General features: G+C 43.5%; 2 protein-coding genes across 2 annotated transcripts; one reads left to right on the top strand and one right to left on the bottom strand.

Annotated features, from left to right (window-relative positions):
* Positions 1-827: 827 nt before the first annotated feature.
* On the bottom strand, positions 828-11,621 carry si:ch1073-184j22.1 (erythroferrone). Its single transcript, XM_059343785.1, has 8 exons — positions 11,018-11,621; positions 9,035-9,151; positions 8,749-8,857; positions 3,736-3,860; positions 3,534-3,645; positions 2,904-2,985; positions 2,600-2,678; positions 828-1,774 (listed from the first exon to the last, which is right to left on the bottom strand). Exons 1-8 carry the CDS (start codon positions 11,198-11,200, stop codon positions 1,676-1,678), a joined length of 906 nt encoding a protein of 301 aa, XP_059199768.1. The 5' UTR covers positions 11,201-11,621; the 3' UTR covers positions 828-1,675.
* Positions 11,622-13,301: 1,680 nt separating this feature from the next.
* On the top strand, positions 13,302-36,105 carry LOC131980280 (mitofusin-1-like). Its single transcript, XM_059344497.1, has 17 exons — positions 13,302-13,410; positions 14,324-14,459; positions 14,681-14,843; positions 14,938-15,062; positions 20,475-20,583; positions 29,412-29,519; positions 29,699-29,852; positions 32,386-32,453; positions 32,539-32,660; positions 32,745-32,871; positions 33,297-33,401; positions 33,536-33,638; positions 33,716-33,933; positions 34,865-34,966; positions 35,195-35,391; positions 35,470-35,604; positions 35,850-36,105. Exons 1-17 carry the CDS (start codon positions 13,302-13,304, stop codon positions 35,914-35,916), a joined length of 2,148 nt encoding a protein of 715 aa, XP_059200480.1. The 3' UTR covers positions 35,917-36,105.
* Positions 36,106-61,363: the final 25,258 nt, after the last annotated feature.

Raw genomic sequence — 61,363 nt, 5'->3', positions numbered from 1 at the left:
ACCATGTCCTGTGGTCTGATGAAACCAAGATAAACATATTTGGTTCAGATGGTGTCCAGCGTGTGTGGCGGCAACCAGGTGAAGAGTACAAAGACAAGTGTGTCTTGCCTACAGTCAAGCATGGTGGTGGTAGCGTCATGGTCTGGGGCTGTATGAGTGCTGCTGGCACTGGGGAGCTACAGTTCACTGAGGGAACAATGAATGCCAACATGTACTGTGGAATACTGAAGCAGAGCATGATCCCCTCCCTCCGTAAACTGGGCCGCGGAGCAGTATTCCAACACGATAACGACCCCAAACACACCTCCAAGACGACCACTGCCTTCCTAAAGAAGCTGAGGGTGAAGGTGATGGACTGGCCAAGCATGTCCCCAGACCTAAACCCTATTGAACATCTGTGGGGCATCCTCAAACGGCAGGTGGAGGAGCGCAAGGTCTCCAACATCCACCAGCTCCGTGATGTCATCATGGAAGAGTGGAAGAGGATTCCAGCGGCGACCTGTGAAGCTCTGGTGAACTCCATGCCTAAAAGGGTTACGGCGGTGCTGGAAAATAATGGTGGCCACACAAAATATTGACATTTGGGTCCAATTTTGACATTTACAGTGGGGGTGTACTCACTTTTGTTGCCAGCATTTTACACATTCATTGTTGTATTTTGAGTTACTTTGAAGTAACAATAAATTTACTTTGCTATCCAAGCTCTACAGTGACTACTTAACATTGTATCAAAGTGTCATTTCTTCAGTGTTGTCCCATGACAAGATATAATTAAAACATTGCAGAAATGACAGGGGTGTACTCACTTTTGTGAGATACTGTACATGTATACCGAATTTCCCTCCGTGGACCAATAAAGTATTTCTGATTCTGATTATGGAGCACATACATTTTTCATAGATAACCTGCTTTAATCACTGTGTCAAAGTCCCGATCACCGATTGCTTCTCTTTGGTTTAACATGTTAACGTTGCAGGTGCACAGCGACCCATGACGCACAAATCCCTCTCCTCAGAGAAAAATGTGTGTTGGAAATCCTTTCAGAATAAGTCAGGAGTAGTGCATATTTGATCCTGTATGTGATGTATAATTGGGACAACAAGTTAAGTGTGGCTTATAAACTGATGCGTAAAAATTATTTTAGCAGACATTATGCACTGGCTGCTCTAACAGCTCTTGAAATATGAATAACAGTGGAGTTTTGAAGGAGCGTGTGTTGAGGGACACTTCTGCCATGGTGCAGGTCTCTGATCCGGCTGCGTTAACAGCTACAGTGACATCTTGTTGCTCATCCCAGACCTGAGGCAACAAAAAGATAATTTTTCCTTCCTCCACCTCCGAGATCACCACGTCCACCACGCACGCAGTGGCAGTAAGTTGATTTGCCATTGTTTTGTCGATAATCAGCGGGCATGCAGGCTATTTAAAGTCATTTGCTTGTCATCTGCGTATTCATTTTCAGGAGGAGCCAGGGCGTGGCTGGTGGCTCGTGCATATACGCTCAGTTGATTGGGATGTATCAAGGAAAGTTGCCCAGAACCTGGTGTAGGAACAGTTTGATACATGTGGAGGTGAGATGGGTACGATGAGTACGCCTTCTTTCAGTATGTAAGCTTTGCACTCTTTCAGACATGAGGCCCCTGGTGAAGATGTCACTCCTCCGCTGGCGAGATCTTCAGACTCCCAGCAGGATCCCAGAGAACAGAGAGTCCTGCAGGACGCTGAGGGCCGAGCCGCTGGCGTTGTCCACAAACACCGACACATACTCTCCAGCCTGCACACACACAACAACAACAACACATAAACAACAACAACAGCACCTCAACGTCAGCCGCTAGTGATGTCCACTAAAATCTTAATATTACAAATGAAGCAAAAACAAGTTATAATTTTTTCTGTTTATATCCATCTGTTTTCAACATATTGACCCAAACGTTCCCCCAGAGCCCCTAAACACACCGGGCTCTTTGTCAGCCTCCGAACCCCAAAGTATCTTTTCTTTTTTTTTTTTAAATGCATAAAATCCAGGATTTATCGTAGAAAAATACTGAAACTTTCCGACCATCCTTGAACGGATCATCAGTTACAATAATCTCCATTATAAAAAGTAACCAAAATTTGTGGAAATGTTGATATTTTTGTCAGAATCTCTTTATTCTACATGTGTCAGGAGAGGCCGTTTACACAGGGCAGAGAGGAGAGGACAGGAGAGGCTGTTTACACAGAGCAGAGATGAGAGGACAGGAGAGGCTGGAAACATGATAATACTTTAATATGTGGAGTTGAATAACATTCAGGATACTTAAGATATGAATAACATTTTATCACATTTTTTAAAAAATTAAAAGAGAAATTCAACTTTTTTTCTGGTTTCTGTCATTCTAACTGTGTTATTGAGTTATGATTTAGCTGCAGGACTTATCGATGATATAGATTTATATGTTGCAGTGAAACATGAGGACACAGAGAGGAGGATGTAGGAGGATGTAAAAAATGCTCTGAAACAGCTCATTGGGTTCAGAGGGTTAATGATGATGTGATGTGTGTGTGTGTGTGTGTGTGTGTGTGTGTGTGTGTGTGTGTGTGTGTGTGTGTATACCTGTAGATAGAGTGTTCCTGTCAGTAACATGCTGAAAGTTCCTCCAGCAGCTGCCACACCCATCACAGACTCAACAGAGCTAACACACACACAAAGACAGAAAACACTGCATTAATACACACAAACACACATCTGACAGATTAATGGGACTCTAAAGAAGATGACTAAAGAACACTAAAGTCTCCAGAAGGGAAATTTCTGAGATTGTTTCTCTGGAATCGTTTTAATTTCTTAATAATAATAATAGAATCATTTTAATTTTAGAGCCTGAATCAGCTTCAGCTGAGAGTCATCAGTTACTCACAGATTGCTCTGGCAGAGAGACTCGATGCAGATCGCTGCTCGCACGCTGTCTCTGAGTCTCACCTGGACCCTGTCACCTGACTCTGACACACACACACACACACACACACACACACACACAGGATCTGATCAGTATGACAGTTCAGGTTTTAGAGTTTTTGATTTACATCCTCTCTGAAAAGTATGTTTGCTTTAAAAAAATTACTAAAAAGCCACGTTTATTGTTGAAACAAAACTATGAATACAGACGTATTTGCTTTCCTCTCCTGTCCTCTCCTCTCTGCTCTATGTAAACAGCCTCTCCTGTCCTCTCCCCTCTGCTCTGTGTAAACAGCCTCTCCTGTCCTCTCCTCTCTGCTCTATGTAAACAGCCTCTCCTGTCCTCTCCTCTCTGCTCTGTGTAAACAGATTTTTAGTGAATATTTGTCACGTGACCGATCTGGTTAGTGCAGACACTTTATTTTAAATGACACATGTAGAATAAAGATTTTATATAACAGAAGATCCATTCAAGGACCGTTGGAAGTTTCAAACTAAAGTAAACTCTGAACGAAGAGTCAATAAAAACATTCCCTACACCATTTTTAAATCCCATAATTTCTTGTCTGATAATATTTGCGGCGTCTCTCACCGATCAGCAGGCTGGCGGTCAGCTGGTAGAAACCGGAGACTGGCACCGTGTAGCGGCCCACGCTGCTGTTGAAGCTCTGACCTCTCTGGAGGCTCCGTTCCGCTGGGGAGGGCTGCAGGGTCAAAGGTCAAACACTCACTAACACACACTTCACCTCAGTGTGTGTGTGTGTGTGTGTGTGTGTGTGTGTGTGTGTGTGTACCTGGCTGAATGGTTGCAGCTCCAGCAGGCTGCGGCGAGGAACAACCACCACCTGCAGGAGACGACTCAGAAAGGAAGTGGAGACACGAGGTGCACGATCACACAGGACACACACTCCTCCTCCATCTGAGAGGAGGAGAGGAGAGGAAACCAGGAGAAGAGTGTTTATGGTAGAACGAAACTAAAAACAGGCATTGTCATCTGGGTTTGAACTCTCTGACAATCCCTGAACACATCATCAATTCAACGTCGACTCCATGGAGTTTCATGATGTCACAGCGAAAGTTACGTCTGTAACTACGGTTCTATGAATCCTGGATGACCGCCAGAGGCGGTGCATAAGCACTGGATGACTTCGTCTTGTGCATGTACAGGTCGAGTAGTTATACCAACAAAGTCATCGGTGACCCCCTGATGGGTTATGTCTTCTGGTGTCATCAGAGGAAATGTTCTTCTCGCGTCGCAGGTATACTACAGCTGTAGTGCCAGCAAATGCTAAATACCTAACTGAAGCCACTACAGCCGAAGCTAAGTAGTTAGCAGCTCGCCGCTGGTATCCTTGTGACCAAACCGTTTTGGTCGGAGCAGCGAGAAGCAAGCCGTCCTCCGGGACGCGGCATGCGGCCGCTCGAACTGGCATTTGGAGCACCCTTCCTTCGGATCCTCATACATCCAAACAAAGGTTAGCCTCTTGGCTGGCTGAGTATTCTTGTCTATTTATCACCTTGTTGGTGATGGCAGTGTGTCGGCTCCCTCTCCCAGCATAGCGGTGCGCCGTGGTGGCTCATGGTTAGCAGCAGCGTGTTCGCTAATGTTTCTCAGAGCGCTTTACAGCTGTTTCATTGATTTAGTGGCGACCTGTTGGTGATGGCGGTGTTTTCTGGTGAAGGTGCTTGGCGACGCCCATGAGGCCACAGCACAAATGGTCTCCAGGGGCACCCCTCTCAGAGCCGTCCATGATGTGGAGATGCCCCGGACAGAGGGGAACCTCACCCCAGATAGCAGGGGGTGACCACTTGCCTCATATGCATGAGTTATGACATCCACGATCCAATAAGAGCGCTGCTGTGACAGTTCAGGTGGGACAAACCTTGCAAGCTAGATAGGCCGATTAAGATGTGAGCTCGTCAGGACCTTAGGCAGGAATGCCATATTTGGCCATAAGGTGACCCCTGTGCCATCAGAGTTCCACCTCAGACATGAGCTACAGATCAATAGGGCGTGAAGCTTCCCAGCACACTTTGCTGAAGTGATGGCGCGGAGGAAGGGTGTTTTTTTGCCGATGACCACTTCAGTTCTGCCTGTGCAAGTGGCTCAAAGGGAGGCAAGCAAAGGGCACCCAGTATCAAGGGCAGGTCCCACCCCAGAGCTCTTGGTGCCTGTGGGGGACGCAGTCTTAGAGCGCCTTTCAAAAAGAGGGTCAACAGCGCTGGCCCACCTGGAAGAGAGGGAGAAGGCGAGAGATGTCAGGCACCTGTCATGTCGATGGACAGGCCCTCAAGGTGACAGTGTCCAGAGCCACACCCAGGAAGGTGAAATTCTGGGAGGGGACCAGGCAGCTCCTCTCGAAGTTCACCATGAGACCAGGCATATCTTGAGCAGCCCGTGACTGGGACAGAGCACACACCAGCCAAATGTCCAGGTATGGGAGAACTTTCCTGCCTTGCGACTGCATTGGCGAAAGGGCTTCAGCCACACTGGGAGAAGACCTGCAGGGATAGTGAGAGGCCAAGGGGAAGCACCCAGAATTGGAAATGGTGGCCTTGGAAGGCAAACCAAATCACAAATCACTGCCTGTGATGGGGTTTGATGGGTATGTGGAAGAATGCATCCTTCAGGTCGATGGATGTAAACCACTCCCCTATGGCAATCGCCGGCAGTACCTCTGCTGTGCTGAGCATGTGAAATGGGACGACCTTTAGGAACCTGTTGAGTCCCCTTCGATAGAGAATGGGGCGAAGTCCGCCATCCTTCTTTTCTATGAGAAAGTATGTTGAGAAGTACCCCTGGGCTGTGACAGGGGGTCTACTGGCTTGATGGCACCCTTGGCTAGAAGGGTAGACAGCTCCTGGTTTAGGGCCAGGGTTTTGACCGGGTCGCTCATAATTGTCATTTTTATCCGGCCAACGGATGGGGGCCGTCGTCGAAACTGCAGTTTGTACCCCTGGGTTAGGGTGGATACCACCCAGGGGTCCGAGATGTAAGCAGCCCAATTGCTGAGCTGCCGCTGGGAAAAACAGCCGACGACCGGCCCCGGCACATCAGTTCCTGCCGGCTGCCCTCAGGAACCCGAGGTTGTCTTGGGGCCTTGCGTTCAGGGACCCGAAAGTCCTGGGCTGTGCGTTGGACAGGCTGCTGCAATGGGCAAAGGGGACTCTGGTGGCCACCAAAGCGAACCTGAGGCTGAGTGCGGTGCCGTTGGGCAGCCGGAGATCCACTAGCTCTAGCAGGGGAGGGCACGCTTCTGTGTAATCCTAAAGCTGGTGTCTGGTCTGTCTGGCTTCGACAGTCTGCTCCAGTGCCTCCAGAGCAGCCGATCCAAACAACTCCCCTGGCTCCATTGGGACACTGCAGAGGGTTCTTCTACAAGCCTCCGAGAGGGGCGACTGGGCCAGCCAAACCTGGTGGCGTGTCTGAATCAGTGTGGACATCAACTGTTCCAGTTCCCTGGACATAAGGACGCATCACTAATTCACCATAGAAGAGTCAAATGTGGACTCCTGCAGGGATGCTGAGAGAGCAAGCATAAGGTGATACATGGAGTTACCTATCCGACCCATGTGAGCTGCCGCATCATAGGCCTTAGACAGAAGGCCGTCTGTGATGCGACATTGGGGAGACATACACCTGGCATCCAACCTCAGGGCCTAATCGGGAGAGACAATGCAACCCAGACCGAACCTGGCTGCATCCTGCATGGCTGCCAGGGTTCGGCCATCGGATGTTGCATGTGAGAGGGCACCAGAGTCCCTCTAGCATGCATGCAGCTCCCTTACGTATTCCTCTGAAGGAGGCACTGTAAAGGCAGTCTGGGTCAAGACAAGCCTGAAAAAGCACTTGCTGGAGGCAGCTGGGCTTGTGGCATGTCGAGCTGTATGTGGGCCAGGGCCGTCCAAATGATAGCCCCAGTGGAGCTACCCTGCTATCCCTCCTCCGAGCTGTGAGCCGAGGAATGGGCGCCTGCCCCCAAGGCATGGGAGACCTGAGTGCATGTGTTTTCGCCATATTCCCTGAACACAGTGGCTGAGGCTGCCGTGGAGAGGATGTCATCCTCTGAGCCAGACATGGTCACAGAAGGAGTAGGCGTACCCACAGTTTCAGTCTGGAGATCCAAAAAGATGGACTTCATCTGATGAAGCTCTGCCATCAGCTGGTCCACCCTGGAAGCCAGCTTAGAGCCACCTTCCTGGAGGAAAATCCTTCAGCCTCTTCGGCCTGACGATTCGGCCGACTGCGGGTCTGGTCCAAGGTCTGGACTGGGGTCAGCTCATCTGGCGACGACACACCACCCAGTAACTGCTCCACCCCAACCAGCCTAGCAGTCCGTACTGCGGTTTGGTCAAGGATACCAGCGGTAAGCTGCTAACTACTTAGCTTCGCTATAGTGGCTTCAGTTAAGTATTTAGCATATGCTGACACAACAGCTGTAGTATACCTGTGACGCGAGAAGAACAAAGAAACAGATCCTCTGATGACACCTGAAGATATAATCTATCCGGGGTCATCAGGGGGTCCCAGGTGACTTTATTGGGAGAACTACTAGACCTGTACATGCACAGGACGAAGTCATTGAGTGCTTATGCACCTCCTCTGGCAGTCAGGAAGGATGAAATATAACTTGTTTTTACTCCTTTTTGACTTTTTGTTTCATTTATTTTAAATATTATTATAGTAAACATCAGCAGAGGTGATACAGAGGCTGTTAATATATGTTGACACGCTGCCTTATGACGTCAGGAGACAGATATTTATATGTTTATATATTTATACGTTTACATATTTATATGTTTATATGTTTATATGTCATTCAGTCTGAACAGAAACATCATCACTGTGTTGGTGATTTTTTCTCTCAACGCAGATTTCATAAAGTGTTAACGTTCAACAGTTAAATATGAAAACACTCATAAAAAGCAACCTGATGGAGGCAAACACACACACACACACACATGCATGCACGCACGCACGCACACACACACACACACACACACAGAAAGTAACAAAGACACACCATCAGTCAGCAGGAATGTCAGGAATCCTGCTGCTGAGCCAAGTCACATCCACGCTCAACAAAATTACCCCTATTAAGGTCTCAGACAGGCTGCCTCCACACATACACACACACACACACAGACACAGTGTTTATATAACCTACATACAGAAAACACTGAGTGAAAGTGAAAAATTGAAGCAGAACAAATGATGTGAGAGTGAAACTGAACTGAACTTGTTTCTTCTCTTCAGCTGCTGATAGAAATCATCAATTTACTTTCAGGCGATCAATAGATTTCCTCCGGCGTCACACAGCATACGTTCAGGCGCTGATCGATCAGTTCAGACGCTGATCGATCCGTTAAGTCGCTGATGGATCCGTTCAGTCGCTGATCGATCCGTTCATTCGCTGATTGATCCGTTAAGTAGCTGGAGATGATCGGGTCCAAACGTTTTTTGTGGAATTTTACCGAACTCAAATATTTGTGTTGAACACGAAAAAATCGTCTGAATATTATGAATAAAATTGTTAGCCTAGCGTAGCACAGAGAGTGGAAGCAGAGGGAAACTGTTAGCCTAGCTTAGCACAAAGAGTGGAAGCAGAGGGGAACTGTCACCACTACTCAGTTCTGTAATTGACTGTTTGTGCCTGCAGTTGTGTGATCCCCCCGCCAGTAAAAGACCGGACCTGTACTGCATCCTCATCTCTGTGTATTTATTTCTAGCAGTGGTTAAGTTCGTAACCCACGAATAGTAGCACTACAATAGTGTACATTAAGTGAAACAACAACAGAGTCCTCACCTCTCAGTTTCAGCTCCTGGATCAGGTCCTGCTGATGGGGCAGGAGGGGGGCGGGGGGCCCCTGGGGTCCGGGAGGGCCTGGAGGTCCTGGAGGTCCTGGGAGACCGTGCTGCCAAGTGATGGGAGAGGTTTATAGCTTCAGACTGGTTTACTGGTGACAGTAACTGTCAATATGAGTCTGATCAGGTTTTAAAGATCATGATTAATATCTAAGATGTTGATGTGAATTCAGGGTTCCTGCTCGTTTCACCACATTTATTCTGTTTCAGGTGGAGCTGAGTCTGACCTTGGAGGCTCTCCTGGACCCTTTGGTCCTCCGGTTGTCCCCCTTGTTGGAGTTCCTTCTGAAGATGAGCCAGGAGCTGAGGGGGGACACCCGGGACAGCTCTGAGGACATCGGCTCCTGGAGACCAGGTCAGAGTTTTATAGTGAAGCATCAAATATACCACAAAGAAAAAGTTTGAAAATTAATGATGAATAAATGATTTTAAATGATGATTGTGCTGATTGCACAGAGCTGCAGGACTCATAGATTATATAGATTTTATATATGGCAGTAAAACACGAGGACACAAAGAGGAAAATGTTGAAGAGTAAAAAGCTGCCCGTTGGGTTTAACTGATTTTAATCATGATTTAATATTCTGCTGCTTATTTTCTACGTTATAGGTTTAATTTTAAAAAATGTCAGAAAAGCGATTAAAGAGTGGCATTTAGTTTAGTTTTGTTCCATTCAGTTTGCTGAGACATGAAACTGAAGAACAGAACAGAAGAAGTCATTAATTTCAACCCCCTTTTTTTTTTAAATCAGCAAAAAAAAAAAGTGAATTCTTGTTTCCTCTGCTGATTATCAGGTTGTTGGTTCACTGAAACCAGCTGCCAGCAGACGCTTTTGACCAAAGCAACGTATATTTGAGAGATCAAACTCATAATTAATGAGTAGAGTTTAATTCTTCCTGACAGGAGACAACAATCTGACTGTGGGAGTCAGTCTCCTCTGTAACTCTCCTTCAGTTCATTCTTGTTGGTTTGAGTTGAAATTTATGTCTTTTTTTGTAATTGTACTGTTTTTTTTTTTGTAATTTTACCAGGGTTTTTTTTGTAATTTTAATGGGTATTTTTGTTAATTTTACATTGTTTTTGTACATTTCATGTATTTTTTGGTAATTTTACATTGTTTTTTGGTTGTTTTATATCTTTTTTTAAATTGTACATTTCTTTTTGGAAATTTAAATTTTTTTTAGTAATTTCATGTCTTTTTTGGTAATTTTACATTTCTTTGGGTAATTTTTCGTCCGGGAGCAGAGTTCTTCTTTGGTCCAACAGAGTTGGTTTATGTGGAAATTTACATCATTTTTTTGTAATTTTACAGGGTTTTTTTTTTTTGGTAAATTTAATTTCTCCTGGGGTAATTTCTTTCTTTTTTTAATTTTACGTCTTTTTTGGTAATTATACCTCCAGGAGCAGAGTTCTTCTCTGGTCACCACAGTTGGTTTGAGCGTTCCCAGCAGCAGAAACCAGATGGACCATCAGATAAACAGCAGCCTGTGAAACTCTAACCTTATAGAAGTGCTTTTGTAGCATAAATTCAACCAAGCAGTTTTTATTTTCAACAGTGAACCTTTTGTTATGTATCCTGATATTAGAAATGCTCTGCTGTGTCTCAGTGAAGTGGCTGGAGATCTTGTTGCTCTCAGGGAGAATTCATCGAGTCTCTGGTTTGTATGACGACTCGGCCATCCGCTGAGTCGTGGCTGATATCAACGGCTGTGCCTCAGTGTTCTGATGCTATTTCATGTCTTTCCTCAGCGGAGCAGGAACTTCAGTGGATGTTGAATTATTTTTCTTCATCATTCACCTTTGTATCATTTTCTTACCTCCTCAGAACAACTTTTCCACCTCGGCCAAGTTTAAATACTTTTTTGTCCCTTCTGACTCAGCACAAGTCACTTTGGATAAATGCAACTTTTCACTGTTTTAAAAATGAAGATGGACACAAACAGGACGTCTGAAGCTTCATGACAGCAAAAAAATAAATAAACGCTTATCATAACAGTCGATGATTTATTTCCTGTCTGTCAACTTATGGAATATTTGTTGCTGCTATGTTTATGTTAGAGACTTGTTTTTTAAGTCAGAAATACATGAATATAAAGATAATTTATTGACTTGATCGGCACTTGTCTGATCGGACTTTATTGCTCTTTATAGCAGTTTGTTTGTTGCTCTAAGTGTTGAATAAACATGTTTACACAGCTGTCGTTTCTTACCAGGATCTCCGTGCTGATGACGTCCTCCTCCTCCAGGAACTCCTCGCTCTCCTCGCTCTCCAACTCCTCAGCGCTCGCCGCCGCCGCCATGGTCAGCATGATGCCCAGGAGAAGTAGAGGCAGCAGCAGCAGCCGTCCTGCCTCGCCCGCGGTACTCCTTCCCTGGGGCCGCCGGGCCAGCATGCTGGGAGCGGTGGAGCTGGATCCAGAGGGCGGAGGTTCAGGTCTTCAGGGGTCTCTGCGGCGTTAAGACGTTCCCATGATGCACTGCAGTGAGTCTGCTCCTCTTCTGTCAGGTTGTATTCAGAGAAAAGTGTTTTCTGTTCAGAGCTTCGTCTTCGTTGCTTCTGTTCAGTTTTCCGTCGTCAGAACACAAACATAAACACAGACAGAGCGTCTGTGTGTGAGGAAAGTTTCTCTCTGTGGGTGGTTTGGTTTCTCCTCCTCCTCTTTTTCCACCTCCTCCTCGGCTCTCGTCTCTCAGTCGTTCACGCTGCAGACGAGTGACGCTGGTCTCCTGCTCTGATCCTCCTCAGTTTGGACGTCTCTGCTCTGCTGACTCTGTGTTTTATCTCCCTTCCTGACTCCTCCTCCTCCTGTCTGTCCTCTCTCTATCTGTCTCTGGATCTGAAGCTGTCACTTTGTCTTTCTGCAGCCTTTTTCTTCATGTCTCCTCAGCGTCCATCTGTCTCTCTCTGTTTTATCTCTTCTCCCATCTCCCGTTTGTCCTCCTCCTCTCCTCCTTCTCCTCTGCAGGGTCCTAAAGCAGCAGCTCTGACAAAACTCTGAAATTTGACATATTTTGAGTTTTTTTCTCACCAAAACATGTTTCATATTTGCTGACACATTTACTGCAAATTCCAGAACAAACTTGTTGTTTTCATGAGTTCATTTTTGTTCATAGTGACAGACACACACACACACACACACACACACAAACACACACACACACACACACACACACAGACCCTCCCTGTCAGATAAGCGGGTGTGGTCTTCAGTCTGACAGGATGATGAAAGTTACTTTGAATGTTGATGAAACGGCAGCAACCGTTTCCTCTGAATCTGACTGCAGCTGATAGAGACACACACACACCCCTCACACACACACACAAAAACAGAGCTGTAATATTACATCAGTCGCTCCGCTCAGTTAAAGAACAGTAAAAGACTGTTTATGTTTACTGCATATTTTATTTATTGTTTATTTCTTACAGGTTTGCTGTATTTACAGCCTGAGCTGCTCCTAAATATTCTCATTCTGACCATAAAAAACACCAATATCACAAAGAAAAGTTTTATTCCCTTTGTTGAGGAGTAAAAGTTTGTGTTTCTTCACATTAAAGACATTTATTCCATTCGAGCAGTAAAGACCAGGAGGCTCTCTCAGCTTTTTTATTCTAATAAATAAACAGAATAAACCCACAAAATGTCAAGAAATTAGATATTTTCACACCCAAACAGAAATATTAACCCTCTGAACCCCAACGAGCTGTTTCAGAGCGTTTTTTCCTCTTTCTACATCCTCCTCTCCGTGTCCTCGCGTTTCCCTGCAACATATAAATCTATATCATCTATAAGTCCTGCAGCTCTGTGGAATCAGCACAATCACAACAACTCAGTTTTTGTGCAGAATGACAGAAACCAGAAAATAAGAATAAACACAAATTGAATTTATCAGATAATTTTCTTTTTTGAATTGGAATAAAATGTAAATCTATGTATAAACATTTTTCCAAGAGTCCTGAATGTAGTAAAAACAGTTTATACTCCTGTCCTCTCCTCTCTGCTCTGTGTAAACAGCCTCTCCTGTCCTCTCCTTTCTGTGAGGAGACAGACAGGTGAGAGCAGCAGGTCACTGAGCTGCAGGTGAAGCAGCTCTAAGTCCTGCTAAGAGGATCTGTCTGACACACACACACACACACACACACACACACACACACACACACACACACACACCCTGTCAGTAAGCTGAGCTTTGCGTGCTGAGGATCGGGTCAGTTGAGTGTGATGTGGTCGGCGTGTTGAACAGAGAGGATGATGGGAGCTGACGGCGGCTCGCCGGGGACGAACCCCGAAACACAAGACTGACCTGAGACACGGTAACACTGAGTGTGTGTGTGTGTGTATAATATGTGTGTGTGTATGTGTGTGTGTCTGAGTGTTTGTGTGTATAATTTGTATAATGTGCGTGTGTGTGTGCTTATATAATGTGTGTGTGTATGTGTGTGTGTATAACGTGTGTGTGTGTGTATAATGTGTGAGTTTATGTGTGTCAGGTGTCATGGAGGATGTTTCTCCTCTGCGGCGTTTCGTCGTGGCGAAGCGTTCGATCACATCTATCTTTGATCAGCTGCTGGACTTTGTGAAGGATGGCTCCGCCTTTGTGGACGGTCAGAAATACACACACACCCACACACAAATTTTCAACCGTTTTTAACCCCTTAAGAATTAATAAAACTGTTTCAAGTCCTCCGGAATTCCTCATTCAGACTCTGGTAAAATCCATGCTGTGATCTGGTTTTAGGAACTTTTGACATTTAGTAGATCTGTGTATTTTGTGTGATTGTATGGCAGCACTTGTGTTGTGTTGCTGCTTATTGTGAATCTAGTGTCTAGCCATCCATCCTCTGAAAGCTCTAGGTCTCTAGTTTGTGGTTGTAAAGTTTCATGAGGCTGTGATTATCCTGGAGGTCACAGCAGCTCATTTTATACACTGAGCTCAAGTTTCACTCACTAACATCATCACACATGAAGAACATTGGGCTCATTGAATCCACAATTGTCTCAGCTTTCAAGTCAGCTCACAGACTGTTAGACTGTTCTCTTTGCATGAGAAAACTGCAGGTTTCTGCCCCAAACTGTGTGTTATCAACATAAAGTGGCCATGTCAGTTAAGACGAGACTTGTGGGTTATCAACATAAAGTGGGCATGTCAGTAAAGAGGAGACTCATGGGGATGCATAGAACCCAATGTATTTAGATATCTGGAGGTCAGAGGTCAAGGGACCCCTTTGAAAATGGACCCAATGGACCCAATTTATGCAGCTCACAGACTGTTAAGGGACCCCAAGATGCACAAAGATTCACACACAAGAGGACATCACAACACATTTACTGCAAGTTACCAGCATAAAGTGGGCATGTCAGTTTTTTCCTCACTAAAATGTTGTGATCAGATCCAGAGTTGTCCATGCTCTAATGAGGTTTTTATGACAATTAGGCTAGCAGTTGTTCTGTGATCCTGAAGGTTGCTCCTGTTGTTTGCTTGTTTGTTTGTTTGTTTGTTTGTGTGTGTGATGTCAGAGGCGTGGCGAGGAGACGACTTGGGCCAGGTGGCGGTGGAGGAGCAGAGTCTGGAGATGCAGAGCTGTTCCACCAAACTGTCGACCATCAGAGAAGTCCTGCTGAGGAGACACATGAAGGTGGCCTTCTTCGGCAGGTAACATACACACACACACACACACACACACACACACACACACACACACATTATATACACGCACACACACACACACACACACACACACTGACATGGAGAAAAATGAATAATTTAATGTAGAAATAAATATGTATAAATGAATAAATAACCATTCTATATTTCAACATTTTTAAATAATATAAACTATAATGTGATGTGATGTAAACGGTGTATGTCTCCAGGACAAGTAACGGGAAGAGTACGGTGATCAACGCCATGCTGAGGGACCGTGTGCTGCCCAGCGGCATCGGACACACCACTAACTGCTTCCTGCGGGTGGAGGGGACGGATGGGGACGAGGCCTACCTCACCACCGAGGGCTCCGCCGAGAGGAGGAGCGTCACCGTATGCCACTGCCACTGCCAACACACTCCTTAAATGTCCTCAGTGTCTGTCCACCAATCAGAAGGCTCGGTGTAACTCTAACCCTCCCCCTCAGACGGTGAACCAGCTGGCCCACGCGCTCCACATGGACCAGGATCTGGACTCAGGCAGCCTGGTCAGGGTGCTGTGGCCCAAAAACCGCTGCAGCCTGCTGAGAGACGACCTGGTGCTGATGGACAGGTACACACACACACACAGACACACACACACACACACACACACACACAGATACACATACACTCACACACAGAGAGACACTCACACATAGATACACTCACTCACTCACTCACTCACTCAAACACACAAACACAGTATGAGGGGTATTTTATGCCAGCGCACTATACTAAAACGCCTTAAACGCGTCGCCTGTGCCTGCATAAAGACTGATGAATAGGCGTGCGTACAGACACGCGTATTGCAAGTACATCAGATAATAAAGGGGTGACGGGTGATAAGTTTCATGCCACGTGTAGAGGACACCTGTGCGCACGCTCGTCTCAATGTTCAAATAATTATTTACTTCATGATGACAAATTTGAGTTTAACAGCTGCTTCGCTTCACAATTAAAGCACTCCATGTATTACCAAGAGAGACTGATGAGACAGTTTAGGCTATTTTAGTCTACACATGCATATGTTAAGGCATCTGAAGCGTTGGCATTAGGACAATAACACACACACGTTAACGCCTATAACGCCTATAACAGACTGGACCATTGCTCCTGCCCATTTTACTCACTGGCCCACCCAGCCAAGTTTGATAAAAACATATTTTGTCACAAAAAAAAAGAAAAAAAAAAAAAAAAAAAAAAAAAAATATATATATATATATATATACTGTAAATATATGAGAAAGGAAATAAATGTATAATTGTATTTGCAACCCGGCCCGTGTGGGATGAGCCTCTCCATACGGTGGCCCTGAAGTGCAAAACACACCAGCAATTCACACAACACGCCAGCAATTCACACAACACGCCAGCAATTCATCACAACACACCAGCAATTCACACAACACACCAGCAATTCACACAACAGACCACAATTCATCAAATCGGAAAGGGTAGGTACATATTTTGTTCACTGATCCTCCTCCTGATTGGTTCCTGCCGTCATTCACTTCTCCATAGTAAAACCAGTCGCCCATGTAGTGCGCCCGTATTGTGATATTTATGGTAAATTCATTGAGCCGGTCCAGAGCGAGCTGACATGAAGGATAAACACTTTACTGTCATTCTTTTTCACTTTGCAGTATAAAACTCTTACCTGCAGAGAGGAGATGAAGTGTTAACTTCATGTTAACTAACATGTAAATTGAAATTAAAATTGTTGCGTCGGCGAAATTCATAATAAAATGCGCTTGGACAATTACTGTACAGTAAATATCAAAGGGCATTTTATTCTGATATTCCACAGTGACACGTTCTGTGAGTTTGTGAGTGAGAAGATACCCAAGGTCCTCCGGTGTTAGACTGGAATTATTGATTGGAAACAGATTATTTTTTAATGTAATGTAATATTTACCTGGCTACACAGTGGTGTGGTGGTTAGCTATCTTGCCTCACAGCAAGAGGGTCGCCAGTTCAGCGGCTCCTGCTCAGGGTGTACCCCGCTTCTCGCCCAACGTCAGCTGGGATCGGCTCCAGCCCCCCGCGGCCCGAGTCCGGATAAGCGGAGAGGCATAATGAATGAATGAATGAATGAATGAATGAATGAATATACAAGGGCATTGTATTGTGAATTTCGCCAACACAACAAATACATTTTCGGCATGACGCAATTTGATTATATCACATGGAGTGTCCATGTAAAGTTACTAGTTACACTTCATCTACTCTGTGCAGGTAAGAGTTTTATACTGCATAGTGGAAAAGAATGACAGTAAAGTGTTTATCCTTCATGTCAGCTCACTCTGGACCGGCTCAATTAATTTACCATAAATATCACAATACGGGCGCTAGGGGTGCACCGATCGATCGGCCGGCCGATTTCCTTAATTTTGCGGGATCGCCGATCGGCCGATTCTTTTACGTCAAACCGATCTTATCTACCTCGATAATAACCCCCCACCGGCGAAGCAGTGCTCCCAACTTTGTTGCTAAATTTAGCAACTTTTCAGACCCCCTTAGCGACTATTTTTCAAGAAAGCCACTGGAGACAAAGCCAGCGACTCCTTCTAACTCTTCTTAACGAGGAGGCCGGCTCGTTAAGAAGAGCCGCTGTTAGCGGCAGTTAGCTACAGTTAGCTCTGTAGCAGTACAGTGTGTATGTGTTGCTGCTGCAGGAGGTGTTCACTTAGCGATCTCTGTTTGTTTACAACAAGCACCGACACTCTGTTTCTTCTTCTACAGTTTGGCATCTAGCCCGCCACACTGTATCATCAAATGCTACGCTGCCCCTGTGTGGAATGCACCAGTAATACAACGTTTATTCCTTCCAGATTTAATGATTATTCGAATATTTGAAAATCGATGCCCATCTCTAGTTGTATGTATGTTGTACTATAACAAAACCAAAAACTCAGGACACTTTATTTATGGTTGCAGTTCTTTTGTTAGTATGTCCTGTAAATTGTTGCTATTTATTTTTAAGTTCAGCTTTTTATTAACTACCTCAGACATTGTGATTTCCTTTATTTGTTAAAGAAAAATAATGATGTGTTATTGTTTTCAATAAAATAAGATTCAAACATTGAAGGTTCAGTTAGTTCAGAGTTATAAAAAAATCGGTATCGGCCAAAATCGGAATTGGCTGGTCAAGCTTTTTAAAAATCGGTGATTGGTGATCGGCCAGAAAATTGCAATTGGTGCACCCCTAACGGGCGCACTACATGGGCAACTGGTTTTACTATGGAGAAGTGAATGACGGCAGGAACCAATCAGGAGGAGGATCAGTGTCCAATATTTACCTACCCTTTCCGGTTTGATGAATTGCTGGTGTGTTTTGGTGAAATGCTGGCACGTTTTGGTGAAATGCTGGCGCGTTTTGGTGAAATGCTAGCACGTTGTGGCGAAATGCTAGCACGTTGTGGCGAAATGCTGGAGCGTTGTGTGAATTGCGGGCGTGTTGTGTGAATTGCTGGTGTGTTGTGTGAATTGCTGGCGTGTTGTGTGAATTGCTGGTGTGTTGTGTGAATTGCTGGTGTGTTGTGGCGAACTGCTGGCGTGTTGTGTGAATTGCTGGTGTGTTGTGGCGAATTGCTGGTGTGTTGTGATGAATTGCTGGTGTGTTTTGCACTTCAGGGCCACCGTATCTCCACACCCTGGAACTCTGTGTTGTGTTGTTTATGATGATGTAGGGCGGAGGAGGGACCAGTCGGGCACGGGTGGTCGTTATATTTGCGGCTCGTACCGCGTTGTGCTTTATTTCTCACAACGGCTGGCAGCTCAACCTTAAACAGTACAAGTAAACACTGGCGTGAGACAACAGAAAGATTAAAGGCCGGTGTTGTGTCCTTACTGGTTCCCACACTAACTGGTTGCTGTAGGCTATGATCTGCGCAGTTTCTGTTATGCGTGAGCTGTCCGTGGGACTGAAACAACACTTGCCGTTAATGTGAGAATTCTGTCTGGTGCAGGCCTATGTTATGTTATGTACTTGTTTTGAGTAGCACAGAAGCCAAATTACAACCAGACTTCATTGTATATGGTCAATTTATTATAAATGAAAGCGTGTGTTGTTCTGTAATAATTCATACATCTGCTGGTTGTTTCCATTCTTCGAATTGCTTTTCCGGCAAATTTGCATGATCTCCGCATGTTCTGTTACGCATGAGCTGTCCGTGGTACTGAAACAACAACCGCCGTTAATGTGAGAATTCTGTCTGATGCAGGCCTATTTTATGCTGTGCCTTAACACCTTATCTACTGTTTGGGATCATGTGTAGTCGGCACTGCAATAAAATGATTTATTGTGCCATGCGATAGAGCCGATACGCACTTTTTGTCTTTACTGTTGTATTGTGTACAGCCTTTTTAGAGCTTGTGTTGTAGGCAGTGTTTTATTATTTCTGCCTTCGCCACTGACACATAGTCTCAGGTTCATACGGTATTGTTAGATAGATGAAGCGAAAGACTATCTCGTATGTTCCAGATAAACTTAAAGTTTTTCCGGCCAAAACCTGAGGCTTAATTAGGCTGTTTTGAGGAAAGTGCCTGACGCACGATACAAAGGGAAGTGAAAGTCAGCAAAATGCAGCATGAACAAAATGTTTTACCTTATTGGTTAACTACTAATGTCTGTAAAACATAATGGGACTGTGCATAGGTGCCGAATTGGGTTAAACAGTGTAGAGATATAAGGTATGATGGAATCATATTGTGAAGAGACTGCTGTCCACATGGCTACTGAATATTCATTAGATAGGTCCGCATGGCTACTTAATATTCAGGGGTGACAGCGATTATGGTGTCTGCCGGCAGGTAAACCTACCTAATAGTAATTTAAGTACACACCTTGGCATTGTTTGTACACCTCAGCTGATGTGTAATGAACTGTATGTCCATGCGCAAAGCTGTGAGCGTCGCACTTTACTATTACTATTTTTAAGTAGTTGAAATTATTTTAATTATCCCTTTCACCCTTGCTGTCAATAAATATCAATTCAATATCATTCAAACCTAGAGAGAGAGAGAGAGTTATTTCGTTATCAAGAAAATAAAAACGGGCCTGAAAATAATAGAAATATCCTGACAGCTCTGTTGGGGCTTGGAGTTCATCTATAAGTTCTGCTTTCTTATAAACAATCCCGTATTAACATGAGACTATGTGTAACAGCTGATCTGTGTAGATATGCTGCAGAACATAGAAAATGAATAACTGTCAGGTCCTGATGATCCAGTGGACCTCGTGTGTAAATGCTCACAGCCTCTTCCTCAGTTTGGCGCCTGAGCAATGGTCCAGTCCTGATATACTGTTATGGGCGTTAACGCGTGTGTGTTATTGTCCTAATGCCAACGCTTCAGATGCCTTAACATGTGCATGTGTAGACTGAAATAGCCTAAACTGTCTCATCAGTCTCTCTTGGTAATACATGAACTGCTTTAATTGTGAAGCGAAGCAGCTGTTAAACTCAAAATGTGTCATCATAAAGTAAATAATTATTTGTACATTGAGATGAGCATGCGCACAGGTATCTGCTCCGTTTGCACGTGGCACGGCACAAATGACCTCTTACTATTTGATTTCCACAAACACTACACAGCTTGTGCCTGAATCCTCATGTAGAATTGTACTTAACAGTCACGCAGGTCTTCATGTCACGCGTATTTGAGGCGTAGTTCACCCATCATGCAGCCATCACGTAGGCGTATGTGCAACAACGCGGGTGCATCATCTGCGTGGCGCCTATGCGACACTCGTCTGTCCATTGAAAGAGAATGGAATTTACACGTGCACGTTAGAGGTTTGATGTCATCGCACAGGCGCTGTACACACGTTTGAGTATAGTTCGCTGGCATAAAATGTCAACTGATCACATACAGACAGAAACAAGCTGGGGCTATTAACAAATAAAAACATAAAAACATCAACCAGTAATCATTATGATCACCCCTGACCTCTGACCTCTGACCCCTCTGACCTCTGACCCAGCCCGGGCACTGATGTGACTCTGGAGTTGGACAGCTGGATCGATAAGTTCTGTTTGGACGCAGATGTCTTTGTTCTTGTGGGAAACGCAGAGTCGACACTCATGAACACGGTAAGAAAAACACACTGACAACCTGTTTACATCATACGCCCCCTCCCTCCCTGGAACATCCATCAACATCTCCTGCAGCTAAAAGCACTATTTGCCCCTGCTGGCTCCCCCTGCAGGCCACATCAGTCACTAACCATTTTCCTGGAAATTCACCCCATACAAACCATCATATCCAACCCCAGACGTTTGCCAGTAAGCTCAACCTCACACCATTCTGTGTCTTACCACAACAATTTAATTTAATTAATCATGTTCCCTCTGTTCCTGACAATAATCTTGCCAATTTCAGTCTCCTGAATGTCAGGTCACTCAACAAAAAATCTTTTTTATGCCACGATTTTATCACCTCCAACAAGCTTGACTCTTTTATATTGACTGAGACATGGCAGGGGAGGGGGGGTTGCTGTTCTCCACAAGAAATGTTTTAAATGCACTCCAATTTTATAGAATAATTTGTCATCCTTCGAACATCTTGGTTTTCGACTTAATTCTAAAGATCCTGTTCTTATTTTAATAATCTAGAGACCTCCCAAACCCAACAATGTTTTATAGAGGAGTTTGAGGAGATTTTATCCCACTTATTATCTGTTTACGGCAAGATTCTAATTTTAGGCGATTTTAACATTCATGTTTGCTGTCCATCTCAGCCACTCAATAAGGTTTTTATGGATACTTGAGAGTCTTTTATTTTACTCAGGCAATACAAGAGCCAACTCATGTGAAGGGTCACACTCTGGATCTCGTCCTTTACAGCGTACTCAGCCCTAACTATTTTAAGGTGGAGGATATCTGTGTGTCTGATCATAAGGCCATTTTATTTAGTATGATTTTATCCCAGCTTCCTTTTAATCATATTACCCCGGTCCATCACAGGGTTTTTAATTTTACCACGGCCAGTAAATTTGCTTCTTTAACTGCTTTAAATCCCCATTATAACTTAGAAGAGCTCATCTCTCTTTTTAATGTTACCTGTCAAAATAGCCTGGACTCTGTTGCTCCTTTTAAAGACAAAAGGTCCACAGCCACACCACAGCCATGCCATAACGAGTCCATCCAAGTTTTAAAAAGAGATTTTTTAATGACAGAATATGAAGAAAAAAACTGGCCTGACTGTGCACTATGATATGTGGAAAGTTGCCATGAAGACCTACCAAACTGCAGTTAAAGAATCATTTTTTAAAACATATTTTAAGCAAATCTCTCAAACCCCAGAACCCTATACACGGTCATAGAGTCGTTCATCACCCCCTCCACATGTCCTTTTAAAAATGCTTCACAGGATCTGTGTGAGGAGTTTTTAAATTATTTTATAAATAGGGTTGATAACATCCGACAACAGATAAATCCCCCCGACCATGTTTTACAGGCCGAAAGAAACATTAACAATTTTTTAGCACTTTTAAACCAGTATTGTTGTCCTTTTTTAACAGAAATCATACCTCATATGAAATCAACCACATGCAGCCTTGATTTTATTCCCACAAAATTTCTCAAAGAAGGTTCACAGTTGGTCCCAGTATTTTAAGATTATCAACAAATCCCTCAAAGAAGGTATTTATCCTTCTGCTTTTAAAATACCTGTCAAGTATCCTGTTTTGGCCAGGAAAGTCCCGTATTTTACCCTTCTTTCCCGCCATCCTCCCGTATTAGTATTTTCCCGTAAATCTCCCGTTTTTTAACCGGGCGCGGGCAGAGAAAAAAAAAAGCAACACATTCTCAGTCTGAACTTTGTCACTAGCCTCGCGATAACTGCCACCCGCAGTAGTCAACTACAGGTATTGTAGGTGGCAGTTGTTTAGAGGTAAGTGTGACGTCAGATGAACAACAAGCATACACTGTATAAATAATGGATGTGTTGTGTCTCCGGTGGCACACCTGGTAGAGTGCATATTAGGGTGCATCAAAAAACACAATTCTTGAATTTTGATATGGCTGGGTGCTAAAAGTGTTCCAATATATGTAGAAACAACACATGCAAAATATTTTCCCAGTACATGATGATTTAGGGGTGCCACCGCACATCTGTTATTGTTGGATAAAGTGGTTAACAGTGCTCAATGGTCGCCATGGAGATCTGAGGTAAACAATACTAGAGCTCAAGAAAACTGAGGTAATCTTTCTGTTTGAGGTGATCTTTCTGTGTTGGGTATGTATTATTACATATTACCATCATATCTGTAGTTGTGTCTTTGTATACTTATTTATCATAAGTCATTTAAGTCATATTTATAGGTATTTAGACTATATACAGTTAAAATTTGAGTATCTACTATCACATGACCATAGGCCACTACTACTATTGCCATCACTATAGACCAGTACTCCTATCACATGATCACAGACCAGTACTCCTATCACATGATCACAGACCAGTACTCCTATCACATGATCACAGACCAGTACTCCTATCACATCACCACAGACCAGTACTCCTATCACATGATCACAGACCAGTACTCCTATCACATCACCACAGACCAGTACTCCTATCACGTCACCACAGACCAGTACTCCTATCACATCACCACAGACCAGTACTCCTATCACATGTGTCATGAACCAGCTCATAGATCATGACAAACAAGGAGACCACACATGTTTTGAAGTTATAATAAAGTAATGTTTATTTTATTTACCAAAAGCAACACAAAGAAACTTAATTATGTGAGTCAGTAAATCAGTGGTGAGGTGTGTGCATGCATGCGACGTGATGAAATGCAAATGTATAAGCCAAAGCAACCAACCAAACTAAACAAAACCAACATAATCAAACCAACTAAACAAACCAAGGTGGAGGCTGTGGAGGAGAAAGAGAGAGAGAGAACTGAGGCCTCAGCTCCTGTATATAACCTCAGTAATTGAGAGTGGAGTCATGTGTGCTCCTCCAGCCTCCTCCAGCCTCTGCAGACTGGAGGAGTAGCATGTCCTGTGGCTCCTCCTACACAGGAAGAGAAATCCAGAATGGCACAACACACAGAGGGGGAGGGGATCATCACACCCCCCCGCATAAGAAAGGAGACCAAACAGGTACTCCGCAACATACATTAAACACTTAAATAATCCCATCCCCCAAGATACATCTTTTCTGGGCACTCAAGTCTGACTGAAAACACAATTAGGCCTCCTTCAATTTTAAGTTTGTTTATCTTACCAGTTTGGCAAAAACTCTTCCTACCCCCTCCGCAACCTTGAGACCTAGGAGCACTTTAAGAGAGAGCAGAAGAGAACATGATGGAATGAAGGGAAAACGCATATAAGGCAATATTAACTATGCAGACTTAGCAAGCCACTAGAAGGCACGAGAGAGGGCATCAGCCATATATTTTCCTTGCCCTCTATAAAAAGGCATCAACCCAAATCACAAGACAGCAGAAACAATGGCCACCTCAAATGGCAAAACCTTTGTTTTGTCATTTGCCCCACCATATACAGTCTATGCCCGAAGACATTCACAAAGTCAAGCAAATTCTGCCGCTGACAAGTTTTGCTGAAAACAGCGACATCCTCTTCCAATCTGGGCCAAAAGAAATGCTGCAAGACTTGATGGCAAGTTCCATGAACAGCCCCATGCCCAGCCACATCATCATGGGAGGCTTTCATGACAGACTCTCCAAATTTTCCAGGCACCACAATCTGCACTACTGGTTTTCCCACACAATCACCCTGTGCAGAACATTTACACACCAGCGCACCACTTTGTAAGTACCCCTGAGCTGCAGTTTCCATGTCTACCACTGGAGACACCAGATCAAACAAAGCACTCACTGAAGGATCAGTTTCTTGTTCTCTAACAAGATCAATGTAAGGGATGGACTTCAGAGGCTCAGGTATGATAACAACTTTTCCCTCAGCCTTCGATCGTTGAGCAGGTTGGTCTCTTACCTGACTCATTGCTCGAGTTACTGCACAAACTGGAAACAGCTCAGCCTCAGGATCAGCCTCTGTCCTCACAGCCTGTGAGACAGCAGGTAGAGGTTCAGGAACCTGGGTGACCTCACTAAGGGGTGGAGCCTCAGCCCAAACTCTATCTCCTGCCAGGTCATTACCAAGAATTATGTCAAGCCCTTCCACAGGTAATGCAGAAAACGGAGGTACTAAACGCAGACTAGTGGCAACCTCAAACAAAGGTGGACCAGGAAACACTTGAGCTCCACTTACTGAGCTACCAGGTGCACTTAAGCTCAACCGGCGCACCTCTAGTTCCAGCCTGCGTGTTTCCAACCTAATCCTTTCATTATCCAGCCGCAACAAAAACAACTCTCTCTGCTGTTCAAACGTTAGACCCGAATTACTTCTAGCACTCAGAAACTCCATGGCTACCAAAACAAACAAATCAGCCTGACAAAATCACTCCAGACAAACTACAAGTCAATGTATCTCTTAAACTACACTCCACATCCAATGATGCTACAGGTAATAAATTACACATGACCCACAGCGCGCCAACCGTCCACAATACACATCCAAACCTACCACCAAAGTTCGTCCCACTAACTGCCTAACCAGAATCTAAACTAAGCTCCCCCCCTAGTCTTCAGGAGGCTAATTGCGGCGGGTAATTATGCACTAAAGCCCGATTTTTGTTGCAGCCCGGTAGCCCGATGCAGCCACCAGCAATGGCAGCTTCCTGCAACGCCGGATGTGCTCCCGAGACAACTGCTGAAAACCGCTTTCACCCCCACACTATAAACCCCCCAAACGAATTCCAAGGGAACCCGCTCTTATCCTAACAGGGACAAACAATGGCAGTTAACAAAGAACCTGCATGTGAACGCTTGTACACTGAGCCAGTGTCCGAGCACCAAACTAAGACACAAAACAAAAGCGCTCTCTCCCAAAACAATACATGTGTGTCTCCCACAAACAATGTAATCTAACAACCAAAATGGTGGAACAAACTTTCCCAAAGATTACTTACCAAGAAAGTCCACAATCAAATTCCACCACTGCAAACTAGACCAAACAAAACACTAATTAGTCCTAAATGGACGAGCGGACGAGCCCCCATTTTGTCATGAACCAGCTCATAGATCATGACAAACAAGGAGACCACACATGTTTTGAAGTTATAATAAAGTAATGTTTATTTTATTTACCAAAAGCAACACAAAGAAACTTAATTATGTGAGTCAGTAAATCAGTGGTGAGGTGTGTGCATGCATGCGACGTGATGAAATGCAAATGTATAAGCCAAAGCAACCAACCAAACTAAACAAAACCAACATAATCAAACCAACTAAACAAACCAAGGTGGAGGCTGTGGAGGAGAAAGAGAGAGAGAGAACTGAGGCCTCAGCTCCTGTATATAACCTCAGTAATTGAGAGTGGAGTCATGTGTGCTCCTCCAGCCTCCTCCAGCCTCTGCAGACTGGAGGAGTAGCATGTCCTGTGGCTCCTCCTACACAGGAAGAGAAATCCAGAATGGCACAACACACAGAGGGGGAGGGGATCATCACACATGATCACAGACCAGTACTCCTATCACATGATCACAGACCAGTACTCCTATCACATGATCACAGACCAGTACTCCTATCACATCACCACAGACCAGTACTCCTATCACATGATCACAGACCAGTACTCCTACCACATCATCACAGACCAGTACTCCTATCACATGATCACAGACCAGTACTCCTATCACATGATCACAGACCAGTACTCCTATAACATTACCACAGACCAGTACTCCTACCACATCACCACAGACCAGTACTCCTATCACATGACCACAGACCAGTACTCCTTTCACATCATCACAGACCAGTACTCCTATCACATGATCACAGACCAGTACTCCTATCACATGATCACAGACCAGTACTCCTATCACATCACCACAGACCAGTACTCCTTTCACATCACCACAGACCAGTACTCCTATCACATGATCACAGACCAGTACTCCTATCACATTACCACAGACCAGCACTCCTATCACATCACCACAGACCAGTACTCCTATCACATCACCACAGACCAGTACTCCTATCACATGATCACAGACCAGTACTCCTATCACATTACCACAGACCAGCACTCCTATCACATCACCACAGACCAGCACTCCTATCACATCACCACAGACCAGTACTCCTATCACATCACCACAGACCAGTACTCCTATCACATCACCACAGACCAGTACTCCTATCACATCATAGACCAGAGGCGGCTGTGGCTCAGTTGGTAGTGCAATCGCCCACTGATTGGAATGTTGGTGGTTCGATCCCTGACCATGGCAGCCACATGTCAAAGTATCCTTGGGCAATACTGAACCCCAAAAGGCCCACGATGCTGCGTTCATCAGTGAATGAACTCCCAATGGTGGCAGGTGGCACTAGTGTGAATGGGTGAATGAATGAATGCGCCATCTGTAGTGCAAAGCACTTTGGATAAAATCTCTATATAAGTGCAGTCCATCCATTTACCATTTAGACCACTACTACTATCACCATCCTTGTACACTACTACTATCCACTACTACTATATAGTGCAGCAGGCAGTTGAGCATGACCAACCAACAGCCAAACATTGCTGCTGCAAATGCAAGCTAATCCCTGAATAGGACGGTTACTCTTGGGTGGCGGGTGGGGAGACATATCTGGAAGGAGACGCACTGGCTATGTTCAGAGTTCAGGTTCCATTTCCTCTCTCTTTCTCCCTGGTGATGTTGTTCAGTGGCACAAGTTTAGTTAGTGTCAGCTCTTACCATTAGGCCCTGTTAGTTGCCAGTGAGTTAGCCACTAGAGAGGGTGTCTCAGTAACGCACCTTGTGTTTAGCAACAAAGTCAATTAAACTTTATATGTGTGTCCAACATCCATCACTGCTGCACAAAATTCAGGGTAAGGCCATGTGAACATGTCCCATTGACTTCCATTCATTTCGTCTATTGGACAAATGAATTCTGGGAAATGCCCTAGTTGCCCAAAGGGCAAACAAACAACTTTTGCTTTGATAACCCTATAGAACATGTTAGTGTATAAAAGTTCACTGTACTCAACATTTCCAGGTCAACCTTTTGGCAATTAGACCAAAAATTGCAAATTTTTCAAAATTTCACCAAAGTTCATGTGTTAGGTGGCACCCCTAAATCTCAATGGAATTCCTCAAAACTTTGCAAAAGTCATTTTTATGTTAAGTGGAACAAAATGCAATCCCAGCCAAATTGATATTTTGAGATAAAAAAAATTCCCATTCAAATTTGATGCACCCTAGTGCATATAAATAGAGGCTCAGTCCTCGTGAGCAGGTGGCCTGGGTTCGAATCTGGCTCTGAGCACTTTCCCTCTGTTTTCCCTTTTCACTCTGAATATCAACCAAAAATATATCTTTTAAATAAATAAATAATGGACGTAGTCACCGTGACGTCACCCATAGGGTTCTGACAAACTGATTAATCCAGGTGTGTCTGATTATTTAGGTAAGGCACATCTGGATTATTCAGGTAACATCTTTGACAAATTTCAATCAGGTTTTAAAGCTCTCCATAGCACTGAAACCCTCCTCAAAGTCATAAACAATCTCCTTTTAGCGGCTGACTTTAGATCACAGTGCAGCTTTTGATACTATAGATCACTCTATTTTAATTAACCACCTCAAAACCTGGGTGGGCATCAAGGACTCTGCACTTTGTTGTTTTGCACTCTGTTTTTTTGTTTTACTCTTATCTTTAATTACCTGTGGCGACCTTCTCGGACACCACAGGTAATTATTCCTCTTCATCAGCTCGCATTACCTGTGGTGTACCATAAGGTTCTATTTTAGGTCCAATTTTATTCTCTATTTATATGCTCCCTCTTGGCCAGAACATTGAATACCACAATGTTTCTTTCCATTGTTATGCAAATGACACACAGATATACCTCGCCCTGTGACCTGCTGACCCAAGAAGCCTAGCTGCTGTTTTAGACTATCTTAGCACAAATCTCCTGAAACCAAATAACTCAAAACCTGAAGTCATATTGCTTAATTCTCCCATCCACACCAGCTCCATCCTAACCTCACTTGGTCCCTATGCCAACTGCCCGTAATCTAGGAGTCATTTTTGACTCAAACCTCAACTTCGAAAAACATATCAATAAAGTAGTTCAGTCCTGTTTCCTTCAATTTAAAACCATATCCAGAATCCCAACAAAAAAAATTCCCACTCTGATTTGGAAAAAGTCATTACACTCATATTCTCCAGATTAGATTACTGCAACTCACTTCTTTCTGACCACAAATCACTCTCTTGCCTCCAACTGGTTCAAAATGCAGCATCTCGGTTTCCTACTCGTTTTAACAGACGACAGCACATTGCTCCGATTTTAGCTTCTCTTCAGTGGCTCCCTGTTCATTTTAGAATTGATTTTAAGATTTTACTGACCACTTTTAAAGCACGTCAGGGGCTGGCTCCAAGTTACATTCCAGAGATATTGACACCTTATGAGCCAGCCTGCAGCTTTAGGTCCTCTGGCAGGTCCCTTCTGGCTGTTCCAAAGTCCAGGCTTTAAACTAAAGGTGTTAGGGCGTTTGACTTTGGGAGCCCTGCCCTAGGACCTTAGGCTCGCTGAATCACTGAAGTCACTTCTCAAAACACATTTTACAGACTTGCATTCATGTGATGTTGGTCTTTTTAACTTGTGTGGTATTTTTTCTTCTTCATTGTTGGTTTCTTATTTTTGCATGAGTTTTATTCATGCTTGTTCTGTCAAAGCACTTTCTGAATGCTGTTTTTAAAGGTGCTATATAAATGAAGGTATTCTGATTATTAATCTATAGACAGGTGTGTGTGTGTGTGTGTGTGTGTGTTTACATTTCTTATATTTTTCTTTTCCTGCAGGAGAAACTTTTCTTTCACAAAGTCAGTGAGAGAATCTCCAAACCGAACATCTTCATCCTCCACAACAGATGGGACGCCTCAGTGACCGAACCAGAGTACATAGAGGAGGTCAGAGAGAGAGAGGGTGTGTGAGTGTGTGAGTGTGTGTGTGTGTGTGTGTGTGTGTGTGTGTGTGTGTGTGTTTGATTGGTCGATGTCTTTGTTCACAGTATGAAAACAAAAACATAAGGCTGCTTTTTCGGTGCTTTGTTCATATGATACATTTGTTTTGTTTTGTGTGTGTCCAGGTTAGGAAGCAGCACCTGGACCGCTGCGTCATCTTCCTGGCCGAGGAGCTGAAGGTGGTCAGTCTGGACGAGGCTCCGGGGAGGATCTTCTTCGTCTCCGCCAAAGAGGTCCTCAACTCAAGGATGCAGCAGGCTCAGGGCATGCCCGAGACAGGTGAGTCAGGTAGGACAGTTGGAACAGGTAGGGCAGGTGAGACAGGAGGGACAGGTGAGACAGGTGGGACACAAGGGACAGGTGAGACAGGTAGGACAAGGTGGTGCTATGGATGATGACGTCATCCAGGTAGGCGGCGGCATATGCAGCATGTGGACGCAGCACACGGTCCATGAGGCGTTGAAATGTGTCTGGGGCCCCGAACAACCTGAATGGAAGTGTAACAAATTGGTACAAACCGTACGGAGTGGAGAAGGCCGTTTTCTCCCTGGACTCGTAAACCTTGTAAAAAACCGAGCAGTGCCCTGGTGATCCAGGAGTTCGTCAAACCAGGAAGCATCATTCACCCTGCGATAGTCCACACAGAACCGGATGGACCCATCCTTCTTGCTTACAAGAAAGGATGGGGCTACACCAGGCACTGTTGGACTCTTCTATTACCCCCATCTCCAGCATAGTTTTCAATTCTGCCTGAACCACTTTTCTCTTGTGTTGTGTGCAACCTGGCAATATCTGCTCTCTGGGACAGTGAGAGATGGTTGTCACAAAGGAGCAAGGCAGGATTTTGGAACCTCTGGCTCTCTCTGTAATTGCCGTCAACAGGTAAACAGACTCAGCCTCTTTCCATGCTTTAAGGAGGTTGAGGTGATAAATCTGCATAGCCCTCCCCTGTCAGATCCCACAAGCTCATAATTGACATTACCCACTCATTGTGTGACCACAAAGGGTCCTTGCCATTTGGCAAGTAATTTGGAGGTGGATGATGGGAGTAATACAAGCACTTTATCTCCCGGTGAAAATTGTCTTAGCTTAGATCTTCTGTTGTACAGCCGATGCTGACGTTCCTGGGACCGGAGCAAATTCTCACGTGATAACTGCCCCATTTGTGGAGTTTTGCTCTTAGGTTCAGGACGTATTGTACTTCATTTGTACTGGGGCTTGGACCTTCCTCCCAGCTTTCTTTAACCAGGTCCAAAACCCTGCGTGGTTTCCTGCCAAACAGCAGTTCAAAGGGAGAAAATCCCGCGGAGGACTGGGTTACCTCACGCGCTGCAAACAGCAGAGGATCTGGCCACTTATCCCAATTAGGACTATCATCGTGCACAAACTTTCGGATGATGGACTTCAAAGTCTTATTCAGGCGCTCAACGAGGTCTTAAGTTTGTGGATGGTAAACACTGGTTCGAATAGACTTGATGCCCAATAATCCATACAGTTCCGTCAGTGTTTCGTGACATAAACTGGGTGCCTTGGTCAGTCAGGATCTCTTATCTCCCGACTTAGGAAACAGGTCAACACTTGATACAGGACTTGAAACAGTGCCTGCAACACACTCTTTCCAGACATGGTGCACAGCAGCACTGCCTCTGGAAATCGCGTTGTGTAATCCAAGAGAAATAACACAAATCGATATCCCTGTGTGCTCTGGTGAAATGGCCCGACGAGGTCCATCCCAATATGTTCAAACAGGTCACTGATACCTCAAATCAGTGATAATGAGCGCAAGGGCACTCTTGGGAATGCCCTGAATGCCTGGCCAATAGAATCGGGGCATTACCAGGTTCAGTGTCTTTTCACACCCCATATGCCCAGCCATCGGGTTAAAATGAGCGGCACCAACTGGGTAATTATTTAATTTGTCTGAGTGTCACGACTCACTCTGTATAATCTGTCCCTGTGCAATGAGAAGTGTGAATATGTTAGCGCTGCGTCAGGGCGCACTATGTGACCATCAATTTTTATCACTTGGTCAAAGGCAAAGCGTAGATTATCATCACGGGACTGCTTGAGTGGAAAATCTTCCATGGAGGCAAACACGGGCACCAGTGGAGGCACAGCCAGCTCCCCCTCCCTGTCTGCAGTGTCGGACAACCTTGCGTCGCCACTGAGCACAGTACACATATCCCATGTCCCTGTCGGTTGTGAACTCCCCCCCACACACACTGTCCCACTAAACTATCAAACCCCGGCCAATCAGTACTCAGAATCGGGGGGGGGGGGGGCTGTTGTCTATTGAGCGCAGCCTGGCCCCGGCTCCTTACAGCAACCTCCGCCAGCATCTGCGTGAGTGTGGTCACTGGTTGTTCTGATTCTGACATTTCTTCCTGCTGAGTCCCTATTTGGGTGCCAATGTGGCATACTCTGAGCCACTGTGGGTTCTTTCAGTAGAAAGGACACGGATCGCAGAGACGGTTCAGCTCACTTTTATTACAGTCCACAACATAAACAAGTATACAGAGCTGTTCACAGGCACCTCCTCAGGCTTTTAGCTGCCGTGCTCCATCTGACCGTCTCACTGTGGGCTCCAGTCTTCTGCTGTCCAGCACGCTACTGTGTTTTAAAAGGGGAGAGAGTGAATAGCTAATGCTATGCAGGTGTGCCAATCGAACTCACCTGGCGCTGCTCTCCTGAGCCCTTTCCACACCTCTCTCCTGCAGCTGATGCACCACGTCTCCTCCACAATAATGATAATAATAATGATGATGATGATGATGATGATGATGATGATAATAATAATAATGTCATCCTGCAGGTGGTGCTTTGGCTGAAGGTTTCCAGGACCGGCTGAGAGAGTTCCAGATGTTTGAGAGGACGTTTGAGGTAAACAACTGATCTTGATTCTGATTCTGATCCTGATCTTGATCCTGATCCTGAACAGGTGTAACGATCGACCTTTGACCCCCAGGAGTTCATCTCTCAGTCTGCCGTGAAGACCAAGTTCGAGCAGCACACGGTGCGAGCCTGGCAAATCTCTGAGGCCATCAAAGCCGTGATGGATGCCATCAACATCGCCTCCGCCGACAGGAAGTCAGGAACACAAACTTCCTCTTCAACAAAACAATGACAGAAAGAGTCTCTGACCTCTGACCCCTGACCTCTGACCCCTGACAGGATCTGCTGCCTGGAGGAGCGCGAGGAGCAGAGGGACCGGCTGGACTTCGTCCGAGGACAGATTAACCGTCTGACCGACAGCGTCAGAGAGAGGATCAGGACTCTGACTGATGATGTCACTGCCAAGGTTACGACCTATCAGCTGTCTGGTATTATAAACAATCAGCTGATTGTTATCATATACAATCAGCTGACTGTTATTATAAACAATCAGCTGACTAGTATTATAAACAATCAGCTGACTGTTAGTATAACAATCAGCTGACTAGTATTATAAACAATCAGCTATCTGTTATTATAAAAATCAGCTGTTATTATAAACAATCAGCTGTCTGTTATTATAAACAATCAGCTGTTATAAAAAATCAGCTGTTATTATAAACAATCAGCTGTCTGTTATTATAAACAATCAGCTGACTAGTATTATAACCAATCAGCTGACTAGTATTATAAACAATCAGCTGACTAGTATTATAAACAATCAGCTGTCTAGTATTATAAACAATCAGCTGACTGTTATGATTTTTATTTATTATTATTTTGAACATTAAGGTGGCTACGACGATGTCTGATCAGCTCCGATCACTTCCTGTTCTGGTCGAAGAGTTCAGAGCTGATTTCAACCCGACACCAGAAACTCTGGAGCTCTACAAGACTGTGAGACACACACACACGCACACACACACACACACACACACACACACAATTTGATATAAATAAATTAAAGCTGTTGTGTCTGAGGCTAGTTGTGATTGGCTGTGTGTCTGAGGCTGGCTGTGATTGGTCTCTAGAAGTTGCTGCAGCATGTGGAGGAGCGTCTGATTGGCGGCCTGGCTCATCGCTGCTCCGTCAGCGTCCTCAGAGACGTCAGAGACGCTCAAAGACACATGATCGGTACGAGTCCTCTCTGTCCTCGTGTTGTGTCCTCGCCACTCTCAGACAGGCGCTGACCATCTGTCATCTGTCCACAGACAGTGTCCGTCCTCTGCTGTCTCTGTCCGTCCACGAGCAGCTGTCCCCCTCTGCCTCCTTCAACCTGACCTATGATCTCGGTCTCGTCGCCCTCTGTGCTGATTTCCAGGAAAACATCCAGTTCCAGTTCTCTCTGGGCTGGACCGCCCTTGTCACACGCTTCATCGGCGTGGCCAATGCCAGGCGAGCGCTGAGCGCCACCGACGCCCGACCCCAGGTGTTTACCACTTCAAACTCTTCGAACTGGGTTTCTGTTCTCAGTTATTGTTTTTTTCAGGATGTTTGTGCAGTTACATTGTCAAGTCAAAGTTTATTTTTAGAGCACATTTAAAAACAACCTCAGTTGATCAAAGTGCTGTACAGTTATTAAAATACATTAAAATCCTACACAAATGTAGTAATAAATAAAAACAATGAAAACAATAAAATACTAAAAGCAATAACACAATAAAATAGTAATAAAAACTCAATCTGAAAACAGAGTTAGAGTTAAAAAGGGATATAAAAGAGTGAAAAGTAAAAGGACTCTTGTCTCGCTGGGACTGTACACCAAGGTGATTAAATAGGTTTTTAATAATGGTTTAATGTTTTATTATTATTCTTTTTTTTTATTCGAATGATGCCCAATAATTATTAGCCTGCCGGGTCAGAGAGGGGCACTGTAGCAAACCGTCATTATTCCAACACTGTTAGACTCATTTACACTAAAATTGGAAAAGACAAATTTACATCAAAAGCCACTTAAAGTCAGGCGACTACATTTTCTGTCATTTTGAATTATTTTCAAGACATGCATACATATACAAATTTTATTATTTGAAAATCTGCCTTCAGTTTCAGCAGCAGAACCCAAACCAAAGTTTAACTCTTTACCACATGCTGTATGGGCAGGAGTTAAAAGTAAAGAGTTGATATCTCAGTTTTTAAAGATATTGACCAATGACCTTTAAGGAGGCGTGGCTCAGAACATAAAGAGACCTGACTCCACAACTACTAAACCAGTCATCACAGAACTGGCAGGACGTGTCCCCACAGTGCCTGAAAGTTTCAAGATGGCCACTAGGGGGTGCTACAGCTGCACACACACAAATCAGTGTTTGTATATATTGTTTATTTTTCAGCTGAAAACTGAAATAATTTCTCTGCAGGAGAGCTCTACCTTTAAGGATGAGATGGTGGTTTCCATAGCGACAGGCCTGGTCTCCATCACGTCCCGGGCGTCTATGACAGCGCTGGTCATCGGAGGAGTGGTGCGTCCATTTTATTCTTTGTTTTGGTTATTTTTCTCAACAGAGAATTATTAAATATGTGGGGGAAAAAAGAAAATGACACAAGTACAAAAAGAGATTCAAAGTCTTAAAATAGGGCAAAGTTAAAATATAACACATTAAAAAATGAAATAATTTAATGTGGGTACTAATTACATAAATAATAACCTGTGATGTAAATAAATAATGATAGACAGGTGTTTCCTACAGGTGTGGCGTTCTGTAGGCTGGCGTCTCATCGCTCTCTCCGTTTCGCTCTACGGTCTCCTCTACCTTTACGAGAAACTCACCTGGACCGACGCCAGCAGAGAGCGCGCTCTGAAGCGCCAGTTTGTAGAGCACGCCGCCCAGCGGCTGCGAGCCATCGTCCCTGTCACCAGCTCCGCCTGCAGCCAGCAGGTCTACAAGTAAGGCCCCGCCCCCTCACGCCACCTGAGCCGCACCAGGCCACAGCATGGACTCACCTGCCCTGTTTGTGTTGACAGGGAGCTGTCGGCCACCTTCAGCCGCCTGAGCCAGAGAGTCGATCTGAGCGAGGCCGAGCTGGAGGGAAACATCCGCCAGCTGAGCTTCAGGATCCAGAGACTGGAGAACATCCAGCGCAGGTCCAAGGCCTTCAGGTCTGCACACGCTCACTGAGACATTCTACAATAATTGGTGGATTTTTGGAGATTTTTTAAAAGAAAACATACGTTTAAATCCTGCCGGCGACATTTTGGGGTTCAGTTCTTCTTCTTCTCCTCTGACTGAATCAATAATCTGCTCTGTGTGTAAATTAAATGTAACTGTTAAATAAAGTATCTGTTACAGTTAAATAGTGTCTCAACTGTTCCTTATAAAGTGAGTTTTGTGTGTTTGTGTTCAGGAACCGAGCGACGGAGCTGGAGACTCAGCTGGAGCTCTTCTCTGCTCAGTACCTGCAGGGAAACTAGAGAAGAAGGAATGAGGTGGCACACCCTGCTGGCCGTCCTGCAGACTCATGATTCGCAGCTGTTAGTGAGTCTGACGACTCTTTAACTCTTTAGTCTGCTGATAATGACTGTGATTAGATGTTTCCAACATCCATCAATACATGTGTGTCATTAATCCTGTTTGAATGTGACGGTAAGGGAAATAAATCATGTTTGTAATGTTAAACTGTGACTCTTTGTGTTTTCTGACTCAGTCAGAGGAATAGCTCGATATCTGAAGAATATAAGACACAGCAGTCTTAAACTGGTCAGAACCCAGAGATATCCTCCTGTCTAAGAACCTGCTGAAAGACTCCTGATCATCAAAAACAAATGTCACTAAACACTCTTCTGATGATTAATAAAATAATAACAATAGGAGACAACTGTCAGCTGGAAATGGAAACTGAACTGCAACAACCATTCATTTGCATTTTCTTTTGCCGATTTTCTCAAAATGAATTTAAATCGGCCATTCTGTCGATGTCCAAAATTGACTAAAAACGCTTTAAAATAGCTTGTTTGTCATAGTAACAGAATAATATGTCCAAAAATATCATAAAAACAAAATTTTCATTGTACGACTATAATATGTCGAAACATGTCTAAAATTGTTCATTCGGTCATTCAAATGTTGTTAATATTTGTTTTGGACAACAAGAGAGAGAAGATATACCAGGCTCTGATGCACACATGGTACATGTGGGAGGTTTGTAGGAACATCAGCAGATTTGTTCTTAAAGTATTCTAGCGAAAAATCCAACGGGGCGCTGACGGCTGCAGAAGCATTTGGGTCCATTTATTTCAATACAAAATGAGAAAACTTCTCACTTGATTTATTACCTCAGTTGTTTTTTTAGGACAACACTATGGTCTCAATTACTAGTAAAAAATCTTCAAGACAATCTGATGTTAATAGTGTAAATAATGGCCCCATTTAGAAGAAAATAGAAGACTTGTGTGATTTGGGGCGTGGCTACCTTTGATTGACAGGTCACCAACAAGGCAAGCCGTCATCAGGAGCCCAGGCAAGTCGACAACTAGTCAAGTACTCAACCTCACCCAGTACATCGAAGATGGTTATGAGGAAGGGATGGTAACTGGTGTGGTGTTTGTCGACCTCTCAGCTGCTTAGGACACAGTCAACCACAGACGTCTCCTCAGCAAGATCCTGGAGACCACAAGAGACATCCGTCTGACAGAGCTGATTGAAAGCATGCTTGAAAACAGGCACTTTTTTGTTGAACTAGGAGGAAAGAAAAGCAGGTGGCGAAGACTCAAGAATGGTCTCCCACAGGGAAGTGTGCTTGCACCACTTCTTTTCAACACCTATACCAACGACCAACCAAAAAGTGCAAACACCCATCGCTTCATCTATGCAGACGATCTTGGCATCAAAATCATGGCAAAATCATTCAAAATCGTGGAAGACAGACTCACCAACACTCTGACAGAGCTAACACCTTACTATGAAGAGAACCACCTACGTGCAAACCCATCTAAGACACAGGTGTGTGCCTTCCACCTACGAAATCGTGAAGCTAAGCGCCAACTGAAGGTCAGCTGGTCAGGAACCTCCCTTGAACACTGTGAGCACCCAGTCTACCTAGGGGTAACCCTGGATAGATGCCTCTCTTTTAGGACCCACATTGAGAAGACTAAGTGTAAAGTGAGTGCGAGGAACAACATCATCCGCAAGCTCACTGGCACAACATGGGGTGCTAATCCACAGACCCTTAAGACAACCGCACTTGCTCTCTGCTACTCAGCTGCAGAGTATGCCTGCCCAGTATGGGAGCGAGCTGCCCATGCCAAGAAGTTGGACCCCGCCCTAAATGCTACCTGCCGTCTTATCATCGGTTGCCTAAAACCAACACCTACAGAGCGCCTGTACATCCTGGCAGGAATAGCCCCACCAGAGATACGACGACAAGCAGCAAGCAAGAAAGAGCGGCAACAACAGTCCACTGACCAAAGACATCCTCTCTTCGGCCATTTACCAGCCAAAAGCCACCTTAAGTCCAGAAAAAGTTTCCTGAAAAGTGTCCCACCCCTCGAAACACCGAGCACAAGCAGCGAAAGAGTCACTCGGTGGGAAGAAAGACTTGACAACCTTCCACCAGAAACAACAATGGAGCTAAAGGCGAGTGAGGCACTGCCCCCCGGAGCAGACACCAAGTACACAATGTGGAAATGCTTAAACAGACTAAGATCTGGTGTTGGATGTGCAAAAGCCACTCTCGCAAAATGGGGACATCTGAATGATGGGGACGCCGTGTGTGACTGTGGCACTGAACCACAGACCATGCAGCACCTCCTGATATGCCTTTAATGTGGGTATTAATCACATAAATAATAAGCTGTGATGTAAATAAATAATGATAGACAGGTGTTTCCTACAGGTGTGACGTAGCATCGGACTTAGCAGAGTTTAATGAGAAGGGACAGAAATGTGTTCAGATGTGGCTGAACCACATCTAGCCAAGCCTTGTAACTGACTGTCTTGTGGACACGATAAGAAGAAGAATCAGGAGAGAAGCATAACAATGCGTATCCATGGCAACATGTCAATAAAGTTAAAAAAGTAACTCTAACTCTTGTCTCATAACTTTAACCCTTTCACTGTATTTTCACTTAATTAGTTTATTTTAACATTTTGTTCATTAAATGTCTTGTTCAGCGTTTGGTTGGACTAACAGACTTTCCAAGGAGTCGCTATTCATTTTTCTTAGACCAAAAACCTATTTTAAAATTTGTTTAGGTATTTTGGACAAACAACAGAATGACCATATTTTTACATTTTTGACAATAGTATATTTGGGGTTTTTTTCAAAATTTTGCACAGTTCAAATCATGTTTTTTTTGTTGTCATTTCTGGAAAAGCCACCCTACTACACATATCAACAGACTGTAATAAGACCATTTTGAGAGTATCGGGGCATTTCATTTTTATTTTACTCTTTCAGGAAAAATTTGAACATGCTATTATTATATGACTTTTTTTCAAATTTTGGACATCCCAAAATATGGTGTTTTTGTGTTATTTCTGGAAAAGCCGTCCTACTACAGGTATCAACAGACTATAATAACACCATTTTGAGAGTATAGAGGCATTTAAAAATTGTATGACTTTTTTCACCCAAAATTTTGACGTGCTATAGTACGACTTTTTCTTCAAAATTTTTATGACATATTCTAAAATTGTTATTCTTATAATATTTTTGGGTGTGTTATACTATTACTATTGTCAACAAGCTATTTTAAATTGTTTTTAGTCATTTTTAGACAAACAAGACTTTTTCATGAAAAATTTCAACATGCTATATAGTATGAAATTGTTTTTGTGTGTGTTAAATATGGTGGGGTTCTGGAAAAGCACCATACTACATGTATCAACATACTATAATAAGACCATTTTCCACATGTAACATCTGCCTACCAAATGCCTTTTCTGTCATTTAAACGTACTGCGGGGGCTAAGTTAAAAACTGCATAATATTGATGTATCTCTGATCATACATGACAAATTTGGTGCATATTGGACAATGTATGCTCAAGTTAGACTAGTACTCGAAATGATATACTACGCCCACATATTTAAAAGATAAAAATTCTGGAAATATTGTTCAATCACAAAGGTCAGGTTAAACCTCTAGGAGTAGTTAGTTAAAGTACGGAGCCTGGAAATGGCCAAAGATAACCTCAAATCAAATCAAGCTCATTAAATTCAAGATGGCCAACTTCCTGTTGGTTTTAAGGTATGGGTCAAAGAGGCTTTTTTTTACATTTACATATGTTACATCTGTGTGTGAAATTGTGTTTCTCTAAGTTAAACCTACTGCGTGGCGTAAAATTAAAACTGCATGAAAATGTCAATGAGTAATTTGGTGATTTAATAAAAATTCTGGTAATGTCCTTTAATCACAAAGGTCTTAAGATGATACTGACCAAGTCGTAAACCTCTAGGAGTAAGTAAAGGTACGGAGCCTGGACATGACCCAAAACACCCTCAATTTGCTCATTCAATTCAAGATGGCAGATTTCCTGTTAGTTTTAAGGTATGGGTCCAGGAGGCTTTTTTTGTTTGTTTCTGCATGTTACTCCAGCCTCTGAAATTTTGTTTCTCTAAGTTAAACCCACTGCAGCGGCTAACATTAAAACTGCCTTTGGTTCAAACCAGCTACTCTGGTTCATTTCCTCTATTTGTTGAAGTAGCCTTTAAACGTTGGAATGCAATTCACAGAACTCTCCAAACAGTCTGTTGTAATCAAACATTAACTCGGTCTGGATTACTGTATAAGCCTGTAAGCCAGTATCTTCTCCATTGTCAATTCATTGGAGTATCTGATTCATTTTATACGTTAGCTTAGCTAGCTTGGCCTTCCATACATTAATAGCACATTGCAACCTCAAGAGAGCAGTGTAGCAATAATAAACGAAGCACTTTGTCTACTTTGTCATTTAAGTGAATCTATTCATGATCCTGCAGCTTCTAGTAGAGTGCTCTTTACGGTGCATGCTCCATTATCTGTTTCAGCTGCTTTGCTCAGCAAACATTTCAGTGCCACAACAGAAGGCAAGAAGTGTAGACTTCAGCATGCTTAATGAGACAAAGTAATGCAACTTCTGTGGTGAACATAATGAGCAGAGCTAAAAGTAAAGTGTAGAAACACATCTCGCAATAGATCAGTGTTTGTCAGGATGAATGGCCTTTTACTTATTTTGCCTGTTTATTGTTGCCATTGGCTGACCCATAACAAAGAAGCACATTCACGCGCACACACATACACACACACACACACACACACTTAGGTCCCATTAGATTTAATCTGCCTCTCTGTAAATTATGTTTTTCAGCCCATTAGTTGCTCCTGTTGGCAGTGTACTGAACCCCTGTAGACAAAAACTTTGTTCACACCTGCATGGATTAGTCACATGACCACATTTCAACCTCTGAGGTATCACTGCCACCAGAGGTGTTACAAAAACAAGCATCAGCATAAACACATGATGCAGCCACCACCATCATAACCTGATTCAATTATTACTATACAGTCTGTTTTTCAATTTAATATTGTGTCTGTCATTACTTTTAGTGATTGTTTGCTCAGAGTTATATATTTCATTAAAAAATCGTGTTTTGGATAACAATGATTTCAATTACCATGTGTTATGAGAGAGGGGTAGCTGCCATCCACAGATCACCAGAGAATTGACAACCTATTCTGCAGCTCTCTGTTTTGGCTTTAGGGCCCACTTTAATGTTTTAGTTCACTCTCATGGCTCTCATCAACATCTTCTCAGTACTCTCTAACATCCCACCACACCATACCCACCATACAGACACAATTAGAGGTGAGCTGGCAAATGTAGCCAAGAATTTAGCAGCTAAAGAGCCAGATATTTACTTTTGGAATTCTTGGAGACAATAGAAAAAAGGAAGAAATCTGGACATAAACTAATCAGATGTGTAAAGAGTAAGGGCATAACAGTACGCAGAAGTCATGGTACGGTTTATTCCTGGTTTGGTTCTGTGGAAAAACACTTGCAGCAGTATCAGTTTTTTTTTTTTTTAACTGACAGACACAATCCTCTTGTTGGGTACTGAGATAACATTTTGCCCATAGAAAACTTTGATTAACTATTTTCATTATTAAAAGAAGACATGGGACAAAAGTTTATAAAAATGCTACAATGACCATTATGAGTATTCATATTTCTTCTAATGCTTACTGTTACGACTGCTTTTTTAAAATTCTATTTTCCACTAACAGAACCACTGTCATTAGTGACAGTCAGTATAATGTTAGTTCTATTACTGCCATTCCCCCTTTACATTCGATCTATTGTAATTTTAACGATGTTGGTCTGTTCTGTAAAAACGACAACTATTGCACGTCTGTCTGTCCTAGGAGAGGGATCCCTCCTCTGTTGCTCTTCTTGATGAGTTTTTCTTTCTCCACTGCGATGGTCAAAGGGAAGGTGTCATAAATTCAATTGAATTAAATTCAATTGAAAATTGAATCTGACTTCTGGCTGTAGACAGACATTTTTCTTTTTTCTTTTTTCTTTTTTGCCATACCTGAAGCCCAGAATGAACGTCTCATGTGAGAAAGTTTTTCCAAATGGGACAGCCAAGTTAACATCTAAAACAGAGACAGCAGTTTAGCACACTCCAGCAAAGCATTTACAGCCACAATCCCATGAAGAACATGGACATGCAGGTCTGCAGTTCTTTTGATGAGCGGTGGCTTGTACAGGGCTCTCCACTCAGGCCTCGGTCAGGGAGAGATGGTGCTCTACTATGCCATGCCATGCCGTAGACATGTACACCTGAAGGTTTTGAAGGGTTTGGGTTTATGGACTGAATGCACTGAAAAGGACCAGCCATCTTCATATACCTGAGATGTTACACCTCATTTCACCACTCCCAGGTTGAGATATTTGACACGGCCACTCTCGTCACACCGACCCTGGGAAATGCAGTCTCAGCTCCATGGGCTCCAGACCCATGGAGCCAATGACCAATGACCCATGACCAATTCATGATATTCATTACCATTCATATATCATATCATTCATTATCCACATTCATTGACGGGGCGGGGTACAATTTCAATAGAGACAGACAATCACATTCACACCTACGGGCAATTTAGAGTCACCAATTAAACCTAAGTGCATGTTTTTGGACTGTGGGAGGAAGCCGGAGAACCCGGTGAGAACCCACGCTGACACGGGGAGAACATGCAAACTCCACACAGAGCCGCAGGCGGGAGGCGAACCGGCAACCCTCTAGCTGTGAGGCGAGAGCGCTAACCACTACACCACCGTGTAGCCCGATGAATTTTATGAACAAATGATGGATAGTTTTAACAACAGGCATAAATCAATAATTATAGTAAGAACTTTGGATGCATATGTCTGCCATGGTATAAAAGAGTATCAATCATTTAATGGTGGAAATGGTGTTCCAAATTGAATTTCTGCTTTAATGCCATTTAGTTGGCGCAGTAGCCATGCTTTCAAATCTGTATCTGAAGCATGCTGGATCCTTCACAACTCCTGTAAACTCCCTTTCATCCTGCATCTTTTAGAATAATTTCTAGTCATAGATTTTCCTTTCCCTCCACCTGCTTGCAGCATGTCTGTAGTTTAAAGCCTATTCAATGAGCTAGGTGCCCCTTTTTCAGAACAGAACAATAAAATAAATAAATATAATGAATAAATTAAATTGTCATTATTAAAAGTGCAACATAATTTGTGGGCAATTCCATTCATTGCAAAGAAAAGTATTAAAGCAGGAACAAAAAAGGAAATTTTGAATAAATTGACCAATAATAATGTGTGTATAGGTGTGTATGTAGGTGTCTATATATATATATATATATATGCATGTATGTATGTGTGTGTGTGTGTGTGTGTGTGTGTGTGTGTGTATATGTTTGTGTGTTATGCAAACAATACATATATTTTTTCTTCTTTTTTCTCTCATTCTTTTACAATGTCTATTGAGTCTTCAAATTCTCTCAGGCCGATGCAGCTCCTTCAATTGGTTTTGGGGGAATCCTTCAATATGAGTGGTTTGCAGATGCCTGGTCAACTAAAATCAGACCTCAGTAACCAGTTAAATCCAAGGCTCTTTATGAGCATACCATATCTCCATCGCACATTTACTGTGGGGTAGTATAGGGACAAGAAAGCAATCATGGCATTCTGCAACAATGCTCCTACAGTGGAAATAATCAATAAGGTTTGCTCTTAAATACCCATTAATCAGTCTCATGCGATGTTTAACGTAGTCATGCATTTTAATATCTTCATATTGCGAGCTACTTTCATCTCCGGTCATGGGAATTATGTAGTTGATGCTATGAAGTTCAAAACTATATGCCCCAAGGCCAAGCCCTCCATCATGCCATGCCCTCCATTCTATCAGCTGACTCTCGATTAAGCAAATCCAACCTCTGAAGGATTTCATGTTCTGCACCAAATATATGAGACCTGGTTTAACCAAAAGCACCATTAGAGCTCATGATTCAGCCTTGTATTTCTTCTTTCTGTGCCAGCCTCCTCCTTAGTCCTGTACCTATAAAGATCTCTGTAGCTTGGCATTCATTGTATTTTTATTAGGATCGTGCCATCTGCAAGTGTAAAGTAGCATAGCATGCTAGCAGGGTTTCAGTGCCATATAAGATGCCAAAACCCAGCATCCCAGAGCATTCTTGGGAATCCTTCACTTCAGATGCTTCTCAAAGGCCTTTAAAGGCACATCCTCAGGCAATGACAAAGACTGCTGTTATCTATTTCAATGGTGCATAGGTTGATGTCAAGGTCAAAGGAATGTCGTTTTACTATATGATATTCAATGCTAGAATCAATTTTTCTAATGGCTCTATGGGTTTCCCAGGCGTGGCAAATATACTACTAGATCAAATTCTTTCTACTCACATTATCCTTGCAAGAAACTAATTTCACCTTCTGTCCTTTTTCTTCCATGATGAATACCTGAGTCTTCACTTCTCGACGGATCCTTCAGCACCTCTGTTCATCACTGGTGGACCAAACCTGCGACAAGATCCTGGTTCTCTTCGAAGCTGCACAATCAATGCCTGAACTGTGGCATACCTCCAGAACGATACATTCCTTATTCTTTAAGAATGGCAGAATCTAGAGTACTAGATAGCATATTCCTCTTGCAGCCGCTGTGCTCTTGAGGAATGGCCTCACGGCGGCGGTGCCAGGTCACACATAGCAGTTGCACTAGATAGCATATTCCTCTTGCAGCCACTGTGCTCTTGAGGAATGGCCTCACAGCAGCTCCTCACATAGAACATCAGCGCTAGGCTCTGAATCTTTTGGTTTTTGGGGGATTTATTGCATCACTCCTCAATACCTCATGTAACTGCTGAGGAGTGATTAAGTCAGAGCCTAGACGCCAAATCTAATCTATGTTTATTGTCCAATAAACACATTATGCATCAAGTGAGTTATCTGACTGAAATGGAGCGACTCCTGCGAGCTAGTTCAGGCAGGCAACTCGAGCTGTGCTGCCATACACATGACATGCCCCACTCCTCATACATCCTCCTCTAAAACACACCCTCTATCCAATCTGGCGCTCTGTTTAAGATGAGAGTAATCCTCAGCTCTCCTCTGCCTGCCAATGCTGCTGCTGCATCTGTACTGCCGCTTGCTTTCTCAGTCCCACCACCACTCCAGCATCCACCTGTAGGCTCCAACGGGGGATTTATTGCATCACTCCTCAATACCTGTAACCATGTAACTGCTGAGGAGTGATTAAGTCGGAGCCTAGACGCCAAATCTAATCTATGTTTATTGTCCAATAAACACTTTATGCATCACGTGAGTTGTCTGACTGAAATATTTAAACGGCCAAAAATGCTAGAATTGGGTCAATTATACTCTGTTGATAAATGTATTAGTATCGTTTGTCCAATAATAGCGAGAAAAAATTGCATTGAAAACAAAGCAATGAAAATAAAATTTTGCATTGAAACAAAAAAAGTTTCCACTGAAAAGAAAACAAAGGCACTAAAAAAATGATCAGTTGTTACAAAACAAATTTCTCTCAGAGCCTAAGACCGCTGGGCCGGGCTTCCCTGTTGGTTCAAACTCCAGCTCCCACTCAGATGGCCCTGGTCAATGCTAGATCCCTAAGACTTTTATTCTAAATTACTTTTTTTTACCAACCATGGATGAGACGTTCTCTGTGTGACAGAAACGTGGCAGACTGCTGGTGACTCCCGCACCACTTCTGAACTGCTACCGGCCAATTGCTCATATGTTAACACTCCAAGGTCAGGGTGAAGGTATAGCAATCGTTTACAAGGAATCCTTTTATAGCAAGCAGTCCCCGCTACTGCTCCCTGTTTGTAGTTTAAAACTTATCTCATTTGAGCTGGGCAGCTTGCACCCATTTATGTGTGTGGTGATATACCGTCCTCCAAAATATAACAAGTACATTATCAATGACTTTTCCAATTTTTGTTGTCTGAAATCATGCCTAAATATGACCAGGTTTTAACCATGGGAGATCTAAACATTCATATCTGCTGTCCTGACAATTTCCGGACTTGTATCTTTTAGGATTCATTTTAAGATTTTATTGTTCACTTTCAAGGCTTTTAATGGGTTGGCCCCCTCTTACCTGTCTAGTCTTCTGCACCCCTGTGTTTCCTCACGTTCATTGAGGACAGATCACTCCTGACTGTCCTGAAAACCAGACTAAAGCAGTGTCAGAGCCTTTGCTGTTGTGGCCCCCAAACTCTGGAATGAGCTCCCCCTAAAGATTAGACTGGCCCCTATACTGCCTGTTTTAAAAAACCCATTTGTTCTCTCTGGCCTTCAAAGTGTCTGATAGAGGGTTGCTTCGTGGTCTGAATTCTCGTGTCTTTAATCAGTGTTAAATTTCTGTATTCTGTATTTTGAAATTCAATGCTTATTGTTGTGTAGCACTTTGGTCAACGCTGTTGTTTTTAAATTAGTTTTTTTTAAATGAATACATTTGTATTGTATTCTATTGTATATATTTGTTTAGTAAACGAAGCGTGGCTTTGTGCTGTGTTGCCACCAAACTTGACCTGAATTGCAAAACTCTGGACTACACTACTTCCCCCCCTGGAGCCTCCTATGAAGGCCAATAATATGAAAAAGGAGATGAAAGAGTAGATAATAACAAACAGGAGCAGGAGATAAAAGAGAGAGAGAGAGAGATTCAGGGAAAGTGATGAAGATGATGGTGTGATGTGCAAAGTAAGGAGGGAAGGGACACCAGAGACCAAAATACACAGAGGGGAAAAGGAGGGTGAAATTATGAGAAGTAAGTCAATCAGTTACATGACTCAAATTTGTTTAGAAAGCTGCCAGAACTGCAGATCTCTGAAGATGGGTGGTTGGGTCGGTTCGAAGCTCTGCTTCCCAGAATTCCCCAATATCTCCTGCTGGGTCCCTGTATTAACTTGGGCTGAAACATTGTTGACTAACATTACACTGTACTCCATCTCTGCCCTCACTGCGGTCCTCAACCTGTTCATCATCATCTCAGTCTCCCACTTCAGGCAGAGATTAACTTTTTATCTTCTCTTTGCAGGTTTTGTCCTTTAAACATGTGAAGAACTGCTGTAGATTAAGAATGGTCTTTGAACTGATACTGAATAATGTTGCTTCTCTAACACTATTATTCTCTTCTGTCCTCCTGACTGAATGTTAAGGCAAAAATACACTGTGACCTCTATATTGTAATTTAAATCCCTTAGATATGTTCACTATATATGTTGCTGATCAGAAAACATCCAAATTCATAAATCACTTTTATGATTAGTTGTATGTTTTTTATGGACATTTTGTTATGAGGTCTGTTTTGTAGAATGATGCTTTTCTCTTTTCCTCCAGGCAGCTCCACACACCCACCAACATCCTCCTCCTCTCTCTGGCTGTCTCAGATTTTCTTGTGGGCCTCCTGCTGATGCCAGCAGATGTGCCACAGTGCTGGTTGTTTGGTGACCTTTTGTGTTCTCTCTTTAGGTTTTTGTCTGACATCATTCTCTCTGCCTCAGTTGTAAACATGGTCCTCATATCAGTTGACCGCTATTTGGCTATTTGTGACCCTCTGCATTACACCACCAGAATCACTGTGAATAGAGTTAAAGTCTGTGTTTGTCTTCTATGGTTCTGTTCTGTTGCCTACAATAGTTGCTTCTTTAATATACAACTTTATCAACAACAAAAAACTGATAACTGCTATGGAGAATGTGAGATTATAGTGCATGATGCCGCTGCTTACCTTAGTCTTCTTTTCACCTTTTTTGTTCCTGTTACTACCATCATAGTTTTGTATACAAGAGTCTTTTTTGTGGCTGTGTCTCAAGCTCGTGCCATGCGCTCTCACATTACAGCTGTCACAAAGCAGATTTCAGTGACTAAAACAGCAAAGAAATCTGAGCTGAAAGCAGCCAGGACTCTTGGTGTTTTGGTAGTTGTGTTTCTAATGTGTTTCACACCAACTTACTATATAAGTATGGGAGGATATGAAACCTTGAGTATTCCAATTGGATTCTTTTTTCACTATCTGTTCTATTTTAACTCTAGTCTAAACCCTGTGATTTATGCCTTGTTTTATCCTTGGTTCAGAAAAACAGTTAAACTCATTGTTACTCTTCAGATCCTGCAGCCTGGCTCCTGTGAGACCAATATACTGTAGAGAAGCTGTGGTAGGATGACGTAATGAAAATGTTGAGAACCAAAAAAATATTTCTGTGTTTTTACTCCTCTGCTGATTATTTATAAATTAAAAAGAAAAGATATAATCTGCTCAACTATCAGAAAAGCCTGTGATCTGTAGAAGGGCATGAGGTCAAGAGATAACCTTTTTGAACCGTCAGCTCCTGGTTGACTATTCTCTCACCCATGCACATGATGTGTGAGGAAACTGATCTGAACCCTCTCAGAGACAGATGGAGATGCTGAATGTGTTGTATCTCTGTAGCTCTGTTTGATAAGAGTCACATCTTTGGGGTGTTTGTGACAGTGAACGTAGCTGTTTGTGTTGAATTCAACTACTTCTCAGTCAGGAGATATCCACTTCTGATGCTGTTTTATTTAAGCTTCACAGACTGTGGCCTTCTTCCTGTGTGGGATCTGCAAATGCTTTCTTGAGTTCATCACAGGTCTGCCTCTCTGGGTCACACAACATACTCTAAAGTATATGTTATATACATTTTCCCCAAACATGGTTCCTGTCATTTTAGGTATTTATATTAAGATGCAGCGATAAAAACATTTTGGCCTATACGATAACCGATATTAACATTGCCCTTAATTTATAATAACTGATATTTAACGTTGTTGACATGAGCTGTATAAAAATATTCCTATGATAATCATATTTTCTACAAACTCATGTGTACACGCTGTGAATTTGAAAAAGAAATGTCTTTTATTTTCACAAAATTTGGAAAAGCCCATGAATCATAGTTCCTCTCAAGAAGCCACAAGACCACAAAGGAAAACACAAGTAACTGACAGTATTAGTTTTCTGTTACTATTTTGTAACAACTTTGTAACTTAACAACAGTTGAGTTTAAATTTGTCAATATTAATGGCAAAAACACAGTATTTTCTATTAAATTACAAATCATGTTTTAAGTGAAAGTAACTTTAAACTCTAGGGTCAATAAAAAACATCAAAACATGTCCTGACTCCTGACTATTTCATCATTCATCAAATATATTCATATATTATATTGTGCTTGATAATAAGTTAGCACGCTACTTTTATTTTGACAGGACTTTTATTTTCCCGCTTCCGGTCTGTCCGCCATCATATTAATAAATGAGAAACGAAAAAATGTCGGCCTGCCACAATTAAAAAGGGAGCAAACTTCTTCGTCAAGAGAACTGTATTGGGCACGGGTACTATCGGGAGGATTGTGGCCCATACAAGCACTTGACAATAAGTTGATAATGTTCTCATTGGTCAGTGTTGCTGCCACAAGGTTGCCAGCTGACTGACTCATGCTCACTTATTGCGGCAGCAAAATACAAGATGGCAGTGCCTTGATGACGTCAGTCAAGTTTCATTCCATATATTCAAGGTTCATTCCATATATTCAAGAATTCATTCAATATATTCAAAGTTTCATTCCATATATTCAAGGTTCATTCCATATATTCAAGAATTCATTCAATATATTCAAAGTTTCATTCCATATATTCAAGGTTCATTCCATATATTCAAGAATTCAAGATGTCTCAAAAACACAAATTGATCTCATCTTTAGTAACAAGCCTGAGAGAATTACTGAATCTTATAATCTTCTCACTGGTTTGTCGGATCACAATATGACTCTTATTGCAAGAAAATTGACAAAAAACAGGGTTATCTACCAACAAGAGATCATTAAACACTCATATGGAATAAGGAAACAAGACATGGAGGCATTCAAGGAAGAACTAAGTCAAACTGACTGGAGATATGTTTTGCTCACAAATAATATACACTGTGTTCCAAATTATTATGCAAATTGTATTTAAGTGTCATAAAGATTAAATTTTTGGTTTTTCAATTAAACTCATGGATGGTATTGTGTCTCAGGGCTCTTTGGATCACTGAAATCAATTTCAGACACCTGTAATAATTAGTTTGCGAGGTGAGCCCAATTAAGGAAAAACTACTTAAGAAGGGCGTTCCACATTATTAAGCAGATGACCATTTCCAAGCAATATGAGAAAGAATAAGGATCTCTCTGCTGCCGAAAAGCGTGAAATAGTTCAATGCCTTGGACAAGGTATGAAAACTTTAGATATTTCGCGAAAACTTAATCGTGATCATCGTACTGTTAAGAGATTTGTGGCTGATTCAGAGCACACACGGGTTTGTGCAGATAAAGGCACAATGAGGAAGGTTTCTGCCAGACAAAAACATCGGATTAAGAGAACAGCTGCTAAAATGCCATTACAAAGTAGCAAACAGATATTTGAAGCTGCTGGTGCCACTGGAGTCCCACGAACATCAAGGTGTAGGATCCTCCAGAGGCTTGCAGTTATGCGTTATTCTATCAATTATTCTATTCGGCCACCCCTAACCAATGCTCACAAGCAGAAACGGCTGCAGTGGGCCCAGAAATACATGAAAACGAATTGTCAAACAGTCTTGTTCACTGATGAGTGCCGTACAACCCTGGATGGTCCAGATGGATGGAGTAGTGGATGGTTGGTGGACGGCCACCATGTCCCAACAAGGCTGCGACGTCAGCAAGGAGGTGGCGAGGCATGTTTTGGGCTGGAATCATGGGGAGAGAGCTGGTCGGCCCCTTTAGGGTCCCTGAAGGTGTGAAAATGACCTCTGTAAAGTATGTGGAGTTTCTGACTGACCACTTTCTCCCATGGTACAAAAAGAAGAACCGTGCTTTCAGTAACAAAATCATCTTCATGCATGACAATGCACCATCTCATGCTGCAAGGAATCCCTCTGCATCATTGGCTGCTATGGGCATAAAAGGAGAGAAACTCATGGTGTGGCCCCCATCCTCCCCTGACCTCAACCCTATTGAGAACCTTTGGAGCATCCTCAAGCGAAAGATCTATGAGGGTGGGAGGCAGTTCACATCCAAACAGCAGCTCTGGGAGGCTATTCTGACATCCTGCAAAGAAATTCAAGCACAAACTCTCCAAACACTCACAAGGTCAATGGATGCAAGAATTGTGAAGCTGCTATCAAATAAGGGGTCCTATGTTAAAATGTAACTTGACTTGTTAAGATGATTTTGATTGAAATAGCTTTTGATTTCAGTAAATATGACCTCCGAATGCTGGAAAATCCAAAAATGAGCATTTTCAGTTCTTAAAAACCTATAAAATGTTATAAAACTCTGTCGTGCGTAATAATGTGGAACAGTGCATTTTAAGTTTTTGATTTTTTTTTAAATACTGTTATCATTGAGAGGTTTGTCCAATCACATTACAATTCATTAAACTAATGGTTGATGACTTAAATTATGCTGACTGTCATTTGCATCGACTATTTAGGAAAATCTGAGAAAAAACTCAGTTGCATAATAATTTGGAACACAGTGTAGAGGCCTCCTGTGAGTCTTTTTATATTACATTATATTACAGATTGAAAGATTAATAATTGAGGCAATAGGAGTGGCGAGAGCTGAACCTAGATCTTTAAGCATGTTCGGGTCCATTCCAAAAACGTCCTTTGCTTTAGATGGTTTAAGCGATCGAATTAAATCGATAACTTTAGTCTCAGTAATATTTGTAATAGTAAAGGACTGCGTTGCTAGCCTGGGTATACCCAGATTGCCTTGCGTGCTCGAATTTAATTTCGAACCTCCATCCAGTCTGGAAACCAGGAAGGATTCTTAGCCCTGTTTTAGGGATCCAATCACAGAGCGGGGAGGGACAGCAAGACGATGACGCGTACTACTCGGCACTTGGAAGCTTGTAGTTTTCCGGATCCAACATGGCTGCTGCAGACGCGAAACTCTCTTTAGCTGTAGATGGTGTTTTAAATAGTTTAGAGCGAAAGTTGAAAGGCGAAAGGTCTCTCGGCGGCTCCGCTGAGATCACCGGCGTTATGGTAGCGGGGCTATTAGCGTCGCTAGCGGCTATTAGCGCTGATAGCGGCTAATAGCCCCGCTACCGCGGACAGCGGAGCCGGCGAGAGGCCCGCAGCAGCTTGTTTATTGCCCATAAAATCAGTGGATGTGTGTGGCTGAATGACATGAGGGGGAATAAAGAGTGAAAATAAATAATCTTGCAGAAAGCGAGAACTGGAGGAGCAAAGCAGCAAACAACACTCTCTCACAGACACACGCAACAAACATCCATTTCTGTTGCTCTACTACGTCATCTGGTATAACTGATCTGATTGGCTAAGAGCTACCTACAGACGCTTTTGATAGACATTCTAAGCGTCCAATAAACGGCTCTGGAGGATCGTAAACCACACCTCCTCTATGGAGAAATCCATTGCTCATTGCCAGACTAGACCTCATTTGAGAATAGTCTGGTGTTAGCCAGGCTACTGCGTTGCAGGCAATGCAGGGTATTCTCTCCTTTGTTTTACTGTAAATGTATCTGAAATTTCTGACACAGACTCAATGAAGTACTTGTGGAAAGCGTCAGCTATCACTTGAGGTTCTGTCAAGATAATTCCTTTTAAGTGGAAAGTAACTTTGCATAAATCATAACGCCTCCTCCCCTTGAACCCTGTCTGTCTTTTCTGAAAATGTTATAACCAGGTACAGATAATATTGCTGAAGGCGAAGATTCACAAAGCCATGTCTCAGATAGGCAAAGGAAGTCAATATTAGAGTCAGTGAGAAGGTGATGGACCTGATCACTTTTTGTTAGAATACTTTGTATATTTAAGTGTGCACAAAGAATGCCTTTTGGTTTATGTGTTGAATCCCATATTAATTTAGAGTTATGAACGGTTTGAAACACCCTGAACTTCCGGTGTTTTAATATTGCAGGATTTGGTAGCCTCCTGTTTCTTTTATGGGCAATGTTTGCATATGGCTTTACACTGCTAGCTTCCACATCAGCCAAAAGACCTCCAGTTAACAAGGGTGGAGGCCCAGCTGGCAGAGGTGAAAGCCTAGCTAGCAATGGTGAGGGCCCAGCTAGCAGTGATGGAGGTCCAGGTAGCAGTGGTGAAGGCCCAGGTAGCAGAGGTGGAGACCCAGCTGGCAGAGGTAGAGGCCCAAGTAGCAGAGGTGGAGTCCCAGCAGAGGTGGAGGCCCAGCTAGCAGAGGTAGAGGCCCAGCTAGCATAGGTGGAGGCCCAGCTAGCAGAGGTGAAAGCCTAGCTAGCAATGGTGAGGGCCCAGCTAGCAGTGATGGAGGTCCAGGTAGCAGTGGTGAAGGCCCAGGTAGCAGAGGTGGAGACCCAGCTGGCAGAGGTGGAGACCCAGCTAGCAGAGGTGGAGGCCCAGCTAGCATAGGTGGAGGCCCAGCTAGCAGAGGTGGAGGCCCAGCTAGCATAAGTGGAGGCCCAGCTAGCAGAGGTGGAGGCCCAGCTAGCAGAGGTGGAGGCCCAGCTGGCAGAGGTAGAGGCCCAGCCAGCAGAGGTGGAGGCCCAGCTAGCAGAGGTAGAGGCCTAGCCAGCAGTACTGAGGGCCCATCCAGTAGTGGTGGAGGTCCAGATAGCAATGGCAAAGATCCAGGCAGCAACAGTGAAGGCCCAGCTACCATAGGTGGAGGCCCAGCTAGCAGAGGTGAAAGCCTAGCTAGCAATGGTGAGGGCCCAGCTAGCAGTGATGGAGGTCCAGGTAGCAGTGGTGAAGGCCCAGGTAGCAGAGGTGGAGACCCAGCTGGCAGAGGTGGAGGCCCAGCTAGCAGAGGTGGAGGCCCAGCTAGCATAAGTGGAGGCCCAGCTAGCAGAGGTGGAGGCCCAGCTAGCAGAGGTGGAGGCCCAGCTGGCAGAGGTAGAGGCCCAGCCAGCAGAGGTGGAGGCCCAGCTAGCAGAGGTAGAGGCCTAGCCAGCAGTACTGAGGGCCCATCCAGTAGTGGTGGAGGTCCAGATAGCAATGGCAAAGATCCAGGCAGCAACAGTGAAGGCCCAGCTACCATAGGTGGAGGCCTAGCTGGCAATGGTGAAGACCCAGCTAGCAGTGGTACTGGCCCAGTTAACAGAGGCAAGGGCCTAGCCAGCAGCAACATCGGTTGAGCTAGCAAAGTTGTTAGCCCAGCTGCCCGAGGTGAAGACCCCATTAACAATGATGTTGGCCCAGCTAGCGAAGGTGAAGGCCCAGCTGGCACTGGCCCAGGGTTTAGTTCAACATCACCAGCCAAAAGAAGTATCAGCAAGAGATTAAAGATACCAGAGAATGGTTTGCCTGTAACAGCCTTTTCCTGCTCACCTGGGGGTAGCCTAGCATGGCCATAGTCCAGTACCCGTGTGAATAACATGTGCTGACTCCATTTGGCTGGATACAAGGTTAGAGTGTCCCTTTTTCTTGGACAAGTTGAACTTAATAGGAGATAAAGGGTTATCCAAGCAACAGAAGAATACATTGATAGCACAATCCAAGGTCCAATTTGCTTTTTAGATGACATTTTAAGCAAACACTCAGGACTTGCCCAACTGTGTGTCTGCACCCTGGCAGCCATCTTGGAATGACAGTGTGTGATGATATACCGTCCTCTAAAATATAATAAGTACAATGTCAATGACTTTTCCAATTTTTTGTCTGAAATCATGCCTAAATGTGACCAGGTTTTAACCATGGGAGATCTAAACATTCATATCTGCTGTCCTGACAATGTCCAGACTTGTATCTTTTTAGGATTCATTTTAAGATTTTATAGCAGCTGAAACAAGGAGTCCAGCCTCCCACAGTCCATGAAACAGTGAAACACCATCTCTCGCTGCGAGCAGATAGGACATTTCTCACTGACAGTTGGGATTATTACAGAAACGAAAGCATTCTCAGCTACAATCCCGTGCAGAATTCTCCACTGCAGATCTCCAAGCCTTTTTGTTAATGATGGTTTATAGAGTGGCCCCAAGCAGGTCTCACTTCATCATTGAGCCCTAGATGAGCTCTCCAAGGGGTGTCAGACCGACCACCGAGCTTGTCCTGTCAAAAACAAGTGTCAGTGCAGGGAAGGGATTATCAATGTTCGGCTGACGGCGTCCGTTACAGTGAGCTGTTAACAAGGAGAGTTCAGCCCGTGTCAGCTTACACCTCAAGGCACTGAGCAGCTGGATTATGAACCTGACAGACCTGACTCTCACACGAGAGGCCAGAGCTGCAGCGTTGGTCAGTCGTGGTCCACATAGTTGCACCACATGTCCCATTGTGATGACCCCCGCAAAGCAAAGCCGCTGCAGCACAGAAGGTCCGGCTGTGCGTTCTGCGCTGAAACGTGTCCCGTACACCACTGGCTCATTCAAAAGACAAAACAAGGAAACACAGTTGGCCTGACTCTGTTTGTTGAACAACCCCCACACAGTAAACAGTCCATTGTAAAACTGTGGAAGGTTGCACAGATTGTGAGCAATTAGGTCCATCAGAAAAAGAGGCTTGGCGAGACCAAAACCTCCAGCCCGTCTCAGTATGGCTCGGGCCATGGGCCTCCAGACGATGTCTGCTGGACCGGCGAAGAGCCTCCGGATGAACTGGAGTCGGAAAGCAGCGCCCCTGCTGGCCAGGTAAATGAGCCCCTGTCCTCTGTCTTCCTTGGGCAAAAAAAGCACACTCTGTGGGACCGCAGAAAGTCCCAGAAGAAATCTACCAATACCGCTTGTATCCTGGCAAGGAGACGTGCCGGGGGGTCCACACATGCCAGTCTGTGCCACAGGAAAGAAGACACCACGTTGTTGATCACTAAAATACGCCCTTTAAAGGACATTTGTGGTAAAAATCCATTTCCACCTTTTTAGTCGTCCCTCGACCGTCTCTAAAACATTGTCCCAGTTTTTGCTTTTAAAAGAGTCATCACCGAGATAGACGCCAAGATATTTAAAACCTCCCTTGTTCCATCTTAAACCCCCAGGCAAAATTAACTGCCTGCTAAGCCCATCACTAACTGCTAAAGCTTCACTTTTTCCCCTGTTAACTTTAGCAGAGGACAAAGTGCCAAACACATTAGTGGTTTCAACGAGGACATCAATATAGTTTTGTTCTTTAACAATGACAATAACGTCATCAGCATAAGCAGACAGTTTAAAAGCTTGTTGACATCCAGGGAGATTTACACCTGAAATATGTTGTCTCAGTTTGTGTAGGAGAGGCTCTATTGACATGGAATAGAGCATGCCAGATAGGGAACAGTCCTGTCTGACCCCCCTCTGAACCTTAAAAGGAGCGCTTAACCCACCGTTAATTTTTAGTACACTCTCAATGTCACTGTACAAAACCTGGATCTTGGCTATGAGACCAGAGTTGAAACCAAAAGCATTCAGTGTCTGCCACAAGTACTGATGTTCAACTCGGTCGAAAGCCTTTTCTTGATCTTTGGAAATCAGACCAAGTTCACAGCCCAATGAACTGGAGAGGTCGGAAATGTCCCGAATTAGAGAAACATTATCAGATATCAGCCTGCTGGGTACACAATAGCACTCATCACTTTTCTCAGCCACGTGGCCAACACCTTGGACAAGATTTTATAGTCTGTGCAGAGCAGAGATACTGGTCGCCAGTTCTTTATCAGCTGTAGATCCCCTTTCTTTGGAAGAAGGGTGAGGACCACTCTCCTGCAGCTCAGAGGTAACCGTCCTTTGTTTAAACTGTCTCTGAGAACAAGTAACAAGTCCTGACCAATTACAGGCCAGAAGACTTTGTAAAAATCTGCAGGAAGAACATCAATCCCTGGAGCTTTCCCAGTTTTCAGGCCTTGCAGTGCTGCTGAGATCTGTGCGTCCAGCTCAGAGTGAGCCTCCACGGGAACCTTGGGTAGACCCTCATAGAAAGACTGCGCCATCGCAGAGAAACCCAGCAGGTCAGACAGAGCTGACTTTCTTCTTTTGAGAACTTTAATATGTGTATCTGTAATTAATATGTGTATCTGTATCTGTATCTGTAGCCCCTCCCCTCTGCCCCCACAGTCCCTGTTTGTGTTTGTGAGGGTAAGTTGTGTGGGAAAATGTCATTGTAATCTTGTGTTATTTTTCTTTGAAAATGTAGTCATTTAAGTTGAACTCTTCGGTGTATATTGTTCTTTATTGTATACTTTATGTTATCACTTTAGTTTGTGTTGTTTTGACCACAAATATAAGTTTTATGGATGTTTTTAGTTTAACATTTTTGGCGCGATTTGGTTCTGTGTAGCCGTGTAAGCTGTCCCCCCTCTCCTGGCATTAACAGTGTATGTTTGCATGTTTAGGCAGCGGTGATGCAGAGGAGGAAGCACAACATGTCAAAATTGTTATTATGTCTTCTGCAGGTATGTGTTTTCTTTGTTAAGTTATGGATTTTGTTAATTTTGTTTAGCTACCTCACCCCACGCTTTGTGCTCGTTTCGCCACCAGGTGGCATTGTTCGCTTCTTGTATGTTCTTTTATGGTTTTGAGATTTTAAAATTAACTGTTATAAAATGTTTTGTAAAGTCTTTAAACTCTGCAACAGTCCCTGTTTGTGTTCGTGAGGGCAGCGGTGATGCAGAGGAGGAAGCAGAACATGTCAAAATTGTTATTATGTCTTCTGCAGGAGGAAAATAAACACAGAAAACAGTGCAAGCGACTCATCCTTCATTCCCTGACCGCACATAGCCGTTACATAAGCTGCTAAATCCTGCAGCTCCACTATTTCTCTCTAGAGCTTTCATAGTCCTGGCCATGTCCTTTGTGACATTGAGAGTGTACTGTAGGCACAGATGTTTTATTTTACCCTTCCCTATATCCCACCACTGTTGTAAAGAAGTGTATTCAGATTTTGTCTGTATAGTTTTTCCAAAACAAAATGAAAGCATTCCTAAAAACAGTATCGGAAAGCAAGGCCACATTAAAATGCCAATAGGCACTGCTACATTTAACACGTTTGACAAAAATTGAAACCTGTACAAGAGAGTGATCTGAAATACCTACTGGGTGTATCGAGCAACTCTGAAGCACATTGGTCTGATGTTTAAAACAATAAACTCTGTCAAGCCTGGCCATAGATAGAGAGTTATCTCTAGCATGAACCCAAGTATATTGGCGCTGAGCAGAGTGAAAAAGCCTCCAAATGTCACATACTCTTAGAGGCTCCATGTGGTTCTGGATGGTTCCTGTCTAGAGTTGCATTTACAGTACAGTTAAAATCACCACCCAGGAACATGTTATCTTCCTTACTACAGTTGTTAACAACAGTATTTAAAGTGTCTCGAACAACCACCCTTTCTGTGCCTACAGTTGGAGCGTAAACATTAATGAAGGTCACTTTCACATTTTCAAACACAGCTTGTATTTTCTTCAAGCGAGCCTCAATAATTTCTTCTGTAACACAAGAACTGGGTAAAAACCCTCTAGAAAAAAGGACAGCAACTCCTCCAGTTACTGCTCTTATGGCTGAGGAAGACTTCCCCATCCCACTCCCTCCTCCATGCAGGCTCATTCTCAGCTGTGCTATGAGTCTCAAATCGTGTCTCGTCTCGTCAGCTGAAAATATCGTCACACCCCTCGTCATCATCAATCAAAATTCCTTCATCACACAACACTGACTCTGCCACTCAGGTCGCGGTGTGACTGTTATTAACCTGCGGCACCGCTGCTGTCTGCTCACCTTCCTGACTCGTCAGACCCTCCATGACCTCGCCCTCCTGATCACTGTCAGCCCTGCTTTCCCCCTGAGGATCCTGCATGTTCCTCTGCAGCTCTGGTGCCAGCCCCGTCGGGTGGCGGCGCCGCAGCTGAGCGGCTTCCTCCGGCTCTCTCCGGACACGAATGAACCAAGTGCCCCTCAGCTCCACACCCGAAACATTTCATCGTGTCTGAGGTCACATATAATCATAATCATCGACCCTGAATCTGAACACTAAATTCAGCTCCTCACCACCATTTTAGGACCATGAAAACTTGTCTCCTAAAAGACATGACATGTTTCAGGTGAGGAGACTTGCAGCTGATGGGGATCATTTTCACGGGGACACCCGGCGTTTTTAATATGGGAGCCAACATGGCTGTTGGTCCGTGTTGGTGGCGCATCTGTGCGTCCTACGCCCAAACTATAACTCTGACAGCTTTACCAGAGGATTGTGAGTGAAAAGACTAATTTTCCTACGTTTCTATGTATAAATTATTTCTGTAGAGTGGAATTTGCGTCCTGGAGCGCAGTTTTCGAATGTATTTTTTGACAGTTTTTCCTCTCCCACTACACTCTGGCAATGATGTTACACACTGTGACACGAACATTCCATGCAATACACACCCATTATAATCTCAGAATTTCTCCAAAAATGATCATGGTCATTGAACAGGGATTGATAAAAAAAACTATATGACCTATCGAAAAGTGGATTAATACACCGATACACAAGACTTGTGTCTACTGTTTAAAGTTTAAATGGAGTCTCTAGATGAAATTAGGCCGGAGAAGTAGACGTTTAAAAATCTCCAATTATTGTTCTTTTTCGCTCATTTCTTTTCGGCCGTCCCATTCATTTCAATGCAAAATTTTGGGCATTTTGGGCCCGAACACTGGTCCCTACAGCTATTGCTGTATGGGACCAGTGCTCGGTGCGATTGCCCCGTGGCCCTAATGAAAGAAAAGTGATGCACAAACACATCAAAAAACAGCCAGTGGCAGAAAATACAGCAAAAAGAGTTTGAAAAATGTATACATTACAATCAATCTCCAACACACTCACCCTGCCACTCTCAGCACGCACTCAGAGAGAGAGAGAGAGAGAGAGAGAGAGAGAGAGAGAGAGAGAGATTCAGGGGAAGTGATGACGATGATGGTGTGATGTGCAAAGTGAGGAAACCAAAATACACAGAGGGGAAAAGGGGTGGAATTATGGAAAGTAAGAGAGAAGTAAATCAGTTACATGACTCAGTTTTGTTCAGAAAGCTCCCAGAGCTGCAGATCTCTGAAGATGGAGATTTGGGGCAAATGGGAGCACTGTTTCCCAGAATTCCCCAATATTTCCTGCTGGATCCAACCACATGAAACATTGTTTGCTGACATTGCAATGTACTCCATCTCTGCCCTCACTGCGGTCCTCAACCTGTTCATCATCATCTCAGTCTCCCACTTCAGGCAGAGATTAACTTTTTATTTTCTCTTTGCAGGTTTTGTCCTTTAAACATGTGAAGAACTGCTGTAGATTAAGAATGGTCTTTGAACTGATACTGAATAATGTTGCTGCTCTAACACTATTATTCTCTTCTGTCCTCCTGACTGAATGTTAAGGCAAAAATACACTGTGACCTCTATATTGTAATTTAAATCCCTTAGATATGTTCACTATATATGTTGCTGATCAGAAAACATCCAAATTCATAAATCACTTTTATGATTAGTTGTATGTTTTTTATGGACATTTTGTTATGAGGTCTGTTTTGTAGAATGATGCTTTTCTCTTTTCCTCCAGGCAGCTCCACACACCAACCAACATCCTCCTCCTCTCTCTGGCTGTCTCAGATTTTCTTGTGGGCCTCCTGCTGATGCCAGCAGATGTGCCACAGTGCTGGTTGTTTGGTGACCTTTTGTGTTCTCTCTTTAGGTTTTTGTCAGACATCATTGGCTCTGCCTCAGTCATAAACATGGTCCTCATATCAGTTGACCGCTATTTGGCTATTTGTGACCCTCTGCATTACACCACCAGAATCACTGTGAATAGAGTTAAAGTCTGTGTTTGTCTTCTATGGTTCGGTTCTGTTGCCTACAATAGTTACTTCTTTAATATACAATTTTATCAACAACAAAAAACTGATAAATGCTATGGAGAATGTGCGACTATACAGTATGATACCGCTGCTGACCTTGATCTTTTTTTGAATTTTATATTTCCTATTACTGCAATCGTAGTTTTGTATACAAGAGTCTTTTTTGTGGCTGTGTCTCAAGCTCGTGCCATGCGCTCTCACATTACAGCTGTCACAAAGCAGATTTCAGTGACTAAAACAGCAAAGAAATCTGAGCTGAAAGCAGCCAGGACTCTTGGTGTTTTGGTAGTTGTGTTTCTAATGTGTTTCACACCAGCTTACTTTGTAAGTATGGGAGGATATCAAACCTTGAGTATGCCAAGTCTATACTTTATTCAGTATCTGTTCTATTTTAACTCTTGTCTAAACCCTGTGATTTATGCCTTGTTTTACCCTTGGTTCAGAAAAACAGTTAAACTCATTGTTACTGTACAGATCCTGCAGCCTGGCTCCTGTGAGACCAACATACTATAGAGAAGCTGTGGTAGGATGACGTAATGAAAATGTTGAGAACCAAAAAAATATTTATGTGTTTTTACTCCTCTGC

This window comes from Centropristis striata, chromosome 11 (genome assembly GCF_030273125.1).
Source record: "Centropristis striata isolate RG_2023a ecotype Rhode Island chromosome 11, C.striata_1.0, whole genome shotgun sequence".
NCBI classification, from domain to species: domain Eukaryota; kingdom Metazoa; phylum Chordata; class Actinopteri; order Perciformes; family Serranidae; genus Centropristis; species Centropristis striata.
This window is presented reverse-complemented; position numbering and strand designations above follow the sequence as displayed.

Excerpts from the sequence above, each read along its gene's own strand:
- si:ch1073-184j22.1 (XM_059343785.1), bottom strand. The coding sequence starts at position 11,200 with ATGCTGGCCCGGCGGCCCCAGGGAAGGAGTACCGCGGGCGAGGCAGGA. Across the intron at positions 3,861-8,748 it reads CCAGGAGCTGAAACTGAGAG|ATGGAGGAGGAGTGTGTGTC; the intron begins GTGAGGACTCTG and ends TCCTCCTCTCAG. Across the intron at positions 3,646-3,735 it reads AGCTGCAACCATTCAGCCAG|CCCTCCCCAGCGGAACGGAG; the intron begins GTACACACACAC and ends TTGACCCTGCAG.
- LOC131980280 (XM_059344497.1), top strand. The coding sequence starts at position 13,302 with ATGGAGGATGTTTCTCCTCTGCGGCGTTTCGTCGTGGCGAAGCGTTCG. Across the intron at positions 32,872-33,296 it reads CTGATGATGTCACTGCCAAG|GTGGCTACGACGATGTCTGA; the intron begins GTTACGACCTAT and ends TTGAACATTAAG. Across the intron at positions 35,605-35,849 it reads CGCAGGTCCAAGGCCTTCAG|GAACCGAGCGACGGAGCTGG; the intron begins GTCTGCACACGC and ends GTTTGTGTTCAG.